We start from the raw sequence: 51,336 nt of genomic DNA, 5'->3' as shown, positions 1-51,336 counted from the left end.
ATAAACTATCTCACCATTGATATCAGAAAAAAATTTGATTTATTTTCTTGTGTTAAGTAGAAATTAATGGTGAATTTTAGCCTAAATAAAAAACATTAAAAGTATAGCGAACTACCATGGTAAAAGCTTGGTAAATTTTGAAATAAAAAGTTATGCGCTGAAGGAGTACTACACGGTGTCCCAAAGAAACCACTAGTAGGAATTTAAATTATCCGTATAAGCCGCCATATGCAACATTGAAGTGACATGTGTCGGCGTAGCAAACCGAGTTCTGTTGTAGTTTCAAAAAGTGCATAGTGCATGCCAACATGGTGTTTTACTCAGAACAGAGAGTATTGTTACATTATAGAAGTTTATTTTTCGAACAAAAAATCGTTTAAAGAAGTGAGAACACTGTTTCTTAAGAAATTTAGTGACCAGTGCGTGCTAGCTGACGAAAGAATCAACCGAATAGGCCAATAGACAATTCGGGTCAGTTAATGCTTCATGAACATAATGAATTGTGTTGATGCGTGTCTAGAACTTTGAAGAGGGCGCTTTGAATATTTATAGCATTTTAGAACTAAATAAATAAGTTTTTGGAATTTTTCCGAAAATTCATTGGCGTTTTATTATTTATTTTTGGTGCACCCTTTATACACATAGTTTGCTTGAAATGAATTGAAGAAATAATTACAAGAACACGTACATGATGAATTTTTCTGAGACTCGCGGCCCGATTTCCGCATAATTTATGCAACATATTTATATTTACTGACAAAAAATCTTTAGCCCTATTCATATTGGGCCCATGTTGAAACTAGCCTAGCAAACAAACTCATCTGTTTGTCGACAATCCAAGAATTTTCATTCTCATAGAGGTGAAAGAAAATAAAGTTGACCATTTTGATTTATAACTCTTCATTTATCTAAAAATTATAGTTTTCAACTATTCACAGGAATTTTCGTTTTTGAAATATTTTTCACGTTACTTTTTAGCCATTTTTATTAGATTCCTTTATCAATTATTCTTTAAATAATGGTGCAAAACAAAAATAATCAAGCACCAACTGTTGAGCTTTCAGAATTTTACATATCGAAATTTCATAGAAACTGCAATTAAATACATTGAGCAACAAGAAGCTACAGGAATCGACATAATGATGCTGCAAAGATGGCGAGATTTGGCAACGAAGAAACTTCACTCGTCAGGAATGCAGACTACGATCAAAAAAATTTTTAAATCATCACAGGACTGAACTTTCTTCAAGTACTGTATTTAACTTCAAAATATTTTGTAACTGTAAGTTCATTTTCTCACTTAATTTTAGCTGTTGTTTTGCTGTAAACATGATTATTAGGTTCGTAAAGCCAGGTTTTCCTAGAAGCATGTTTCTACAGTGCGTGCAGCGTGAAAACTCTGATTGGTTGAAAAACCTGAATTTCAAGTTTTTAACCAATCAGCGTTTTCACGCTGCTCATGGCGCAGAAATTCTACTCCTAGGAAAACCCGGCTTAATGTGCAAAATTATAACATAGTTTGACGTTTAATAGGATTTTCCTTAACACCTCCGTATTATCCGACGTTCTGTCGGCCCGTTTATATCGGATAAGCGAGACTCTACTGTACTCATTTGTCAATTTTTTTTATCGTAAAAACGCCCTTGAAATTTGAGCCAAAAAGATTTTAAATCTAGTAACTTACTCCACAAAACATGTGCGAATGGAAAGTTTGATCATTTCAAATTGTCAATTAGCATAATTTTCCTACAGAACTCGGAAATGAAAGTCAACTGAACCCGTATTTTAGGAGCTAGAATTTCATTGCCAAAACTTATTTTTAAGAGACTTATGCTGGAGGAATCGTCTTCATATTTATTGAGAAAAGCAGCAATATGATATTCACTCAGATGAATGACACCTTTGAACCACGAATTCTGCCTGGTTACTACAGGCGTCTGGAAGAATTTTGCTGCCAGTTATAGCCTACTTATAAAAAGTGATACTTTTTTTTCTTTTTGGTAGCTTAAATATACGCAATGCTCATTTTTCTTCAGTGCAAAAAAGTTATCTTCGTCTTGGCCACAACAGAATTAAATTCTTTGAATTCTTTAATGAATGCGTCACCCAAAGATTCACTTTATGCGCCCAGCATTTGTAGTGCAAAATGGTGTCACCAAGAAGTGTTCTCTAATAATTTGAAGCACGCAGTCATGTAACGCGCGGAGTCTTATACTAGATCCTTTATTTTCGTATTTAGTTTCGTATTCTTTTAAGGTGTCAATAGCTTGGAAACACACGGAAGAATTAACGATAAAATTTAAATTATCGAGATTTCGCAGAAAAGTAGTAAAAATTCAAACTTTTGCATTTATTCGTCAAAATTGGCAAATTTCGCTTTTATCGCATTTATTTCGTGAATTTCTCATTTATCGCGGTTATTTCGTAAATACGAAATTTACGTATTCTTATACATTAGTGTACCTCAGTGTTTAACTTGAAAAAAAAATCATTAAAAACCATTTAAAACAGTTAAAAATGAGGTACCTCTGGAACGAAGAGGATAACCCGGTTTCGATAATGAATGAAATGAAAACACTGGCTACACGAAGGCTATGTTGATAACAAATTTTTATTGTGCATCTTCAACTCTTGCAGTAGGATATATATATATTTCATCGTATAATTAATTTACAAAGGGATCAGAACAAACAAGCATCTATTCTTGAACATTTAAAACAAAAAGCCGCGTAACAATACTTTCTATTCAAAGAATACCAATAAAATTTCAGTACATGCGTGAAGAATAAAACAAACAAAATGAATGACAATAGTTTAATTGTAGGTATGCATATGGGAAAAACCACTAAAAAAATAAATGATAAATTTCTTTTCTCAGCGAACGTATTTAGTCTTTCACAAACATGAATTTGTCACAATAATGAAACTAAAAACAGTAAAGATCCAATTTTCTAAGCACATGAAAATTAACATGCCGCGTATATAGAGGGTGGGGAAACTCCACGTTTAAAATGTGCGAATGTCGTATGAAATCATCGAATATCTTATCTATATATTGAAATAATCTTATTCAGGATCCTCTCTCAACAAAAACGTTTGTGAATTTAGATGTTTCTAAAAAAAATGTTTTATTAATATTGGTATTTTAACTATAACCTAACTAGAACGTCAATTTTTTTTTTCAAATTTACATCCGAAAATATTTTAAGAGAATGTGTCTCGCACTTTTATGTGTGACGTTATTGTAATAAACTTTTACGAGTGGATAGAGTTCGGGTAGGTATTGTTCGGATCCAAATTATTCGAATAATTTCTTTTGTAATCTAATTTACACGGGTGTCATCACACCCGTGTCACTGTCAACAGGGTCACTGGTATGCCTACGGCTCTCAGTCGTCGACAAGGCTCGCACAATTTTAGGATTGTACAGTTTTGGATCAGAAACCATACGGACGAAAAAACTTCGTTTGTAGGCCAAGCTTTCCTTTTTGCGTTCGAGCAAGAAAACCTCGTCTACAGATTCCTCGACATTCTCCTCTTTTTCCTTTTCCTTTTCCTCTTCTTCTTCTTCTTCTTCCTCCTCCTCCTCTTCTTCCTCTTCCTAGAAATGGCACACATGGCATATAACATTATGCTTGTACTCTAATGCATCGTCACTACGTAATTGACTTATTTTACTCTACATTCGGACGATGTGTAAGCAACATATTTTTCTCTAAAATTCTCTGAGTGTACTTGTCATGTGCGAAACAAATGTTCATTCGTGTTGCGTTTATGTGTTTGTCTTTTCTTTGTACCCTTTCCACTGCGAAACGTTACTGGTTACTTGTAAGTCATAAGCTTCGTAGAACATTCTGTACCTTTGTTTTCCCAAAATAAAACATAAACGAACAAAAGAAAAAGAAATGTGTTAGATTATCAAAATAAACTGTACTTCAAATAGTGTTTCAACAACAAAGTTGAAGGAGGAGGCCTTCCATTTTATTAGCTGTTAGGAATTGAAGTAAATAAAATGCCAAAATGAAAATAACAGATACTGTAATGAGCGAAATAAAATGAAAAGAAAATAACAAATAATGAGTAAAATAAAACAGCAAATATTAAATAAAATAATAACGGAAAAATGAGTTTTTTCCCAATCCGATGCTGTCTTAGTAATCATGTCAATTAAAGTCTTATTTGAAATAAATACATCTGCAAGACCCAAAATTCATTTGATCATTTTTGTCGCACCATGGTCTTCTGCACACTAGACCGTTAGACTAATTAGACTAATTTGACACGACGTTAATTAAACCGTTAGACTAATTAGACCGTTACCTACAATTTATTGCCGATTACGAACGGATGCCTTTCTTTTCATACTCACCGAGAGGTTGGTGCACTAACCCCTCGATGTGGGACTCCCTGCGGTAGCAATCTTTTTCTGTGGTCGTGTCGCCGTTTCTGTTGTACCCGTGTCAGGAAAGTTTCTGACAAGGACGAACTGGGTATCGAACTCGCGACACCTCTAAACATCCTTTGGTACTTTAGGCGAGTATCTCACCAGCGTGGGCTACCGCGACCAAGTCAAAAGATTATTTGTATGTATAAAAACGAGATATAAATGAGATTAAAAGATATAAATAAAAACAAGATTAAAAAATTAACAGAGGGGTTCAGTAATAGTAGAAAAACTGATGAATTTTCATAAACGGTACCAAATTCTAGTCTTCGACATGGGAAACTTCCATTTGTAAATGAGTTACTAATGTTAAAAATTGGAATGGTATAAGGATACTGCAATTACTTTAATTTCAATCATCACATCTCTCTATGGAGAAAGGCTCAAATAATTTAATGGTTTAATCCAATTAAGCACTTTTGCTATTCTGACACAATATTTCCAAACATAAATCTAACAAATACTGGGATATGTAACTTTCAAGCAGAAGTTACAATTTATTCTAATTTGCATCAGTAATAAAAATTTTCTTATTTACTAAAATGACGTTATCAAGTTCATCTAATTGAATTTAAATTTCATCACAAAGACACGAAACGTTATAGCAACAAAAGTAATAGAGATGAAAATTTGTGATTTACCTCGATTTCGAGTTTTCGTAACTTTTTAAGTTCCATCAAATCATCTGTGAAAGTTCTTATGATGTCCCACGCTGTCGTGATATCATCGTCGGTTGCGTATTGAGCGCATACGCAGAAACGGATCACATACCTTTTATTTAATGACGCAGGGACCATGTGAAGTTTACCAGATCCGTTTATGTTCTCTAAAAGCTTCTTATTCAAATGATCTTTACCCTGAAAATATAATTTCTTTAGTAAACACATTCAACGACATGCCGGTTGACACACACCAGATATATGTATTTGACATCATAAATTGCTTTTCATAAATTAAAAATGCATTCAACTTGGATTTAAAAATCACCCGAGTTCTAAATCTAGTAATTTTTGATAAATAGGTTCATTCGTGTTAAAAAAAATTGAATTCACCTTCAGTCTAAAGCAGACAAGACCAACTTGAACCTGGTTGACAACTTCAAATCGGTCGTCCTGAAGAACAAGACTTTCAAACTTCTTTGCCAAACGTACGTGCTAGCGTATAAATAATAACGAGCAATATTATATAGTGATAATGATTTATAACCAAATATACAGATCATTTGTGCTTTATTAAAAATATATAAATGTATACTCATATTATTCAACAATTTTAGTTCAGTGATTGCACCATAACTAGCATCAAACGCTCCATTTGTCAGTAACTCGCAACCAAAAATACCAAATACGGTAATAGTAACTCATCGTCATTATTACGGATCACTCAAAAAAATGTAAGTATTAATATTTAGAATGACAATAGAGACCAAGAATGAATTTAAAAAGCTTGCAACACTAGAGTGATATTCACAAACACATGATTAGGTCTAATATAGATAAAAGAAAAAAAAGAATTAGTTTCCCCCTCTCTCTCTCTCTCTCTCTCTCTCTCTCTGGAAGAGATAAGCTGGAGGGAGAAGTGAAAAGAAACTTTTTATAGATATCGCCAAGAAGCGCGAGAGGCGATGAGTATCCAACACTTGTCATTTTTTATAATTTTTTCTTTAATATTGTACTCCCCCCGATAATTTTTTATTTTTATGTGTTTCTAGATGAGACGAATGTACTTGATTTTTTTCATACTTTTTTGAGGACGTCACCTTGGCACCCTTTCTTTGCAAGGGCAATATATTCACTAAGATATTCGAATTCGAAAAACGGAGGAAAGTTGGAAAAAAACATTAAAAGCGGGTAAAACGCTTTACCCACATTTAATGATGTTTTTTCCAAACATGCTGTAGTAATATAAGACCACTTATTAAATCACAAGTAAGGAAGGAAATTTAATGCTGGTTTGAAGAGGGCAAATAAGAGAATGGTTCCGCTGTACTTCTAAAATAATGGTTTTATAAGTAATAATTGCTTATTACGAAATACATATATTGTAAATATAAATGTGCTCAGTGCCGTCTTAACGCATAGACCCACCCGGTCACGGCCCGGGAGCCTAAAGAGAAGAGGAGCCTCACAAAAAAACGAAACAATTGAAATTTTCGAGGAGTATGTATGTAAATTTGTCTGGTAGGGCCTGTGAAAAATCACTTGGCTCGAGGGCCCATGGTGCTCTTAAGACGACCCTGAATATGTTTGACTAGGTTCTTTTACCTCACGGATATATTTTTGCAGTCCCTGGAGACCGTACTTGCGGATCACAAACCATAACTTCAAGGAACGAAAGCGTCGACTCAGTGGTATTCCCCAGTGCTGGAGAATAAACATTGCAAAGAATAAATAAACTGAGACAAAAACTAAACTACTAATAAAATATAACCGTTTCCTATATATTGAGCATTATTAAAGTTACATTCGAATGCTTTCTTCCAGTTACGAATACTGTTTATCTAATTTACAGATGCATTTAATTTTATTTGACAGGTGTCGTACGTTATCAGTACGAAACAAACATATACTCACCCTATAATCAATAGCTTTATCTGAAAAACAAAAATAAATTAAGTATTAATTTTATGGAAAATTTCACGCAAATGACATGAAAGAAAAATATGTTGTGTGGTAACATCAGACTACTTAATTTTGTGCTTTGTAAACTGTTAAAAGTAGTTTATATTTGTATTTTTACGTTTTATCTTCTACGGTCCGATATATATTTAAACATGCAGGGCAAATACAAGATCAGGAGAAACACATGATAAAAATTTCTTCTATTTTTCCTTTTTTGGCATTTTTGAAAGAGTAGGCCTACATATTTTAATGCCATTTTAGTACAAAACACGGTTACGCAAGTGCAATAATTTTTTATTTATAAAGAGTTGATTCCTTATAGGTGTCATTTTTTGAGAGCTACTGAAATCTTACGTATTCAGAGATTTATAAAATCACACAATGTTAAGGGAATTGGAAATAAAATGCAAGGTAAAAACTATTCAACTCTTAAACAAGATAAGATTTTATCAGTTTATAGATAACAGTACAAAATAAAGAAAAACGGTCTTTTACCCTTTATTGGCCATTGTAATTATTTAAAAAATCACTAAAATATTGCATTGCTGCGTTGATGTATTTTTTCAATTAGAAATATGCTAACAACACCAACCCATCTCTATTTGACAAAAAAAAATTCATTACGTTTTTGTAGGGGTGAACCATTCAGAGTTAAACTATTTCATTAATAAATGGTATGTTGAAGGCGCGATACAAATGATCGAATAAAACTCATCCGTAGGAAAAACAGTTACGTTACATTTACAGTTACAGTTACGTTACAGTTACATTATTTTTATAAAAACTATACCTGAATAACTATGCTTCAAGTATAGTGGGTCAACTACGAGTGCTTCAGTTAACATGAAACGATCTTTGACCCACATTGTAGAACAGTCAAAGTTAACGAGCATCCATTTGTTCGGATTCATATTGAACGACATTGCGTACTCTATGCCTTTCAAGTGATGCTGGAATTCAGGACATATTAAGGCACTTCCAGCATACGCAGCATCTACGTGAAGCCAGACCTTCTGCCTCTTGCAAACAGGACCGATTTCTCGAAGAGGATCAAATGAGCAACACGAAGTTGTTCCTAATGTTGCTGAAACCTACACACATAAAACAAATGATACTTCAATTTTCGCAGGAATAATATTGAGCCGGATCCACACCAGCATAACTCTTTGCGGAATTCCATAGCGCAAAAATTGATTTTTAGGTGTGGGCAATTTAAATGTCCGATTTTGCGTAGCTACACCATGGAACTGGTTTCTGCGATGCAGAATTCTGCTGCTGTGGAACTGGCTTTAGAGTGAAAACAATTGACGTGGAGATTAGTGAAAGCACAGTTGAATTTTCATTGAATTTTTCAATCCTATACGAATTACTTTAACCCTCAAGTGTTATGTAGGGCGAGAAAATATTCCGTGAGTGAACAGGTCGGGTCTCACAGACCCATCTTTGAATATATTTTATATGAATATTTATACAGCTTTTATTTATAATATTTTTATTGATTAATGATCATATCACTCTAGCTGCAATTATGACCATATAAAATGATGTAATTAACCATAGGTAGCGAGAACCTCAAGAAAATAGTTCCCTAACACCTGTCGGCGAATGAGAGAAATACATATGCATGGGACTAACAGACCCAACCCGGGCACTCGAGGGTTAAAGATATATCACAACTCTGTTCTAAACCAAAATGAATTTACGAAGAATTTATCGCGTAAAATTGATATTCGAAACATATAAATACGTAAAAATACGTACAAAAAATGGAACGTATCCCATCTTTCGGTCTTCCTAAAAAACAAAATATAACTTTTAAAACACAAGCAAAGAATAATCAAACTTCAAATAATAATGAAAGCGTGTCAAGGATTGATTGCTATTAATTGCAAGATATGATATTGACCTATCTACGACAATTAGCAGATCGCGTAAGAGAAAGTGCATGGTGAGATGTACAGTACATTGAACATGTGCTGAGATGTTTATATTTTAATCCAAAAATATGTGTGATCGTTGTTATGCAATGCTGAAAAGTATATAAAAATTATCCGTTTCGTCATTACGGTTTCAAATATTTTAAAAGATCTACGTACATTCATTGTAAGAATAGTAATCAAAATCAGCAAGCCCCTTGCACCTAAAAAACTAAGCCAAAATAGGACACTAGTATGTGAGCGCTGTATTCGTACTTGATCGACTTACGAAAACAACACTCGTATTTCGACAACAACTAGTATTTCGACTTACGAAACAACACTCTAATCACATGGCATTTAAAAATTAATGTCACTATTTGGTTTAACTAATGCTAATAGAAATGGAATCTACCTCCATTGCTTCCTCCAAAGTGTCTCCTCGAAGTTGAAAATTCTCATCTGCATCCAAAGTACGAAGTTTGACAAAACCCATCATTGCTGCTTTCTCGACGCTAGAATGAGCCTGGAACAATACATACATACATCATATAATTAAGTTCAAATGAATAAAGAAAAGAAATACATACGTGGATTGGATTTTATGTCAGAAATATGCATTGTTGGAAATTTATTTCAGATTGGGAGTTGATGAATAGCATTTGTAAGAACTAGGGCTGGGAATATAGATTAAAATGTTCAACTGGTTAATCAAAAATTTTTAATAGATTAATCGGATTTCAATCGAATATTTTTCGTAATCATATAACATCAACTATACTATAGAAAAAATATATTTTATTCATTTCACGCACCAATTCACCGGATGTGAACAAAAATAGGAATAGGTAAAGAAATTGGGGATGCCCGCTTGAAGCATTTTAATATGCTGAACATATTTTGTAAAAACCTGGAATATTTTTACTTGTATTTTGTTGTTTTTTCAGAAATTGGTTATACGAGTGCAGTCACTGATCTCGTAACTACTTTCGATCATACTGTTGCTTATTTTCCTAGAAACCATAGGCGGAATAGACTTGAAAGTCTGGGGGGAGGGGCACGATAATTGCTGGGGGGGGGCATGATGATGGTGATGTGAATTCATATATACGCAAAAAATACATTAGATAAGTCGGCTTTAACTTTGACGCTGGGGGAGCATTGCCCTCATGCCCCCCCCCCCGTATCTCCGCCCATGCTAGAAACTCCCCTCAAATAGTACGTAGGAGCAGAGGAGCTTCCAAAAATACGTAAAACTATTTGTTCACAGTGAATACAATAATTTTTTTGTTTCTAAAACTTGTGTCAAATTCATCAAACTCATTTTGAGACTGAAATCACAAATTTTCCCTGCCGGAAAATTTGATCGCAATATTGATTCAAATATCTCTAAATATGGGTCACTTATCCAAAATGTTTTATTTCGGTACATAATTTAAGAACTCTAATCGGTTTCATTAATTAAATCCAGTTAAATTACAAACTTTTTATGCAAATTTTAATCGAAATTTAATCGTATTGATCGAGTCGATTAACTCAACTAAAATGTTTAACTGCCATTAACATCAGATCGATTAAGCGACCCGATTAATCGGACCAGTCGTAATAAGAACCTCATCGACGTAAAGTCTATACTGATTATTTACTGAATTTAAAATTATTACTTAGATTAAAATGTACTTGTATAAATACAACTTTATTGATTTAAGAATTTCGAGTGAATTTCAGCAATTTAAATTTCTATGGTCAATGGAAATAATATTTTATTTATTTTTATTCGCATCACATTATTTCTGTGCTCAGATGGCAAAATGTAATAAGTCACGAGGGCAAATTTGTAAACAATATTTTGCAAAAATGTGGTATTGTGGCTTTTTGATTTATTACAATTTGCCTCCGTTGGTTCCTCATAAACCGAAAAAGATGGACGAAATTTTGTTACCTTCCAAAATTTTGACGAACGAGATTCCAGAATGCGAACAACTCGATTTTTGGGAAAAGTGATTTGTGACATTTTGTCATCTGACCACAGATTTATGAATGGCAGGGTGGCACTTACATCACAAGGAAGGGGAAAAAGGCACAAAAAAATAAATAAACATATACAAAGGAATAAAATAACAAACAAGTAAAATAAAAATAAAATACAGTGGTACAAATAAAATACATACAACTATTAAAAGAGTAATGTAAATTTACGTAAAAAAGGATATACAATGAAAAGTTAAAACCACAACAACAAACAGTAGAAGGAATTCTGAAATATTAAAAACAGTGAAAATTCTTCGGGAGAAAAAAAATAGAGGAAAATTTTTTAAGGCGACCTTATATATAAACTGATGTATTGTGCGCTTCGTTACAATCTCACCGGGTAATGAGTTCCATATGCGGGCTGTGAGAATGAAAATACTATGGTATCTTTCGTTATGTCGGCAGAATTGAATTCTGATAGTAAATTCGTGGGCTCTTGTTGTGGAGTTGATGTAAGTGAGGGGATCGACTGCTATGGGAATGTTAGTCCTCTTTGTATTTTGTATTGCACTACTAGATCAAGGAAGAGTCGGTGCCATTCGAGTGAGTGTTGATTCTGTTGTTTTGTAGCTGTTCAAGCGTCTTGATATTTCCCACTCGGTAAGGGGACCCATGCAGGTCAAGCACATTCTACATACTTGTAGATCTTACAAATGTGTTGAATGCCTGAATAAGTGTCAAGTTGCTGCATTTGCGATATGTATGAAAAATCGAATATGATAGTCTCTTGGCACGAGCTGAGATTTCACCATAATGGCCTGAAAAATTGAAGGAGATATTGGGGATGCCGATATCACGGTGTTCAGTAACCGGTGGAAGACAGACATTACCAATTGAGTACTGGCAGCCTGAGTTGATGTGCCCAAGATTAAGAAACACTTTTAAGAGCGATATGAGAAGTTCTTGGACTGATACCATCTCCGGAGCACGTCACAAGCTGCCTGAAGGTTAAAGCATGAATTGAAACCACGAATGTTCGTATAAAATTTTACATCATCTGCATACATGGAAACTTGTATGGAACCCAGTGCAGGTGGGAGGTCGTGAATTTTTAATCACAGCGATCTAATAAACGCATTAAGTTAGTGGAAAGAGTCCACTAACCTCAGTCGAGCAATATGCCATAAGTTTGGAAAGCAGAACACCGTCTTCAACCGTTTCATCTTGGCGCTTTAAATTTGTTACAGCATAGTGTCGAGCAGCAAGAAGACTCACTGAGATACAGTCACTCGCTGAACCCTTGAGAAAGAAAAAAATTTTCAATCACAAAATTCCGAATGCGTAAATATATAGTCAGAAATGAGTCTGAAATTTATTAGGCTTGAGCTATTTTTCATGCTTTGTAAAGATAATTATTTGTCACGGTACGAAATCATTTTTGCTAATACAGTGATGCAACAAGTAGGGCTGAGAATTGATTAAAATTTTTAACTGGTTAATCAAAAACTTTTAATCGATTAATCGACCGATTAATTGAATTTTAATCGAAAATTTTCCGTAACTGTATATTAATAATAGTAATATGATATATAAAATACATTTAATTCGTCTCACACACCTATTGGGTGATTAAAAAATGAAGGCTGTCCACTTGAAGCAATTTAATATGCTGAACATAATTTTGCCGAAATCCGTAATTTCTTTATTGGGATCTCGCCGTTTTTCTTAAAAATCGATTACTTTAGGTTAGTCACTGATTTCGAAACTCCATTGGAACATACTGTTGTTTTTTTCTTGGAAACTCCCAAATGGTACTTGTGAGGAGAGGAGCTGATGCTTCCAAGAATACGAAAAACTATTGTTCATATACAAGGTGTTCTGTTAATGGACCGACAAACTCAGAGGGTTGTTAGTAGGCATCAAGAGGAACAAAAATTGCAATTGAACATGGTGTCACAAATACGTTGAGAGGGTGAAAATCGCGAAAAACTCATGCAGGCTCTGAGTCCAAAGGAGACGAAAGGTGGATATCAGTTGATCGCTGAATGCGTTCGTGGGTTCGCTCACAATATCTGACGTAAGCAGCGTCCCAAAACGCATGCGCTGGGGTAGGATCACGCACTGCGGACGACGTAAATTAGCCCGAACGCCTGAATGGAGCAACGTACCTTGTTTTTTTGCAACACATCCTCTCGGAATTGATGCAAACTGTGCCGGCCACAGTGCAGCGAGGCATGTGGTTCATGCATGATGGTGCCCCCGCACATTTTTCCCGTGAGGTGCGTAATCACCTCGATGTTGCATACACAAGGAGGTGGATTGGACGCGCGGGAGCCGTTGCTTGGCGCCCACGTTCGCTGGATCTCAATCCGTGTGACTTTTTCCTATGGGGTCACCTGAAATCACTCGTTTATACGACGCCTGTGGACATACCGAAGGATCTCATAGCGCGGATTGTCGTTGCTGCGGCAAACATCAAAATCATACCTGGTATCTTCGAGCGCGCGTTCGGGAATCACCTTTACGTCGTTGTAGACTGTGCAATGACGTCAGCGGCCGCCACTTCAAACAACTCTTGTAATAATCAATCAAATCTTTTGTAGTTATTATATATGTTGTACTTTTTGTCGTTCCAGCGTGACGTTGAAACCTGCATGCGTTTTTCACGATTTTCACCCTCTCAATGGGGTTTGCGACACCATGTTCCATGGCAATTTTTGTTCCTCTTGATGTCTACTAACAACCCTCTGAGTTTGTCGGTCCATTAACAGAACACCCTGTATATAGTGGGAGACAATAAAATTTGGTCTTTTCTTCTAAAACTCCCATCAAATTCCATTTCAAACTGAAATCATAGTTTCCGTTGAATTGAGTTGTCGAAAAATTTGATCAAAATATTGATCAAATATTTTTAAATATGGCCCACTTATTCAAAATATCATGTATAGAAATAATTTTTTGTAAGACATGTAATTCGATTCCAAAAGAAAAAAAAATCAAGTTAATTCACAGACCTTTAATAAAAATTTTAATCAGATTGAGCGAGTCGATCAATTCAACTAAAATTTTTAACTGCAATTAACAACTGATCGATTAATCGGACCTAATAATACTAGGGCTGGTAATAAGATAGAATTTCGTAAATTATTACTAGAGGTTGTCTTTTGTAAATAGACGAGACTTTTTACGCCCAGGTAAATAACGTAAAATGAAACCACGTAATTTCTTTAAAGTAAATATCAGAGGAGCTCAAAAAAGAAATTATCCATATCAACAGATCTTATGTTAGTGACAAATTGTGGAAATAGTCTGCTTTTTTTCTTCTTTGGAATGTAAACCGGCAATTATTCTCCAGACAGAAACCGAGTTCAGACATGCCTTTGATACTTCAGGTATTCACGGTTCTATATCTTATTTTTATTTGCAGCCCTTAAATGTACTTGATGTCTAAAAATTCGTAAAAATACGGCTACACGATTCTTAGAAATACAGATCTGATCTGTTATGTTCAGATGAGATGGCATGTGGGGGGGGGGGGGCCCTCAATTGCTTTCAAAGCATGCCTCCATTCTAATATGTGTACATTCATCCGTCTTAACGAAACCCAGAAACTTTTCTCCAACTCCCAACCCCATCTTGTCTGTAATCACCACAAAAATTTGTTGATCGCGACAGTATCCAAATTGTCGAAAATATGTTGTAAAAATTTTGTATGTTTTTTCCTTTTTTGACACAAAATAAAGTGTTCCAGACTCTGCCACGAAGCTGGGCTGGAAGAGATCTTGGCAACGGGATAAGTCCAGTGTGGCGTTCATTCATTCATGATCTACTATGTTTTAAATTCTTTATGAATACAACCTAAAAGAATTGGGATCTTTTCTCAATTAGTATACTGTATTCGAAACTCAAATTTCTGAAAGCCTAATATGGGAATGCAATGATCATTAGATAGATCAATAGTCTATCTTTATTTTGTCACGCTGGTCATTTACGTTCACTCTATTGAGTTAACGATACCAACACTTAAAACTTACATTTTACAACTGATTTTTAATGGCTAGATAAATGCGTATACCCGAGTCTAAACCTTGTTTCAGACATGCTGATGTACGAGTTAATGCGCTAAACACCCAGCTGTGTTAAGCATTTGACTAATCATAAATCCTATCTGTCATATTAGTAAATATTAGTCACTTCTAAAATTCTTACTTGGATAACTCCTCCTCCGCGACTATGATCCGATAAACACAAGAAATCTTCAGGAAGTCCTATCATTTTCCCTATAAATAAACAAATATTAGTGCGCCACTAGAAAGAATATTTAATAAATATATCTAATCTATCTATTTTTAATCTAATTAAAAATATGTTATTTAGACGTCATACAATCGCACACTCAAATACCTTGCTTATTACACATTTACATATTATCTGATGGATTCAATACTTACCTAACCAATCGAGCATAATAGTTTCCAGTTCTGTGCACGCAGGGCTTGCCGCCTGATAGGGAGAAGACAATAATAGTAGTTATTGCGATATGTCTAAAAAAATTACAGTCTCAACAAATATAATAAAAAAATATGGCAGGTGTTTTTGTTGTCTAGAAAAATGAGTTTTTTTCTAACGTTCAGTAAAGTTAAAAGATTTTAGAAAAACCCTAAATCTTTGAATCAACCGTATGTAAATTTCCTTTTTGCCTTAACCCTTTGGCTACTGACGGTGTACACTTTGAAGTATTGCTTTCTTTTCAACCCCCGTGATATCAATTACATACGTTGCTGGGTGTTGGTAGTTTGAAGTATAAAGGCTGTATAACTACTTTAGGATTAACAGATCATAACACAAGTGTGGGACAATTAATTTTTTAAATATGTTAATTAATAAAATTCAGTTAGATGTTTCACCCCTGTGAAACACTTTCACAGGGGTGAAACATCTAACTGAATTTTATTAATTCATTACTTCCATGTAATGCAGTAAAACACTACTTTCCCCAAAATTTTCCCCAACAAATGTATAAAACAAATTATGTGGTTTTATTTTGGGGTGGTAAAATAAACAAAAAAATCGTACAACTGTATTATTCAGCATACAGTAAAACCTCGTTAAGCCGTCACCTCTGTTACGTAGTTATTTACCTTCGGTCCCGTCCAGCTTTCAGAGGCGTCCATAATTAAAAGACCCTATTCTAAATTAGCCTACAGGAGTAACGTCATCAGAAAATTGTGAAATTTTGTGGAGGACTTCATGAAGTGATGGGAATTTGTTCCGGGGGAAAAATTAGTTGCACATGCCGCCACCAGAGGGCGTTTTATTAAGAAATGACACATTTAAGTAAACGTTTACAATTTTAACAATTGTTACTGCTGCTCCACATGATGGCCATAATTTTCAGATACCATGAGGAATCGCAAGATGGCGTGTTCCACATCTGACCGAAGTGCGTGCGGGGAAATGTTCAGCACGTAGCGTGAAATTCTGCCTTTAAGGTCAGGTAAAGTTCTTGGATTGTCACGACTTACCAGACGTTTCAAATGCCTCCAAAGCCAAAAATCGCGTGGATTAAGTTCCGGGGATCAGGGAGGCCATATAGATTAGGGAAGTGCCGGCTGATGGCGCGTTTATTCTGTAAAATGTGTTTTACGAACATTCTTAACACACACTGCAATGTGTGGAGGAGCTCCGTCGTGCATAAAGATTGTGTCTGCAAGGCCGTGACGTGCTTGCAGAGCAGAACAATTTCGTTCTGTAACAGCAATGCATATCGCTTTCCGGAGATGGAACAATGATTGAACACCGGACCTGTAGAACGTAACTCCTCGTAGAAGTAGGAACCGAGAATAAATGATGCAGTAAATCCACACCATACCGTCACTTTTGGTGAATGCAACGGAACCTCTAAGATGACGTGCGGATTTTCTGGTTCCCAAATTCGGCAGTTGTGAGTACTGACTGCACCATCCAAGTGAAAATACGCTTCGTCTGTCCAGAGGATATTCCAAGGCCATTCTGAATCGACCTCAACGCGAGCTAGAAACTGCAGTGAGAACCGGAGTCGAGCGTCATAATCATGTGGAAGCAACCGCCACACAAGTAAAAGTTTGTACGGATAATATCAGAGGATATTCCGCAGGATCTTATGGATAATTAGTTGAACGTGGCCTATCCCCAACGCCTGTGTGCTATACGCCTGACACAAGTGTCCTCTTCCACCTGAAGCGAAACCTCCTGTACTTCATCTATAGAAACGGGCTTTCTTCCTCTTCCAGGACGAACAGCCAACAATCCCGTGGTTCAAATTTCATTATCATACTCTGAAAGTTTTAACATTCATTGGATCTTTTCGAATCCTCTTCCAAGTCCGATATTTCCGTAGAGCAGTTACTGCGGAATTGCTGTTTTGGTAAAAAAATTTGACCAAGAAAGCGCGATCTCTTAAACTTATTGTCATTATGAGCTGCAAACACATTGAGAAACAAGATCTCGAATGTTTCTAGGTTTTTTAATCTAGTCACATCACATAAACTTGCATGTTTACTACAGGTATTCAAAGTTCAACGCTTTGTGGTGGCGACATGTGCAACTGATTTTCCCCCTAAAACAAATTCCCATCACTTCACGAAGTCCTCCACAAAATTTCTCACTTTTCTGATGACTAATTTCGCTTGTAGGCTACTTTAAAATAGGGTCATTTAATTATGAACGTCCTGTATAACAATTTTATTAAACCCTCGTCTACTCGTTGCTAATTTCGGTTAATTTGTCACTATGAAAAGTTTGAGAGAGAGAAACAGGTCATTTCTATGACATCTTTTAAAAAAGATCTTAACAACAGCATTACCATATGTTCAAAAGTGACGATAAAAGCCTTTTGCACCAAAATGGAGCAGCTCGACGCTCGAGTAATGAAAATTCACCGAGGAAGTTTATTTGCCGAATATAAAGCAAAAGTTCTTGGAACGTTAGGAACTGTTCGAACTGGGCCCGATTTTTGCATGGACCCCACCGATCTGGGGATTCAAATTTACACCAAATACCATTGTTGAGAAACCAGGCATTTTTTCCCAAGTTGAGGCCTTCTAATGTCTGCTTTCCTCTGCCCAGGAGCCCCCTCAAGTGAAAAGTGGTCCGCGTGTTCGAGATCATCTTATAGGTGAATGATGAATTAAAAGCACTGACGTTAAATGTTATGTATATTTAAAATTAATGTGCAGTAGTTCTGCTGTAGAAAAAAAGCTAACTATTCTAACAGTTGTTTACCATAATAAGTCAAATATTAGAAGTTCAAAAAAGTGATTTTTTTTGCTTTTGTTATCTATAAATTTTGTTAATATTGTAATTGTAACCAATATTTTAATAAATATATATTTATACTACTTTAAATTTATGATTTTCCCAATATTGTATATTGAAAAATGACGGCACTTTGCTTAAGTCGTCACTCCGCTTAAGCCATCATAATTTTTCGATAACGGAATGATGACTTATCGAGGTTTTACTGTATTTGAATTGATATTTTTTATTTTTGTCGTAAGCTTATAGTGCTGACGAAACTTTAAATTAGGGGTCTTCAATCCGTATCTCACTGACGACATTTTAGTGGCTGGCCCACCAAGAAACTGATTAGTGAAAAATGAAATCAGCATTCTACTATCTGAAACTATGATCGTAATTCTCATTCATTTTGGGCATTTTTTCTAATCGTGTGAACAGTTAGTATGTGTACAGAAAAATCAAATCCTGAAAAGAATTCTTACCGACCAGTTTCTACTTTGTATCCATAAGAGAATAATTTTTAGAAATTTTCCGAAATTCATCGGAGAATTTTTAATCAATAGTGGTCGAGGGGTAAAATTTTGGAATAAATTTGTTGAGAAATTCACTATTTCAAGATGAAAGTTGATCCTGGGTAGTCCATGTGGGTCCTACAAATCTCTCAGAGTAAGCAAACTCTAAATTCGTCAAACTAATAATTGCTTAGTAATTAATGGTTGCTTACCAATTAATTATTGGTAATTATAACATTTATATCTTCTATTTTTTAAAAAACAAATTCAAATTTTACCATAACTCATTGTACAGTCCCTAGGAAGGAGGGGCTGCCTAGTCCCGTGGTTCATCCCTCTCATTAAATGTGGCCCGCGTAACTTACGGAAATAAAGATGTAGCTCTCAGATGAGAAAAACGTTGAAGACCCCTACTTCAAAGTATAAGGTTGATTAATTCGTTGTGTATTAAATAATTTCTTGAATTTTTTTGTTTTTAGGCTTTAATCAGAACTAAAATGACCTACCAAAAAATGTACGTTATAATTATTTCATTTTTTCTGTAATATGGTATATAGATAAAGGGTTAAAATGGTAAAGTACTCACCCAAGAGAAACCAACGCAACCGATAGCATCCGATAACATGTCAGCAAGTATCGAAGGATAAGAATTTCCAGCAGGAAAATATGCATGAAATCTCGGATGTTGCCAATGAGTCACCTGAAAGATCAGTATTTATTCATTTATATATTTAGCTATGAAAAGAACTTTGTTGGAGAAAGAAAAATCTTTATAAATAAATATATCACTTAGGATGACAAATTTTTATTACCCCAGGCATAATACAGTTTTCGACGTCCTTCATTATTTCATCCCAGTCCTCTCCTTCATTTGGTGCTGAACCAGGAATGAGTTTACGAAGATATCCAGGCTCTATGTTTGGGGTTACTCTTCGTTGGGAGATGGTTTCTAAATAATCCGCTATGTAATCCACCATTTCTCGACCTCGCTTTCTGAACTCGGCAGTATCCATTGGGCTACTCTTATCCGCTTGATGTTTAGGAGAACTTTGTCGACATTGCTTCTCGACATCTGCTCGAGGACACGCAGGGCTATAAAAAAGTATACATTTTTTAACCTTCACAGGGCTACCAGAAACTTGTCAAATTTTCACCAGTCAGAAAATTATATTTTTAATTGCCTGTCGCATTAGAGTATTTGGTTTCTGTATCAAAATACGAGCATATAGATTATATCAGGGAAAAAGTATATAAATATCAGTATCTCTTTATGGTTACGATAAGTAATTAAAAAAAAATCTCTCTCTACATTCGATTTTTCATAATGAGGGACTAGTAAAAATGTATAAGTATATGGGTATATTGTACATAAGGAGTATGTATCTGTTGATATATTTGAACAAGCTACAGCACAGTGTCTAGGCAGTCTATACCTAGAAATATAAGGCTGGATTGCTCAATTGATTGTGCCACTTTGTTGACTTTTAACTCGGACAACTTCAGTGATTTTTTTAACTGTTCGCGGGCCACAGTAAAAAGTGAAATGGTGTGAAATTCCCAATTGAATACACCACGATAAAATTTAAAATAAGGAAAGTCAGTTACGTCTTAACGGGTGGGCCACGAATTTACGCCAAACTGAGGATCAAATCATTAAATTCTTTTCGTTCTGAATTTAATAAAAATTTCTGTTTCTTTTCTCATCATTTCATTTATTTTTGACAGCAGCAATTCCATTTGGTTTTTTTTTTCACCACGAAAAACAGTTTTTATATATGAGTAAGAATTTTAAAAGGGCACAAAAACATTGAGGCTCGTAACTCGTTAGAACGGCTTTGATTAAGATCAGCATTTTTTGGAGAGGAAATATCCTCCCTACTGTACTCCAAGATATAGATTCTCCCAAAGTCAATACTGTAATTGTAGATTTGCTACCAGCTGGATTATTGATATTTTTATTTAATTATATGCAGTAAAGTTCGCTGATATCAGGGTTAGCTTGGCAGAAAAAAATTATCCCGCGAGTCAGTCACGGGTTGAGTATGAATGGTTAGATTTGCAAGAACTCGCTACCATTGTCAAACGGGAGAGGAAGGTTGGTCGGGTTGAGAGCCCTTCCACCCAGTGGTTTTGAAATTTTGTCACCCGTGGCTTACTTCAGTCATCGTTTTTCTGTGGCTCACATTAATTTAGAAAAGAGCCACTTCGAAGCACTGAATAGGCCACATCAATATTGACAGCTCACTACCACACAAGTTGAAAAAAAAAATCACTGCAATAACTTGTCTCTCTGAATGAACCAGTACATATATATACAGTATATTCAATATACCTATCAAAACCACCTACGTCGAAGATTAGAAGCGAGTTATTGCATAGAAAGCCTTATATAGACCGGGATGAAATTATTTGTTAACCGCTAAATACAAATAAATACAAATACAAGGTCACAAAAGGCAAAATGCCCAATGAGGTGGCTGAGCAAAAAATGCCCATAACAAATATAGATGTCATATTTCTAAAATACAGCAATTCCATTAAAAATGCAATCATGAAAACTAAAGATATATATACATGACAAAATATAATACAATGCCCATAAAAATATTTATGGTTGTCTTATCTAAGAAAGGATAGCTTATCGATTTACCCCAAAAACTGTGTATCGTATTTCTTTTTAAACAATATTTTTCAACGAACGATTTCACTATTCAAACTTCAGTGTTTTTTTTGAGACGTGAATACTTTTTTAAAATTACCTGACGGTACACGGTACTGGGTGCACACATTTCCAAAAAGTTGAATAATGAAATCCTTTAAATGCTCATATTTTAATATTATTCAGAATATGTCAGTGTTTTTGACGTCTGCGGATAGATCTTGTTAACACAAATCCAATAATACTACTCTGATTTTAATACCTCTTCCGGTCTGTGGACACCAGGCTCGCTCACCCGGGCATTGAACGTCAGAAGCAAGCTCTTTACCTACCGAACGATGAATAGAGACTTCATTTCCCACCCGACTCCACTGGTTGGAAATTGCCGTATGGCGATATATGATCAAAGTTGGTGTGCGGTGAAGTAGGCTCGCTCACCCAGCTTTCGTAACGAAATTTTGTATTTGACGCTATATTTCGGGAGGTTTGCAACGCAAATAGACGACATTAGCATCGTCTGTTAGCTATTCCAAAGGCAAATCCAATGATTCTAATTATTCAGTCAGTACTTACCACGGGATTCTCAAGGCACAAAGAACGTATTGATGTCAAAACTTACGGCCGTGTCTATGACACAGCCTATCTCATTTTTTTTACGAAGGCATGTCTTTTTTGATTGAACATGTGCATTAAAAGTATCATAATCATGTCAGAAGTCGTACGCATGGTACTTCATTTGATCGTTCCTTTTTCGGTATGATCATTTAAAAACTCTTTGTTGCTATATAAAATTGACAATCACATGTTCACAATTTGAGCTAGCTGTATAAATTATGTATCGTAGTCATCAAGCAATTCGTAGTCAATTAATTTGCGACGCACATCTGAAAATCTTAAGTTGAGAATAACGAGACCCATTTTCACAGAATGATCACTGTGTTGTTTATAGATGTCGTTGCAATGAAGTTGAGAAATTAAATTGAACACACCTTATATATATTTTAATAAAATATTTGTTAAAGCCATTTAGGAAAGAGTGAAAGTTATGCCTATGAACCAGTTCTTGCTTTAAATAATATTTGTTTCTGTCCATAGCATAAAGCCTGGAAGTAACAGAGTCTGGTCACAAGATCTCATTTACTATGATCGTTAATCACATGGAAGAAGGGTATGAAAAACGTTTTCTAGTTCAACCCATTCAGCCACGCGTAATCTTTCGTAAATTTCCCTTCCACATGATATGTTAGTTGTTTTCATGTTTTACAAATTTGTAATTAGTGCTAACCTGAGAATCAAGCAGTAGCCTACCTCTTATACATTGTTGGAATCGAGAGTATGGTATATTGTTTTGAATAAAACAGTTTCACATGGGAAGTTGGAAAGTTATAAATGTGTGATTTCGGAATTTTAAACTCCTTGCAAATACTTCAGTGAATTACATTTTATAAATTAAGTACCGTTTATTGATATTGAAAAAAATAATCATAGTGATCATTTGTGAAGGAATTTAGTGTCGGGAAGAGTTTATATATATACCATTTTACATCTTTTGCGCTTTGATTTTGTATCAATAGATTCAGAAGTGGATGAGAAAGACCGCCGTTTATTCCTTTGTTTTTTATGCAATAGTCTATAACATCAATATGAAAAGATTAATTTTTTGAAATCGATCTAATACGGCGAATTTGAATAGGATCGCAACGAAAAAAGAAAGTAACCTATTATGAGAGAGAACTTTTTCTAGTTCTTATCTAATAGTCTTCCTATTCAGAGACATAAACCATGTGTATTTGAACAGTGGCAAGGGCAATTATGCTCTGCACACTATTGTTGGACGAACTGAGAGAACAAGAAAAAAAAAGTTCAACGCTAGTGCACACATAATCACCATTTTCGTCTCTTTACATGACAAAAATGTGAAAAAGTACGCTGATTTCAAGGGCAGAAAAAGCTTGACAGGAATTTTCCGAACGTCTTAAGCAGGAATAGCAAAAAAATTAATCTTTATATCCGGGAAAAGTTGACATTATTAATATAAGAAAAAAGATAAATTCACGAAAATTAGTCGTACTAAGTGGGATCGACTGTATTTATAACATGCCAATCAAAACCGAAGTATTTCCTGAGGTATGGAAAAGATCCAGAATTGTGCCTATTTTTAAGAAAAGTAACAAATGCTTTGTGTGGGGAAAAAACCGATCTGTAATGATAATCTCACCTTTTCCTAAAATATTTGAATGGATTTTACATGAAATTATTTATAATCTCAAGTTAAAGGCATCATTTCTCCAAATCAGCATGGGTTTATGAAAAATAGGTCCACTGTCACACAAATTTGTTATGTATCAGTTCATTTATAAGAAAGAGATCAACTTAAAAACAGAGGTCAATTAGATGTGATATATGCATATTTTTCTAAAGCTTTTGATGCTCTAGATCAGTGATTCCCAACGCGGGCGTTAAGCCCCCTGAGGGCGATAATGTTCCAGGGGGGGGGGGGGGACGGTAGAATCTATGGGTATAACATAGGATCCTATGGGTTAGATTACGTTGGGGAGCGATGGGAGAAAAAATTTCTGAAGAAGGGGGCGATGGGACAATAAAGGTTGGGAAACTATGCTCTAGATCATGGTATTCTTGTGAGTAAACTTATGAAAATTGGTTTTAGTGACAAGTTGGTGACATGGTGTACTTATTTATGGACTTTGGCATGTGTCAAATGGTACTGCGATGAGCGAAGGGTTTTATTCTCAGTCTGGGGTTCCACAGGGGTCCGTTTTTATCCTTCATCCTGTTCATAAATGATCTTGAGAATCCTTGTAAAAAATTGGGTTATTTGCTGATGATCTAAACAAATTTGCACTAATGCGCAGTTATGAATCGTGTATACGTGTTGACGATGAGCTCAATATACTCTATGATTGGGGGGGGGGGGTTTGTTTCGAAAATAATCTTTATTTGAACGTTATAAATTTTTTGTACACAGCTATGCTCTTATTAAGCGGCCTATATTGTCCTATAACATTGGCGCCTCTGTATTAATTAGAATAAAATTCAATTATGTATGTTGGTGTTATATTTATGCAACTGATTTAAGTTTTACAAGCCATATTAATGATATTTGTTCTGACGCTTTTAGAAAAACCTTGGTTTTTCTAAAGAAACGCCCATAATTTCACTAATTTCGACACATTTTTTATTTTAAAATCGATTTTTGCGATATTTATTTTATAGATATTCAGAGGTATTTATTGTAGATCCTAGTCAGTCATACACCGTAGAAATTTCTTTAGGATCAATAGCTTAGCGCAGAACCGCTGCTCCGCAGAGCCCTTGGGGCGTCTCCGCGGTCGCTCTAGGAAAATGAATTTGAAAAAAAAATTAAATAACAAAAAAATAAATCAGTAACTTTTATGAATAAATAAAAAAAATAGGCCAATATTTTTTTTTGGGGGGGCCCTCCATAGAAATTATATACCAGAAAGGGCTCCGCAAGTCCAAAAGGTTGAGAATTGCTGGCTTAGAGCAAAGGCGCGATTTCTTTCTTGCGGTATTTTTTCATAAATTATTGGTCGATACAGAGTCGATCACTCTTGCTTTCAAAAATTAATTTTAGTGTACCTCAGTATAGTACACGATCATCAAGAATCTTGCATTGAGGTATTTTTCTACTAATATAGGTTATTCCTGCTCAAATAGATGATTCAGTAATTTGTGCAGTGGTTTATCTGAATCCATCGACTCATTTTGTATTTATATAAAGCGAGTTAGGATGTGATGTTACAACTATAATTTTTATGTGTACTATATGTGTTTTTGGGGGTGGGGGCATATTGCTTAAAGTGATTTTTATTTTTCTGTAAGAATTTATTTATATGTACTATATGTATTTGTTTTGTCATTTTTTTCCTTCGCGTTTTCGGTATTATGTATTCTTTTCACAATTGTAACTGGGTTCCCTGTAGTTGTGTATACTCAAATAAACAAAAATATATTAGTAAGGTATGAGCATGACTAAGCGGTAATGGCAAATGCACACACATCATACGACTATGCGAACAAAGCCCATCCTTGCTGGTGAAACGAAACTACGTGGGAAGCATTTTATAGATATGATGACGTCACAGTAAAACACCGATATCGTCAGGGGATAGCGATTGCATATGCCGATGACGGTGGTGGTACGGGTTCGGTACGTTGCTAAGGACGACCAGCCACGGCCGATATAATTAAAATCATCTTTCTCTCGTGATCCATCCACCGACCTCACAATTCTAGTGTTGAGCGGCGCTCGCTCCATGCCTCAGACTGCATCTCTCTCTACCCCTGCTCCTTTTCAATTAAACAGCAGCAGTAGACAGATGGAGCGCCAAGTAGGCGATAGCTAAGATAGCTGTCATGTCCGTCAAAGCTATTGAAGGCGAGCTCTTTTATAAAGTCCTGGTATGCTGTCCACGGAGTTCATTTCCTAGCTCCTTTCCTTCAATGCTTCCATTTCTCTCTGGACATGTCGCATCCAAAAACCATCTCAGCCCAGCGATGGAATGCGTCTGACCCACATATTTTCCGCACCCATCGTCTCTTCTCCCTTCACATACACATTCTCATCGTTCGCTCTTCTACTCACTCCTTCTTTCAACTCCTTATGCGGTGCTCATGATGCAAATATATGGCGCCTGCTTCGCGAACAACAATGAAAAGCTTCCATCCGCTCTCTATATCTATGGTTTTCTCTCTCTAACCCACATACTTTTTATTGTCGCTATAGCATATAACTCTTTCCTACTTAGTTCAGAAAAGTTTTAGAAAAGCCTGACTATATAGCTCGATGCCAGATAATAATAAAAAAAAAAAATCAAGAGCACACAACGAACATTCGCACCGTTGGTACAATATACAAGAGGTATACAATCTTCCTTTGTGTGACTCACTTATCTTTGCTTTCACCGTTCTACCAGCCGAATATTAATATATAGCTGCGAAGATATTTATTCACATTTTTCGTATGCGTTTGCATACGAGGGCTGAGGGCGTAAACTGGAATACAGTAGAGCAGGGGGGGGGGGTTCGTAACTTATTTGTCGCGACCAAAACTTGGGAAACAAGAGCTTCCGAGATGAGCCTTGAGCTATGAATCACGATCCAAACTTGATTCGCAGGCCCCCCCCCCCGAGATGGTTCGCACCAATCCACTTATACATAGGGATTTCTATGATACGGGTCACAACCCAAACTTTGCTCGTAGAATGTTCCGGAATGGAGCGTCCAAATCCACTTACAGCGAGGGATCACGAACCAAACTTGATTCGTAAGGTCTTCCGAAACGGGAAATGCAAATCCATGCTGCCGTTTAATGATATTGAAAAAAAAGTCATAGAAATCATAGCTATTCTTTGTGAAGGAATTTAGTTTCGGAAAGGGTTTATACCATATTTATCTACGGTTAATCCGTGGTATATTATTTAAGAGCCTGTTTGTCTGAGAACTTCAGCTAAGGATTCTTGATCTATGGGTAACGACCCTAACATGATTCACAGCGGCCTCATATAAATTAGCCGTACAAATCCACTTACAGACCTGTTATAAATACACTTATTGAGTCACTGATTCCAAAAATTTCGGATTATAAAGTCCTATGTGTGGCAATGCTGATCTTGTTGGTTTTGGGCCGAGAACCCCTGCAGTAGGGTCTCGATATTCCGAGGTGAACGGGACCGATGCTACCTCAAATTACTGAGAACTCGGATTATCCGTAAAACAATACAAATCGATTTTCAGAGGGGGAATAGAATTACGTATTCGTAATTTACTCGGACCCAGGGCCGTTTTAATGGCATTGCAGGCCCTCAGGCAAAGTGATTTCTCTGTGGCCCCTTTACCTAACAAGAAATACCTGCTACCCAATTTCACTGCTACTCACTACTTCACCAAACACCAACTCTGGCCATATCGCTATATTGCAATTTACCGCCATTAGTGAGATGGGCTGGAAGCGAAGGCGTTGTCTATCGGTGCTCGCCTCGAGTTCGTCATAGGAATCACATAAAATATCATAGGAATCAATGTCATTACATACTCACTGCCGAAAATTTGATTACATCTCATTTTCATAAGCTCCTTTCTGTACTTAAGGCCTCCCAGGTTTATGCACCCATGCGTTAAGACGGCACTGCTCTGGCATATTTTGTTGTTAATTCAACAGCTTAGTTGTTTTACTTTTATATTGTTACCTTTACTTTCATTAAGGTTAGAGCTGCAAAGACCAATGGCCTCTTTATGAGGCAGGCAGATGGAAAATCTCGCATCTCTAAAGCCCAATATGAATGCTATTCTTATTTTCTACACTATAATTTTACTGTACAGGGGCATGTGAGAACGTCTGGCTTAGGGCCCGTCCTAGGGTTCAAGACCCCTCAAAACTGAAGTTACTCGCATTCGTTGGAACAATAAAACAAAATGAAATAAAGCACGTTCTTGGTGAAAAACAGGAAAAGATTAATTTCAGAAGGAATTTTAAAAAACTGTAGAGAGCACCTCGGATTATCCGGAACCTCGAATTATTGAGACTGATGTATACAGGGAAGGCGTTAGTCCTTACCAGCAAAAAACAGTGAAAATTGAAATTATACACACTTAACCCAAGGTACGTGGGCCAAATGTGGCCCGTGATCTCAAACATAAATTTGATTATTAACGGATAAAATTGAAAAATGCACGAAATCAGTGTCAAACCTAGTTATTTACAGTTTTTCCGATTAAACAGTGGGTATAATTATTAGGGACTTCCTTTGTAGTTTTCACTGTGGTTGGCTGGGGATTTTGAGGGAGTCTTATCAACAGGGCCATCATGGGCTCCAGGGCAAGTAATGAATTGGGGCTCTACAACTCTTATAATATCAAACGACCACAATTAACACTTCTTATGTGGGCGATTTTTAGCTGTAATGGGGAGAGTGTTTTATTGGTTTTGTCGTGATATTTTTCAACCCTGTGTCCCTTCTTGCTTTTTTTACCTTCTATCACCAGCAGACCAAAGGTTAAAAAATTCTAATTCGAACACCATTTCTTTCATCGTTTTAAGAATGTGAAAAAGAATTCCATATTCGGCAACTTTCTGCAGCTGAATGAACGCTAGGGGCTCCGCCACTGGACTTATCCCGTTGCCGAGATCTCTTCCAGCCCAGCTTTCGTGGCAGAGTCTGGAAAAAAGTGAGTGCACCTAACAGCCTGAGTGTGTAGCTATTGTTGTACCTGATATTTCAGTGCTGCCATCCACACTTCAAATTGTGATGAAGTGTAATGATTGAATATTTGCAATGTTGTAGGCCCGTTGCTCTCTGTGGCGAAACTTTTTAACGGGGAGATCGGCTTGCATTCGCACCGTGAAGTTGGGAACCACAGAAAACCAACTTCAGCAGTGTGGCACCACTTAAAAAATACCACAGTGCTATGATAAAATGCATCTTTCATGTAATGAATTTGTTTTTTATTTTTTTAAATTAGTGAACCAATAAACTTTTGTTAGACGGTGTTTCTTAAATGGTTTGAGTAGGTGATTTCTAAACACTTAAATTATCTGATGTTCAGAAGTATATATACATAAGATTACAGTATAATCTTATAACTTGCAAATAATAATATTAGATAGTTATTAGAGTTAATGATTTAGGCTTTATTTGGTCAATAGTGTTCAAAACTAATGCTAATGATATTCGCATCGATGTTAACTAAGCAAGCTCTAAATAATTAGGTTTTTGTAAGATGAGGACTGATTTTATTCTTGTAAATTCCAAAGAAAATTTGTATTTATAAATGAGAGCTCAGAGGCCAATCGGTGCAAATCAATAAACAGTAAAAATTACAAAAAGGATCTTTTTATTCCGTGGCCAATATAAGAGTGGCGCTATCTGCTATTGTAATATAAATATAGCGACTTGAATGCTTTGGCAACTGAAAGTTTTAACAATAAAGAGGCCCTTGCAATATGAAAGTAATTTTCAGTGAATTGACTTACATTGATTGGCTTCCGAGAACTCCAAATAATAATACATTTTTTATGATAATAATGAGTTTTTATATTACTCCGGCATATTCAAAAACTGCTATAAATTCAAAAATTAAAACTCAAACTAATATTTGGATTTATAAATAATAATGCTTTTTTGTGGTAATATATATGAGTTTTTATCAATTAGGCATATTCAAATCCAAAAATTAAAACCCAAGCCAGAAGAAATATTATACTCTACATTAGAGAAAAACAGCAAATACATACATTGTATGCGATTACCAAGTATTAATGGGAAATTACGAATTACCCAATGAAAGAGGGTAAATATTAAAAAGAAATTATTATAATGTAGCAATAAAGAACGGGTAATGCACATTCGTATAAAGTTTTCGAAATGGAAAGTTGTTCCACCGGATTAATATGATAAACAATAAATTGACGTTTAATTAGCTTTTTGTCCTTATTAAAAACAAAACACGTTATTTAACGGTGGTTGTTTCTAAACAAGAGTAATTTTATTAATATATTTATTGAAGTTTGGTTTTTAGAATGAGAATATATAAATATATTTTACATTTGTGTCCCTCAAATTACATCAGCATATGGTTGAGTTTACCCGTTCTGTATACTTTTCTAATCACGGAAAAACATAAAATATATTTAGAAGAAAACTTTCTTGAAAAGTCCAATTAAACTAATATTATTTCTTATATTATTAATGTATTCTTTTATTCATGAAACTACAGTTTCATCAATAAAAGAGAACGAAGGTTATTTTGAAGGATTTTGTCAATCAATTAATGCCATTCTATTCTCTCTGATATTTATTATTTAATGTCTAATTCAAATAAATAAATTTATAAATCCCAGAAAGAAAGTTAAGTTCCGAAATGTTCGTAGTTGAGTTGAGCAATAAATAACAAACCCCTTGCGCAATAATTTTTGTATCACAAATCGCTTAAAGACAAAAAAAAAAAAAAAATTACAGGACAATGAATATATGCAAATTATTCATTTAAACGAGATAAATCTGCCTGTTGACAACTTTATTATTTTGAACTGATAGATTGTATGATTCAACCTATTGTAAAATATGATTATGAAAATTACGGCTTGCATTGAATTGAAAAGGAATGAGTTGTTGAAATTAAAAACAACTCTATTCTTTTCATAAGCACCGTAAATGAAAAGAAAGATGTTTTCAAGTTTTCCGTTGTCACCGTAGCGTTACGATAAAATAGCTCGAAAAAATTACTTTATCCCAGAAATTAATTTTGAATCATGCAAGTTATGAAACTTTTCTAATTATTGGTGATTTGTTTTTAGAGTTATTCAGTTTTTAATATATCAGATTTCTCATCAACTTCCAACTGATTATAAAAACCAGAAACACATTCTTATACAAATTGGCACCACAATTTAATTTTCTTTCTCATTACTCCTTCATGCACGGAGAAGAAATGGTAAGCTTTTGACATGATCAAATCTATAATTTCTTAGGTATAAATTTGCTTTGTCGTTTTCGTATTTTGAGGCCTATCTCGTTTTCTTTCCTGTATCCCCAGTAAATTATGAACGTGACTGCTCTGATAATTTTTTACTGTGTTCAACTACAGCTAAATTTAGTTTCATTTTACTGAAGATTTGAAAATTATTAATTTTGAAATTTTGGTTGAATCCTTGTATCTCGGAATTCACTGAATTTTAAAATTCTTAAAATTTAACCTTAAAATTTATACTTAAAATTTATACTTAAAATTTATCCACTCGCTATTATTAAGTTTGTGAATTTCAACCCATTTCCTGGATATGTTTTCAAATACGCATGATTCAATTCAAATTGTGCAAAAAAGCAGAAAAATATATATAACCCCTGCAAAATTCATATTTTTATGCTATTATGTAGCTGGGTAAACGTGTAAAATCTCAAGATGAGAAACGGAAACTCAATTCTTAAGATAGAATGTGGTACGAATTCCTATGAGAAAGTGTGGAACAATGTTTTTGAATAAATTATTTTACTGCTTTTGAATAAATTACTTACGTTTCATTCTTAATTACGAAAAATAATTAACTTTCATTGCAAATTATGAATAGAAGTGATGTGTGTTTAGATAGTTGAAGTATCTAATCTATGTGTGTTAGATAGGTTCATTAAAAAATAAACGCGATTTACATATTAACACTAATTATACTAGGATTTTTATGACCTAAAAACTTATAATTATCAATCTCAAATTTTGGTTGAATCCTTGTATCTCCGGATTCACAGAATTTAAATTCTTAAAATTTATACTTAAAATTTATCCACTCTGTGTATATATTGTTTATAATTTTTGTGATTGTGTTTTTAATTGGGTTGCTGTATTTTTGAAATATATGACATCCATATTTGTTATCCCAGCCACCTCGTTGGGCATTTTGCCTGTTGTGGCGTTGTATTTGCATATCAATGCATTTATGCCCTATAAAACCAAGAGAAAGACTTCAAATTATTCTTTTATATTTCCGATAACATTAATTTCAGCAAAATAATATGAGGATGAGAAATATATCAATGCAATTAATGCTATTTTAAAAAAATTAGTTGTTCCTTTCACTGATATTTTTTCTTCAGTTTACTACTACATGTGTACCACAAAATCAGTAGGTAACTCGGGCAGGGGGATGGTACCTAGGGATAAATCTTTAGGTCCCTTCCCAAAACGGCTATGGCCTTTCCGAAAACAGCAAAGGATGTGAAAATTGTGAGGCCCTGAGGCCTTATCATCTACGAGTTGCTCTCAACCACAGCAGTTTTCTTTTATTTTTCAAGTAAGGCGTTGTATATTTTGAGCTCATTTCAGCTGTTTTGATGCTTCTAAGCAACTCCTAAACCTTCAATTTTCACTTGAGCCGTTCACGAAGTTTGCCAGCAGAATGGCTCAAAAGTAAACGTCTCCTAATTTCTTGACAACCAAAGCAAGAACGGTTTTCGGAGGGAAATGCCATGTGTGGAGGAGACATATTGCTGTGCATTCTTCAACAATGATAGAAAAGTAAGTTGGCAAACAATAAATATTCATATCTATATGAATCATATAAATACAGTCTGTTTCTTGAAGTGTAACATCCCACCAATATTTTTTTAAATATTGAAAATCATTTTTTTTGTCATGTGTAATAGCATTCAGGATATATATAATGCTTAATATAACCCCCTCAAAATTTTTCTCCTCTGGATATTTCAATGCTTGCTAATTGAAAGGTTAAGAAGGAAAGGACAGCTGGAGTCATGCCCCCCCCCCATCTAGGAGTAGGGCCCTAGGCTGGGATCTTTCGCGGGCCCCCCCAGTCAGACTTCTCACGGGATCTTCTATACTTCATGTATAGCGTGAAAAAGAAAAAAATTATGAGAATTGTCCTGGGCCCTGTCAGCCCCGGCCTTGTGGGGGCCATGGCTGGAGGGGACTTTAAGAGACCACCAAGCAACATTTGAGCAAGCAACAAGTCTACTCCAGAAGAATCGGTAATGCCAATACGAATGTACTGATGTTTTGAACACCTGAACAGCAAGATTAATCCCTTTTTTATCTCAATCTCATATAAGCCTTTCAGTAAGAAATTGGAGATAACCAGAGAAAAAAAATGTCATTTTCATTGAAAATGCTCAAATATGCAAAACAAATAGTCGAAAAATGTGAAAATATGGCATAAAATGATTGAAAATCATGAAGAAATGCTCTATATCACGTAAAAATGAAAAATCATAACTTCATAAATTATAATAGCGAAATATGCAAAATAATTAAAAAAAATATGCAAAGTCATAGAAATCCTAGCCCTAATAATTTTCCCACAAAACGGCATTACTATCTCTTAAAAGAAGAAAAAAATGTAAAAAGAAAGGTTTTACTCACGTATTTGGAGCCATGATTTTTCGGTGAAAACAAGAAACCTCACAGAGTCGTGGAATTCAACTATCAGCGCAATTCACGTAAACTCTAGTATTTATGTCAGATAATAATAATTATACAGACACTGATCACTTTTAGCGGCGACCTTGAGGCACTTGGAAATATGTCTCACAAGATCGCTAACGCAGGTGACGAAAATATCCGAGCGAAAATAAAGGAGTCAACTTAATATATAATAAGACAGCTGTCTTCCGACAAACACTGTATTTAAAGTCGCTAAATTAAAGACCTAGATATTTACTAAAAATTTTAGGAAAGCCTAAATATAATAACTGAGTGTAAAACATATTTCTATGACTAGTTAATCCCCTGGCTAGTCCTATATATACGGTCAAGTTTGCCGCTATTGACGTCATTCAAAACAAGGCAGGAAACACCGAGGCCCCCCCTCCTTCCCTTTGTTATCGTTAGCGATTGCAAGTCGCGCGGCAAGAGATTTTGAGAAAATTTAGTTAAGGTTAGCCCCCCATCCCATCCCCACTGTGTTAATAGATTGCCACTTGTTGAGTAATAGTAAGAAAATGAAAAATCGGTACACTAAAATTCCTTCAATTTTGAGTTTTAAAATGGATTAGTCACAAAGTATGTAAGTGTTATGTTGGAGAATAATGTACTTAAAAATTCATATTGAAATATCCTCACGCTTTGAGTGGCCGATTTAAACTCATTTGTTCATGGTACGGTAAATGCGATAAATCCTGTAATTATTCATAATCGCCTACCAGTTTAGTAAAACTTTAATAAATTTCTCTCATATATCGCGTGTTGCCAACAGTAAAAAATTAAACTAGAATTTTTGAAGTTCACAAAAAAAAAAAAAAAACTAAAATTTTGTATTCTAAACAACTGAAAATTTTTACGTGAGTAATACTTCAATTTTGTAACTTAGTCGGCTTTGCAATTAGATGGGAATTTTTCTAACTGAATGGCGAAAAAAAGACCAGATCTAGTTGGAAAATAACCAAGTTGGCAATACTGTATATAGCTAATTCACATTTACTGGTGATGCGTAAACTAATATTGGTGAATATGATCATTTGTCTATGAATTACTCAAATTTAAAGGACATTGCACATAAACGTCAGTCTAGGATGACAAATTCGATCGGTAACGTTAATTATGTTTGCAAATGATGATACATAGATGCTGAGAAAGCCAACATTTCATTCTTCATTTACAACGGCCCAAATGAAGTGTTTCAGCCAGTGCCCTGTGCTAAGCCAGTAATATAGATTCTCAGCATATACCGATGTGGAAAGCCACGTACAACAACTACGACTACAGTGAAATGGATTGTAAGAATGACATTTGGTCAGAAAATGTCTCTACGTCAGATAAAAAATGGCCTTGATCACAAAAAATCATGTGTCAACAATTCGTCTTTAAACCAGAGGTGGGGGCGCGGTAGCCCAGGTCGATAAGATACTCGCGTAAGGTACCAAAAGAAAGTTTAGAGGTGTCGCGAGTCCGATACCTGGTTCGTCCTTGTCAGAAAACTGTCCTGACACAGGGGTACAACAGAAACGTCGACATGACCGCAGAAAAAGATTGCTACCGCAGGGAGTTCCCCCATCGAGGGGTTAGCGCACCAACCTTTCGATGAGTATAAAAAGCAGCCTGCCGTTCGGAATCGGCAATAAATTGTAGGTCCCGGTCTAATTAGCTCTGGTGTGCAGAAGATGACCGTATTGAGACAAAAATGATCAAATGATCAAACCAGTGGTGTCGAACACATAATGTTGAAGAAAATGGTTCGCCCGACCTGCCAAAAATAAACTTTTAAAAACGAAGGATTAAACTAAAATCGTAAGTTCATACGCTTATAAGGAACAAATGGTTACGAAAGTCTGGAATGGTTTATAGAGCATTTTACCTCAAAACGGACAGACTTTTTTTGGTTTTTTCTAGGAGTCTCAAAATTATCAGTAAACTAAGCATAATCTGCTGTTCATACTTGGAAAAACAATTAAAGGGGGCTAAATGGGTATTTCAGCTAGATAGAGTGCTATAATATATCTTTCCACTTCTACAAAGCGGTGCCTTTTATAGCTCAACTAGCCTTGTTTGCAGTAGCCAGCCTTAAGCCAACACCACCTATAGAAGAAGGCCTCCGCACGAAGCTTGTGACACATCAATGAAGGAGGCCATTTCTCCCATTGCTATTGGATATACTGCAAAAAAAGGTAAAGATATCGCATTCGTCGGCCTGCTACATTCAATGGCAATAGGTAAAATGGGCCTCTTCAGTGACGTCACGAGCTTCGTGTGGAGACCTTGTTCTATAGGTGGTGTTGCTTAAGCCCGGATCTCAATCCAATAGAGAATGTGTGAAGCTATCATAAAGACATCACGGTGTTCTTTGCGTCCAAAAAGTATACAAAATCCTGTTTTATGGAAAAGAATAAATTGGATCTGATCTGATGAACTAATAAATATTTAAAATATTTGTGTGTGATCTAGGAACACGGACACATGTTTTTTCGATTTATGCCTAAACTTTTGAAAAACACTTGTTTTCATACTTTGGAACACCCTGTATATATTTATTTACATTTTAGAAATTTGATACTATCTATATGCAGACTTGTGTGCGTGTAAGTTAAATCTCTAATCAAAACTAGATACTGCGTCATCTAGTTTTTGATTTGTTACAATTTTCTTACTGTTCTAAACTTGTTAAACAGATTAAATTTCGTAGCACACTAAATTGTGATACGAGTACATAAAATCTTCACGAAAAACTTCATTAAATTACATAACTACAGTCAAACTTGGTTAAAATGATCCTGGAACTAGGTTCATAATAACACGGATCCCTCTTGCTAAGACGTCAATAAGTCCTGCTCGATTCCCATACAGAATAATGAGTAGTATAGGAATGGGCGCTCTCGTGTTCTATTTTTACCAAAAAGTGCGCGCTCTCGTGATACATTTCTTTATCATCATTTTCCTTGCATATTATAACGTAAAAGCATTGTTATTCGCAGAATGATTGTCACCACTTTTTTTTTAAAAAAACGAACAAGGGAAGTTGGCAGTAGTAGTGTTGTGGGTTGTTTTGGCTGCTCCGCAGGAAAATTGTCCCTTTTTTTTTTCTTCATTATACTTGTTGTTTAACCTATCTTCACCTACTTATTGTTTAACTGAACATTTACAAATAGGAAAATCCGCTTTTAAAAACAACTCAATTGTTCGATTGTCACGCAGCTTTCAAGGTTGCTCTTTAAAACGATGCGCTCTTTTCAAAACCCATGTTCAAGATTTACTTATTTTTATGTGATAAACATTATTTGTCTGCTTTTTTTCCCCCTCTTGATATTGTTTTCCATTAATTGTAATAAAGAAGCTTTAATTCCGAATCTCAGTAATTCATCTTGTTATAAATCGGTTTATCTTGGGAGGAGTTACTTTTTTCACGTTTGTTTAAAGGACAATAAAAGTGTTTTTGATATTAGGAATTTCTTTAAAAACGATCAAGGAAAGCTTGCTCCATATTTTGTTGGAGTGTAATTGAATAGAAATGAATTCTCAAAATTTTGCCATTCAAGAAGTAGTGAGGAATGATGTTTGTAATTTTCGTTTTCCATCAACTACACTGGTTGTCGGACCAACATTAAGTGGTAAAACGACTTTAGTCAGAAAATTATTGAAGTGTAATCTTTATGGGAGAGACATTAACAGCATCTTATGGTGTTATTCAATGTTCCAGCCATGGTTTATAGAAGAATCAAAAATAGATTTTTATCGGGGAATACCTCAAACGTTTGAGGATTTTTATAATATCGTGGTTCTTGACGATTTATTAGAATCATTAAATGATGAAGTATCACGTTTATTCACTGACTTTGATCTCCCGTTGAGAACTAATTCGGTTAAAATAGCATACTTTAAACTTTTATCGGTGGATTCCACGGTGGCGGAAATCCATCGTGTTTTTGTGAAAAAAACGAAATCTTTTCATTAATTCAACATTGTGCTGTAAAAATATGGTATCATTAATAGCCTTGGGAAAAAATACTTTAGAATGAAAAAAAATTCAAAATAAAAAAATGAAAAAAAAAACTAATGAACTGTTTATTTGTGCAAAACTGAAATTCTTATGTGATTTGAATATTATATTACCTTTATCACATCGGGAAATTTTTGAAAACATGAATGTTTGTTAAATATTTCACTATTTCACCCTCATGATTGTTCGAGCTCAAGCTTAAAAGGACGTGCTTGTGTTATAAAAAAAAAGGAAAAAAAAAACTATAAATGTTAAAAATCGCATGTAAGAGGGGTATTAGTAAATATTTTTCTTAATTTTATAGATATTGAAAATATGTTTGTTGAAAGAAAAACATCTTTCAACGGATTCATGAAGATCTATAGAAAACATATGCGTGCGAAAGATCCACACACACTATATTCCAGACTAAAAACTGAAATTTTCAAAATATTTAATCAAATGATATTCTTGAAGTTTATAATCTGTTTAGAAATACTTTTCGTTGAAAATAATTATGATGATGATGATAATAGTTTTTGTCATAAAAAGTTTTACTCCTGTTCTAAAGTCGAAAAAATTTTATCTACGTCTGACTATGAAGAGAAAGTATCTAGAGCTTTTGAAAAAATTATAAATAACATTGAAAATTTCATTCGTAATGGTAGTGGTTGGATCATAAAAAACATACATTTTATAGATGTAACTATAGGGAAATACAAATCGATATCAGACGGTTGTGGAAATATCAGATTACCAAAAGAAATAAAAAAAAAAGGTGTGTTCTTAACATTAAGACGAAAAATAATGATTGCTTTTTAGTTACTGTTTTAGCTAGGCTTTTCCCAGTTAGAAATAATAAAAACAAAGCGTATTCTTATACTAAATTCAAAAAAATTCTTAAGTGTGATAACTTGAATTATCCTGTTAGAATAGACGATATAAAGAAGTTTGAAGACCATAACAACTTCAGCATTAATGTCTACACTTATGAGCGTAAACATGTTGTTCCTTGTTATGTTAGCAAACGTTTTGTTAAAGATAGGAAAAAAATAAATTTATTTCTGTTTTGCAACCATTATTTCTTAATAACAAATATAAATAGCTTCTGAATGAAAGAAAAGGTAAACATCACTTTTGTGAATCCTGCTTACTAGGTTTCAAAAGAAAAACTACATTACAAAAGCACATAAAAATGTGCAACGATGATAATTATCAAGTTTGTCTACCAAACAATTTTGAACTTAAATTTACAGAAGTTGAAAAGATGCGTAGACATCCTGTTGCTATGTATAGTGATTTTGAAGCAGTAACAAAAAAAGTGGAGACTGAAAACTCTGAAACTACCAACAGTACCACAACAGAAATCCATCATGCAGTTAGTTTCTCTATTGTCGTAGTAAAAAATAGCAAGTTGTTATTAACGCTTTACTATTGCGGTGAAGACGCAGTAAACGTGTTCTTGAATACTATAACAACACTCGGTCATAGCTTGATCTCTGATTTACATGAAATCGCTCCTCTTAACACCAATAGTATTGATTATAGTCTATCAAAAAATGTCATATTTGTGGGTTGGACTTTAATCTTAATGAACGCATAGTAATTGACCATTGCCATCAAAGCCGAAATTTTCGTGGATTTAGTCATAATTTATGTAACTTGAATTTTAGGACAAAGTATTTTATTCCTGTTTTCATTCATAACCTCGAGGGTTACGATTCACATTTCATTATGAATACTGTCAAAAATCATCACGCAAAAATATTCAAAATCATACCCCATAATATTGAAAGAGTTATGGCTTTACAACAAGACGATGTTTGGATCCTTGACTCATTTAAATTTCTACAAAGTTCGTTGTCAAATCTAACAGATAATTTAGTGAAGCGTTCTTATAATTTTCCTATTTTCAATTATTTTTTTCAATCCAAAAACAGTCATTTATTAAAATGCAAAGGTGTTTTCCCGTATAGTTATTTTAAGGATTAGAAAGTACTTGGAGAAAAATTCCTACCAGATAAAGATAAATTTTTCAATTCTTTAACGAAACAAAATATTTCAGACGATGACTATAATCATGTGAAGCTTGTTTGGAAAATTTTTAATTGTAAAACTTTCTCCGATTATCTATATACTGTATACACATGATAAAATATTATACAATGCCCATAAAGAATACTTATGGCTGTCTTATTCTAAGAATGGATAGCTTCTCGATTTACCCCAACATATTTATCGTATTTCATTTTAAACGTGTCAATTGTGTTACAATTTACTACCTCCGGGGGTAAGCTATTCCATTTATTAACAACCCTATTAGAGAAAAATTCCCTGCGACACCATAACCTTGCATTGTACCTCACGAATCGATACTAATGTCCCCTTGTAAAAGCAGTCGATTGGCGGTGTATTATTAATTCATGGTCCATCCTATCCATCCCATTGAAAATTTTGAACACTTCGATCATATCTCCTCGACACCTGCTTTCATCCAATGTAAACATATTCAAAAAATGAAGTCTCTCTTCATAACTCAAGCCCTGTGTGCCAACAAGGACACGCGTAGCTCTTCTCTGCACCCCTTCAACCAATTCTATGTCCCTCTGTAGGTATGGTCTCCAAAACCTTACAGCATACTCCAGTCCAGGAAGAACTAAGCCTCGAAAAAGCGGAAGAATGACTTTAGGAGAACGCGAAGAGACATTTTTGAAAATGAGACCAAGCATTCTATTCGATTTTTTGACCACCGCTGAACAATGTTCAGAAAACCTAAGCCGCTCGTCAATGAGAATTCCCAAATCGGTGACCCTAGTTGCATCCGGGATAGTGACACCATTCAACTCGTAAGAGAACCGTGGGTTGTTCGAACCAAAATGAGCGACCATGCACTTATCAACGCTAAGCGTCATGTTCCATTCATTTGCCCATGCTGTAATCCTGTTTAAGTTGGTCTGGAGCAACTCCCTATCGCTTTCATTCCCGATTACTCCCATTAGCTTCACGTCATCTGCGAATTTGCTAGTAATCCCATCGATACCCTGATCGAGTTTATCGATAAAAAGTGAAAAAAGTATGGGGGCAAGGACACTTCCTTGAGGAACTCCACTTGTGACGTCTGTCCAACCAGAGAATTCCCCGTTCACCATAACCCGTTGCGACCTATCTCTTAACCACGATTCTATCCAATTCAGCAAGTTGCCCCCAATTCCAATCTCGTGTAAACGATTCAAGAGTTTGCCATGTTGGACCCGATCGAATGCCTTCTGGAAATCAAGGTAAACAACGTCTACATTTTTGCTCTTACCCAAAGCCTTAGTCACATGATCATAGAAGCAAAGGAGGTTAGTTACACATGACTTCCCCTTCCTGAACCCATGCTGATTATCCGACAATACATTATTCTCGTCTATCCACTTCACAAACTGCCTTTTGATGATAATTTCCAAAATTTTCGAGAGGGAGCTCGTCAAACTCACTGGACGATAATTTGACACCGCTTCTCTACTACCCTTCTTAAATATCGGAACAACGTTTGCAAGTTTCCAATCTCTTGGGACGATACCCTCAGCAACACTACTCCTGTATATATGTGCGACTGGCCCCAACAATTCATTAGCACATTCCCTGAGGACCCTGGGATAGATATCATCTGGTCCTGGTGCTTTGCTTGCACATACATTTCTTAGAAAATGTAGGACCTCCACGTCTTCTACTTGAATATCGTTGAGGGTTTTATTACCCCATGCAACACCCGTATATTGAATATCATTATCTCCATTAAAAACCGACGCGAAAAAGTCATTGAAAGCACTACACATGCCTACATTGCTCTCTACCCTAGAGCCTCCTATCGAGAGTGTGTGACGCCAAGTGTCCCCTTACATCCATTATTGACGTATCGAAAAAATGATTTTGGGTCAGAGCCAATGTTATCTGCCAACCTAGATTCAACTTCCTTGTTACTATCCCTTATCGCTTTCTTCAACAGTCTTCTTTTATCAGTAAACAATGATAGGTCACCTCGTCCACTTTTATACTCTCTGAATGCCTTTTTCTTTTCAAGATAAAGGTTCCGCACGCTATCCGTGAACCATAGAGGGTGCGATGTACAAACACGCTTTTTTCGAACAAAGGGTATGATGTCGTGCAAAACAGAGGACAGCTTTGTACTAAATTCTTCCCATTGACTTACCACCCCTACTGATTCCAACCGGTCTTTGAAAACTTCCGCTAACCTTCCTCTCAAAACATCAAAGTTAGTTCTTCGAAAACAAGGAACCAGTCTTTTGTTATCAACCTTACCCGAGGAAAAGTTACAGTGAAATCTGACGATACGATGATCACTGGAAGAAAACTCTTCCCCCACTGAAACATGTTCAACTAGATCCTCAGAACTTGTAAGAACTAAATCCCAAATAGCAGTACCTCTAGAGGCTTCTGATACATGCTGATACAAAAAAATTTCGAGCACCAACTTAAGAAAGTCTCTTTCATACTGATTTCCAGATGAAAGGTTCTCCCAATCAATAATCAATACCTGGGCAATTGAAATCCCCTAGCATGAGAACCCTCTTACGCTTACATATGTAGGAAATTTCATCATGCAATTTGGCGATTTAGTTTGGATCTCTATTCGGTGGATTGTAACAAACCCCAACAATAAGTTTATGACGTCTTTTGTTCTCAAGTTCAACCCATATGGCTTCAATATCACTTCTCTGCACGTTACACTCTCTAGCCTTCAAACAGGATTTCACGTATATCAACACTCCACCCCCTTTCCTATCAGATCTATTTCTCAAAAAAGTATCGTATCCTGAGATGCGTAAGAAAGATTCTGAGAAATTATATCAGATGTTTCTTGGATGGAAGTGGTATGTTCGTTTTATGGGGAGGAAGGAGACGAACTAAAATAAAAAAATTAATATTTTAAAAACACTTTATACATTACTTGTATAATTAACTTAAAAAAAAATCAACAATAAATCAATGAAAGAAGACATGGGATTGTCTCTTATGTTACATTAAAACTAAGTCTATATACGTTCATCATTTTAAAAGCAGTGCTTGATAGAAAACAAACTAGACACAACCTCAAGAAAGAGATTGAGAAAATAAATCGTATGTTCAAGAGCCGTACTGATGAAGCTTTTACGTTATAATATTCAAGGAAAATGATGATAAAGAAATGTATCATGAGAGCGCCCACTTTTTGGTAAAAATAGAACACGCGAGCGCCCATTTCTATACTACTATAATGTTAACGAACTTCGATCTTGGCGTCAAAAAATGTGACGACCTCGAATACAACGATATATTTTTCAGTAGTTTCGCTTTCACTTTTGCGGTGTTTTTTAAGAAATTCCATGATTGCATTGATGAAATGTTTGTTTGTCTTTTCCATTGAAAATTTACCAACAAAATAGGATGTATTGCACTATTGTTTATCATTGTAACAATTTTCTTTTGATAGTGCATAGGAACATTGGCAGAATTCCTGGAATCCGTGGATTTTGTGATTGATGTTTTTTTTCTCTTTTTATTACTCGTAACACATTACAAGTATCTCCGAGGATTAGGATTCTTAACTTTACCCGTTTATTGCAGTGTTTCCATAAATGGGCAACATCGCAGCCAGGACTGAAACTAGAGGGGGGGGTGCAGGCGTATCTATTGCCCCGAGCCCTTGAACAGAGGAGGGGCTGTTTCATTCTTTCACATTCCATTTTCATTCCAATGCTTTCATCCATTAACCTCCTCAACATTACAAGCATGAATTTTGATGTAATGCATGCTTACTCAGGCCGGACAAGCATCTACTGTAGTTGTGGCCCTGATCGCAGTGAAGGACCAGGGAGGGGGATGGTAGAAGTTATAGTGAGAAGGCTTAAAAGGGGCTCGATGAGAAGAAAACACCGAAATGGCACGCGTTGAGACAAATAAGTTCAGAGAACTATAGTTTTGTACATGATTTCGTTGGGGTGTGGTAGCCCAGGTCGATAAGATACTCGCCTAGTACCACGGGATGTTTAGAGGTGTCGCGAGTTCGATACCGAGTTCGTCCTTGTCAGAAAATTTTCATGAGACAGGGGTACAACAGAAACGGTGACATGGCCGCAGAAAAAATTGCTGCCGCAGGGAGTCCCTCCTCGAGGGGTTAGCGCACCTACCCCTCGATGAGTATAAAAATAAGCCTGCCGTTCGGAATCGGCAATAAATTATAGGTCCCGGTCTAATTAGCCCTCGTGTGCATAAAATTACAGTGGTGCGACAAAAAAAGATCAATGATAAAAAAAATAACGAAATCATTTGTCTTTCATTTGAATGAACTGTGAAACTTCAGAGCCTTCGAAGAATAAGTATTAGGGTGAAAAAACCAATCACAAGATTTCTTCATAAATTCGGATTTCGAATGTGCGTTCTACTTTTCTGTATAACGAAAACAATAGCCTCGGGGTGGTGCAAGCTTTGTTTATTTCAGCAATATTTATGTTAGGGTGAAATAATCACTTCCTGGTAGAATTTGGTAATAAGTATTTTTCATAGTATTTCAAAAACCCTAACCTCGGTTATAGCGACAGAATTTCGTGGTCTCTTGAATACTGTTATCACAAAAGTTTGATTGTATAAGCTCAAAAATAAGCATACAGTATTAGATTTATGTTCATCTGATTGATGTTTTGAAGACCAACTTTAAGTTTCTTTCTATCTGATGCCGCTGAAAAGTACGTTACTATCAAATGGAGAACACGATCGGCTGATTTGAATAAAGCATCAGTTAAATCGTCTCGCCATTAACGTGAAGCTCAAAGTAAATTACATCTTGTTATAATTACTTACGTTGATTAACCTTTACATCGGCAATGACGAGATATCTGGCCTAACTCGATGTTTTCAATTACGGCAATTCCCAGATATTTCGCGTCCTTAAAACACTTTTATTTCGACAATTTTGAGCCCGAAGATATCGTTGCAAGTTTTATTCTCTGATAACAGGTTGTTCATCTCACCAACCTGTCAGATCAACTGCCATTGAGCGGATTCAGCATTTGTTCAAAGTTTGATAACACAAGGGGAGAGACAGTGTTCTTTCTTTCCCTTCGGGATAATATAGGAATGTGTGTTCAGTATAAATAATAGAAAAACGTGTGGTATTTTTCTTCTTAGCATTTTTTATTATTCTTGGTGGGGAAGCACTTATCAGCTGTAAAAAATCGGAAAAAATATTCTACGTGAAAAAAGGTGGTATCACTTAAAAAGAGTTTAGTGATCTCCACTGTGGCAGTTATAATGTGGAGCGAGAAAACCGCTCAAAAGGTTATTAGCTGGAGTAGAGTTTATAAACCTTTTTGATCAAAAGGACCATTAAAATGTCTGAAACATTTGGACGGATCACAAAGTTATAGCATGCGTGTCATATTTTTCACTTGAACCACGTGAATATTATTAATATTAGTAGCATATAGTTAGGATTATATTTCAATTGAATGGAAATTAATTTCTGTGGTTGGGAAAAACTAATCTATACCATGACATGAATGTCGCTCTCCACTTGTTAATACAAGATATACGGAAGACTGGATGTTGTGAAGATATTTATTATTTGAGATGTTAATTTTTTTTTTTTTTTTTTTAAGGAAGGAAAAAACTCATCTCTGCCTCTACCGGGAGTCGAACCCGGGTCCCTCGATTGCCGGACGAGTGCTCTGACCACTAAGCTACAGAGGAGATAGAGATTTTCCTTCGACTCCCGGTAGAGGCAGAGATGAGTTTTTTCCTTCCTTAAAAAATTAACATCTCAAATAATAAATATCTTCACAACATCCAGCCTTCCGTATATCTTGTAATCTATACCATTTAGAGTGATTTTGGCCAATATAGCTTCTCAACAAGATGATAAATGGTATGATGCAACAAGTCACTACAGAAGCTATTCAAATTTTCAAATTTGAAGCGATTTCAAATTTCGATGAAAAAATTTTTGAATATTTTTCTCTCGGTAATTGCACTGGCATGAAAATAAAAGAATTATTCTAGCTATCCGTTAGCTGCAAGTAACAGCTTATGTATGAAAATCATAGTACCAGATCCCATATAGTGCAATTCCCCCCCCCCCCATTATAGACATGAAGACCCGGGTCATGCCCACATAGACCCAAGGGTTAAGATACCCCTGGTTCTATGGACGGATCTGATGAATTCTGAAAGTAGTAATTCATGTTTCATTTTTAAAGCTTTTTCTCTTTACAGCTCTCTATGACTCCTTTCACCACCTGTCGTGGGGATCACCTTTCTTCTGATTTTCTCCCGTGGCCCCCTAGAATATCCCAGGACCGCAAGGGGGCCATATGGCCGCAGGTTGAGAACCATTGCTTTAGGCGAGTATCTTATCGACCTGGGCTACCGCGCCCAAGCATGGGTTTTTACAGCTTCACACACAAAGTTCAACAGAAAAACAACACATTGTCCCAAAATGCAGTTGCATGATCTTCATTCCAGATTAGATTTTTTAAATTTCGCCCTTCTGTTTTAAGGGCGGGAGATTAATTAACGTTTTAATTAGACGGGAACTGCAAAACTTGTGATTGCTGAAAGGGCTTCTCAATTGATGGGAATAAAATATTCATTTTCGCACTGATCATTATTCACTGTCCCACACACGCCAAAAAAAAAAATCGAATTTATGTATTCAGAGAAACAGAGTTCCTTTGCATGTTTCCTTGAGTCACTTATTCAAATTTTCCGTTTTTTTTTTTTTAATAGACTTTACTTATGAAATAACGCTAGTATTTGAAAATATTAGCAAATTCTTTATCCTGAAAATTTGCAGATGCAAAATTTCATTCGGCATCAAAATTGATAAGGGCATCCGATGCCTTCTGTGTCGTAACATCTGAAACGTTTCACGAAGGATGCCATAATATATCTTAATGTAGATAGGATAACAGACATCAGAATTTCGATATAACGTCTCGGAGACATTCGTAGAGGTTCATGATGTAGTAAACGCCGCTTAATAGGATCACATCGGGACTCGGAGAGTTTCTAATAACAATAACCGATTGATAACTAAATCCGAAAATAGTTCTGGTAGTATGTTCGATTACCATATGCCCTGTTTTGTCCAATAGGAGAGAGAGATGTATATGAAAACACAGGAAAACTGTTTTTCTTTTCCCCATAACTAGTTTCATACTATTGAATCATGCCATTTTTTTTAGAGATAGACGTCCAATATATCTACGAAAAAAATATTTTCTGCATTTTATGCTTAGGTGAACTCGAAAAGAAAAGTCATCTGGTCTCCACCGGGATTCGAACCTCTTGCATCCCAAGAGACGACCTGGAGAGGGCCTGGGTGCTGAAGTTAAGGGGGAGGCTACTAATGCCTCTACTTCAGTGCCTCACGTCACAGTGCGTGCAATAAGGCTTGCCTGGTTTACAAGAGAACCTGGGTTCGATTCCCCGCGGAGACCAGATGACTTTTCTTTCCGAATTCACCTCGGCGCAACATCCAGAAATGATCTATTTCCTTGATGTATTGGGCTGAGAAAGATTACACTCTCAATACGATGAAAGCTTTACAAGCTACTGAATACATGCATCTGTTTATTCGTCATCTCCCAAGCACTTGCCCTTTATCCTTTTTTCTCGTACACTCATCACACTAAGTTTTCCCGGAATGCAAGAGGGCCTGAGTTTGAGTACCAACGGAGACCAGATAAACTTTTCTTTCCGAATTCACCTTGACATAAAATCCAGAAACTACCTGTTTCCTTGATGCCATTTTTTGTCTTCATATTGTTTTAAAACAGAATTTCTTTTTGTTCAAGCTAAAATCCTTTTTTTAATACAGAAATTGCGCAAGAATTAAAAGGGAACTGCCTAATGTGTATCACGAATTACGATACTTTTATGATGCACGGTACGCTCCCATAGATGCCTTGTGAAATTCTTGTGAGTTCGACTGAGGAACTGCGATTGAGGTCAGTTGAAAGAAACTGACTAAGAAATGAAGATAGGGACTTTTTTTATACCTTACATATCTTTTCACTATAGAAAAGTCATTGCAAAAGCGTACATAGATCGTAGCGGTTATTACGGCCCAATGAGGACATTGTGAACAGACTACGGAAATTTTTGTCAACAAGATAGCGTTCTGACCTCATACATAGTCTTACAGGTTGTAACGATAACTTATAGGAGAAAAATGAATTTGGTTCAATCTTAGCTTCAAAATATGCAAAAAATAAAAAACTTTCGAAGAAAAACAAATTGATAACATAAACCAAAGTCCTGATAACAAAACGAATTTTTCCCCCATGCTATGATATTGATCCATTCCGTGCTTTGCGAAAGTGATAACATTATCAGTGGTTCTGAAAAACAGGTGTTGATTGTATTGTCAAATCCGTAAAAAATAAAGCCAACAAAAATATTTCGCATGTTTCTTAGTGCAAAATTCGCAGATATTTGAATTCATAAAGCAGAGAAAAAAGGCGGAAGACCAGCATAAATGAGGGAAAGGAGCGTCGTTGTCCGTTGGTTCATGTAGTTTATGCTGTTCTTTTCCGGTGTCATAGTGGTGGTCGGCTGAAGTTAGTTTAGGCTGTTGTTAGTTAGTTGTAGTTCCCAACTTCGAGGCACAAAAGTGAGCCGACGTCCCCGTTGAAAAGTCTCCCCACAGAGAGCAACAGGCCCTCAAACGGTACAAATATTCTATCATTACACTGACCTCATAGATGGCAGCACTGAAAATTCAAAAACACACACGACACTCGATACGTACTCACACTGTTAGGTACTTATACACACACACACTTCTGGCACAACTCAATCGGTAGTAAATTGTCCATGGCGATAGACCGGAGTTATGCTTGGTTTGAATGAATGTTCTTTCCCATTTTTCCTCTGATTTTTGAATTAAAAAAAAATAGCTCAGACAATATTGCACTTAGAAACATGGATATTTCTCTGTTAACATCAGGAAAGACAGGGACAACTTTCAAATTGGTAGTTGGAGGACTGGGAAACCGTACAAAAATTTAAATTTTGTAACTTTTTCATCAATAATTTTTTTCATTTTTACGGCATTTAAGATGGACGACATCATTTGAAGCATTTTTTTCTAATTGAAAGTTGTGTCTAAAACCAACAGTTCAGGAAATAGTCATTGGACAACGTTAAGAGTGGACACCCTGTACAGTGACTTTGTGTGTGGTTCGTCGCGCGCTGCCATACAAGCACGCAGCTTAGGCTGGGTGCACACCGGTTGGACACGACTAGACAAGGCGGCTTCAGACAAGCTTAGTCGTTCACGTTGATTTGTTTAGCACAACGCACACCGGGGTTAGTCAGAAACATTGCGTCATACAAATCAATGTCAACAAAAATGTCTAAGCTTGTCTAAAGCTATCTTGTCTTGTTGTTGTGTCTAATCGGTGTGCGCCCAGCCTTAGAGAGAACATTGGCCATAAGATAAAAAAGTGAAATTTTACCTGATGAAGTCCAAGAATTTTCGAACTTGAACGCACATTGTTTTACGTGGAATTTCATTACTTTTAGATGGAGAACTCTTTGTCGGTGAATCAGTAACAGAGTTCTCCTTACGTCGACTTATCAGTGGTGAAGAGACTCCAAATCGGGAGCTCATCATCTGAAAAAAAAGATGAGGAACTAAAAATACCTCATTCGGAGAATATAAAAACATACAATTTTATAAACTCGGTAACAATATCAGATCTGATCAATGACTGAAATCGATAGACAAAAGAGGGATCAAAAGCACTTGAAATTTTTAGATTTTTATCACAGAGTAAGACTCATGTTTACTTTGCACTCACATATCTCGTGAGATTGGGAAACACTAAGTAAGCGAAATATTTTTATATGAATATATTATCAACCGATATCGCTCAAAGTCCTACAAATAAGCAAGAACTTATTGAAAGTAAATTATCGTAATGTTCTCGAGCATTTGCCTAAGTAGTAAACGCTAGAACCGATATTGTCTCTTCCCTAAATATTTGCAGAGTAATACTATAATTTGTATATTTACTTTAACATGAATTTTAATATCGCTGAGCCATATATATGCATATTTTCATATTTATGTTTTACATCATAAAGCTGGGATATTATCAAAATTTATTTAAAACAATATTTTTGATAGCTTAAAATCGCTTGTTGAGCTACGTTAATAACTTATATATGTGGACACTGTGCCTTAAACCTTTTACAGTTTTCTCAACTGTGATGTAAGGAATTGAAAAAAAAAGAATTGAATTAATTTATTAAACATTTTCTAGTGTTTAATGTTTGAAAATGTTTGAAATTTAAAATGAATGAATTTGAAATTTTATGAAACTACGTTTAGAGAAATAAGTTGAGCGAGATATTTATAAAATTTGAAAATTTTGAAATCATAAGTACATACATGTTCTATATTACCATTTAACGAAATTCGCTTATATTATTGCTATACACAAATACTTACCATATTTTTGGACTCAAGTTAAAATTTTCCTTTTTGTGCATTAATTGATGTAACATTATGGATAAGAAAAACAGTAACAAGAAATTTCTAAATTTATCAAAAAACTTGATTTCGGAAAATTCAATAGCTCCGTGTTTTCACACAGAAGATTGATAGATTTTTAACTTCTATATCGAGGGGAGATATGACATCCCTCTTTAACAGAAAAAACCATACTACTGTGCTGGATGAAATATTTAATGAATGAAATACATATTAATAAAGAGAAAATTCTTACCGTCACTAATTCTTCTGGAACAGATTGGTTGCTGCATAGAACTTTGAAATTTAAAACTGATTTTACCTTGATATAGCATTTTTTTCGCATTATAATCCTGAATTTATGAACACAAGTTTGGTTACCTTTTGCCAGAGATAACAAAGACGACATTCCTTTTGGACAGATGTAGATAATGGAAGCTGTAGAACATTATCATGTGCACAATATTTTTCACAAAACATTTTTTCACTTCAGAAATATTTTTGAAAACATAAGACAAGAAATATAAAAAAATACGTGCTCTATTTTCATTTTTATTCATCCTGTTTGTTAGGTAAATATGATTAAAAGATCCTATCTGTACACTAAGAACAAATTAAATCTTCTCTATTTTAAAATACACCATTCATCTTTATAATTAAGTTGTGTTTGTAATTTGCAAAATGTACGAACTTTTCGTGTGTGTAATACTCACACTGAATAAAATTGGAGTTATTTTTCTCTTTTTGTCTCACGTGTATTTCCTTCGCGTGTTCAAAGTTCTTCTCACTCATTCATAAAAAATTTATTTCTTGGAGGATTATTTTGTTGTGTCGAGTGACTAATTGCTTAAAAATGAGATATTTTAGTTCGATTAATTTCAATATTCATGATAATTGTGAGTGAAATACGAACTTACCGTTGGTACAGAATGCAACAGGAGCGAATGAAATTGACTTTGGTATTAATTCCAACTTTGCTCTAATAAAAGCGCAAACAAGAGGGTAACTGGAATGCACACCATCTTTTTATTGCATGCGATGCTGATGGTCCAGTAGGAGCTGATTGGTCCTCGAATAAGTTAACGGAGTGCTGTGACTCGCTGATGCACGTGATGGCCATTCCCATAGGAGGCGAATATCTCCGAGGCAGTGGTGTACCCTATTGTGAAATATACCACGCCCCAAACCAAAGAGTTGGCGGTATTTACCTCTGATGGAAAAATGTTCGAATAACCGCCCACTCAGAAGCAACTGGTACCTGTTGCGTGTTTTATGGATCGACTCTGGGGGGAATTCCGGAATCAATAAAACCGTGTAAAAAAATCAGTAAAAATTATTAATCGAGAAATTCTTTTAGAACTCTTTTAATGAAATCACGTAGAGACAGATTTCTTATTTTTTCCGTCTTTATGACATTAGTAGGACAATCTTTCTTGGGGGCATCATGTCTCGCGACGAAT

The 51,336-nt window shown here is 35.4% G+C and overlaps 1 protein-coding gene across 2 annotated transcripts; it reads right to left on the bottom strand.

The window, feature by feature from the left end:
* Nucleotides 1–2,593: 2,593 nt before the first annotated feature.
* LOC149080077 (tyrosine decarboxylase-like) lies at nt 2,594–50,867 on the bottom strand. 2 transcript variants are annotated; one of them, XM_089239040.1, is made up of 15 exons: nt 50,794–50,867; nt 48,858–49,015; nt 19,555–19,834; nt 19,329–19,442; nt 15,404–15,455; nt 15,162–15,232; nt 12,117–12,251; nt 9,397–9,507; nt 8,827–8,859; nt 7,856–8,156; nt 7,018–7,037; nt 6,709–6,807; nt 5,497–5,598; nt 5,086–5,301; nt 2,594–3,601 (listed from the first exon to the last, which is right to left on the bottom strand). In XM_089239040.1, the coding sequence occupies exons 2-15, from the start codon at nt 49,013–49,015 to the stop codon at nt 3,329–3,331; spliced, it is 1,965 nt and encodes a 654-aa protein (XP_089095166.1). In that variant the 5' UTR covers nt 50,794–50,867; the 3' UTR covers nt 2,594–3,328. The 2 variants fall into 2 exon arrangements, with proteins under 2 accessions (XP_089095166.1, XP_089095167.1); XM_089239041.1 differs by lacking the exons at nt 48,858–49,015; nt 50,794–50,867 and adding an exon at nt 33,312–33,460.
* Between the last annotated feature and the right edge of the window lie 469 nt (nt 50,868–51,336).

The sequence above is a fragment of the Pholcus phalangioides genome, unplaced genomic scaffold, assembly GCF_987345545.1.
Source record: "Pholcus phalangioides strain wild (caught in Gottingen) unplaced genomic scaffold, Ppha-v1.0 ptg000011l_1, whole genome shotgun sequence".
Lineage (NCBI taxonomy): Eukaryota > Metazoa > Arthropoda > Arachnida > Araneae > Pholcidae > Pholcus > Pholcus phalangioides.
Note: the sequence above shows the minus strand (reverse complement) of the source record. Positions and strands in the feature narration are given on the sequence as shown.

Bases quoted from the DNA above. Each gene is read 5' to 3' on its own strand.
- LOC149080077 (XM_089239040.1), bottom strand. From the start codon at position 49,015: ATGATGAGCTCCCGATTTGGAGTCTCTTCACCACTGATAAGTCGACGT. The intron at 6,808-7,017 runs GTGAGTATATGT...TTTATTCTCCAG, and splicing joins ATAAAGCTATTGATTATAGG to CACTGGGGAATACCACTGAG. The intron at 5,599-6,708 runs GTAAAAGAACCT...TTTATACGCTAG, and splicing joins TGCAAAAATATATCCGTGAG to CACGTACGTTTGGCAAAGAA.